Genomic DNA, 72089 nt, shown 5'->3' with positions numbered 1-72089 from the left:
AACATATAGGTTCAGAGAATTGCGAGATCCTTCGGACAGACAGACAGACACAGATCCTGTTACTTTTATATAAGGATGTAAAGTGGCAGGTATAAATGTTCCACTAATAATTGATGGGATGTTACCCATTCCTCATTGATTGACTGACTTTATATCACTTACCATCAGGGACAGAGCTTAGAATATCATTTTTGGTACTTAAATAAATATATTAATTGATGAATTCATAAAAAAAGATGATAGCTATAAACTGATTTCACAAATGATGCCTAATAACATAAAAGTAAAAGAATAGAAGGGGCATGAGGACCCTTGCCCGATTTTGTATTTGGGTCTTTTAAAGCAGCTAATAGCATCGAAAATTTAAGAACAAAAAGCATTTTGCTAGCAGACGAGAAGGCTATCTGCAACTTGGAGTAGGTAGTTGTCGGGTTTATACATCTATGATTAAACATTTAGTGTATAACTCAAATCAGTCGTCATTCTTATTATGCGCTACGTAGGTACTAAAACGGTTGGATTGATGATGGATATGATATATCTAGGATGTTTATTATTTGATCAAGGCAGGTTTTAAACTATTTTGTGTTGTGCACATGGAGTTAGAAAAGTAGATGATAAATAAATCATAGTATAGAAGATAGATAGTTTTGAGAGATATGTATTAGATAGATATAGTCAAATTATAGATAGATAGGAGATGGATAGATAGGATAAAGATAGATAAATTTAAAAATGGGCGTTTAATTTGTAGCTAACATAAAGATATAGATAGATGTATATTAGATAGATAGATTGATTTAATATAAAGTTTGAATATATGGGAATTAGGAAAGTTGAGAGGTAGGCCTTTTGTATTAAACTCATATTATATTTAATTCCTTCATTTAATGCAATCATTTAAAGGTATGCACAATACAATCATGTATAACTTAGAATCTAGAGTTGACAAACTATTTTTTTTAAATGCTAGTTGATTCGACCTTAGTTTCAGGGGAGTTCGAAAAAATAGACTAAAACCACCTTAAGATATTTATCAAGCTTCTTTGTAAATTGAAACTAAATCGGACCAGCATTTACCTAGATCTTAAGCTACGAGATATTACAGGATTCATTGCTTCGCCCCTAGGCACTGCTCTCATAAGGTATGATAAAACAACCCTGTCATAAGAAAAAAAACCTGTAGAACTTTGAACCTAGAGTTGACAACTTTTTATGGTTTAATTGACTTTTAGACATTTGATGGGTGTATTTTTATTATTTCAAGTATGGCTTCGAAACCAAATAATATCCGCTGGATTAGAAGCATACTGAAAGATCATGTATCGTTATATCAAGTTTCTACGAATATAAAAATGTACAATCATAATATTAAAACCAGTTTTGTGAGATCGTGCCTGCAGCATCTCAATATGAAGCTAATAAAAAAGTTATTGATAATTCAGATATTTAAAATCTAATTTAAGAGTAACTTTTTAACATCTTAGTTTTAGAAGCAAAGCTACTGTATAACCCACTTTGTCTTATCTAAATTACGATGATAAGGAAATAAATTTATATGTATCAAACACTCATTTACAAAACAGTTTTGACGCATTCATTTCAAGATATATTAGTGGCTGATTCCTTAAGTTGAATTATAGATTTAAAATTTTATCGCTATATTAAAGGGGGAGGGGTCCTGAAAATTCTTATCAAAAGGGGGAAGAGGAGATTTCTCAGTATGCGCCAAAAAAACTGCTTATATACTGTAGAGTCAGGACTGCATTGGCCATTAATATAAAATCCTTGCTGAAAAAAATATTCTGTTGTAGATATATGTTTCTATAAGTACTTGTGTGGAACATAATATCAAAATGATATTAATTAAGGCCAATTCATTTCATTATAAAATAAACATAAAAAGTTGATTTTTTTTACTTCCGGGTTTAATAGGTAATTAGTTTGAAAACCCTGGGACTAAAGAACTCTGAAATTGGCTAAACATTGAATATCTTACAAGACAAAGAATCAAACACTATTTCTTGTTGTAATTTAGAAGTACTATACTTGACTACTGAGTAGTTAATACATGGATAGATAGATAGATAGATGGATATATAGATGGATAGATAGATAGATAGATAGATAGATAGATAGATAGATAGATAGATAGATAGATAGATTGATGGATAGATAATAGATAGATAGATAGATAGATAGATAGATAGATAGATAGATAGATAGATAGATAGATAGATAGATAGATAGATAGATAGATAGATAGATAGATAGATAGATAGATAGATAGATAGATAGATAGATAGATAGATAGATAGAAAGATAGATAGATAGATAATAGATAGATAGATAGATAGATAGATAGATAGATAGATAGATAGATAGATAGATAGAAAGATAGATAGATAGGTAGATAGATAGATAGATAGGTAGATAGATAGATAGATAGATAGATTGTTTTAGGGGGGAGGGCAAAATTTTGCAAAATGTTTAAATTTTCCCCCCTAGACAAAGTGCTTCGCACGCCACTGAGAGGGAAAATATAATAAATGTATCTCCCCATCGCAACCATCATGTGCAACCTTTCTATTGGGGTGATTAAAAATCAACAAATGGTGTCGCTTATATTAACACAGCCAAGTAGCAGAAAATAATTTAGAAGCAGACGAAAGAGGTCTTTGAAAAATGAAGGGAGGTAGTTGTCTGGAATATATACATCTATACTATAGATCTGTTGATAGAAAGATACATTAGGGACATAAAGACATACTGGCAGCTTCGGCTTTGGAGATTTTGAGGGGTAGTCATTTTAATCTAAGGGCAATTTCTTCTTGGGGGGTAAAGGTACCCACGCAGAAAATAGTTTTGAACCTTTTTAGGACCTATGAAAAGCTTTACTATTAAGTAGAATCATATCGTTTCATTGGCTAGCGATATCATTTAGTTTACACAGACAGACATACAAACACACATCCTGTTACTTGAATACATACATATAAGAATTGAAATAGCACTAATAGGAAAATTGGAATTATTTGTATATTTTAAAAATCTTGTGAAAAATAAAGGAAAAACCCAAGTTAAAACATATAAAAAGATTTATTACAGAACTTGAAAAGTTTAAAATCCAGCAGTAAAATAAAAAGCTAAAGTGCCTAATTTCTTTCACGAGTTTCACGATTTTTGCCAAAATTTGTCGAGGGTGTGCAATAACTTACGCTTGTCCCCTGTCAACAAATTTTAGGGGATGTGTTTTGTACATCAATACAACACAAATCTTCTAAAGGTTTTTCTAGCAACCGCCTTCATAAGTTTAGTAAAGTTTTCGGCCCAACGGGGCGAACAAAACAGCAATCAATGTTATAATTTTAATTTTGCTATGACGGGAAATCTGTCTTTAATACGATGCAATAAATTTACAAAATTGCGGTTATGATAGCCCTTGTGGTTGTGATAGAACAGCCAAATTTGTAGAGAGCATGTCTCATCATTTGACAGTAAAATTAGTAATGGCACCTCTTTACCAGCGAAGCTACTCTAGAATAAGAATGTACGTTGATAATCTTTATATTGTTGGTTGTCTAATGGGTTATATTTAAATTAAACTCTGCTTGATTTCAGCTGTTAATAGTCAAATAAACCTTTCTTTTTCTACCATTAAATTATCAAAAATGGCAATGGACTGCTTCATAACTGCTTTTTGTAGTTATTTTAATCTGTAGTTATGGAAATTGTCATCCTTGATAAGAATATCGTGCAATTAAATAGCAAGGTGAAACTATTTACATCCAAACATTTCAACTAGGGGTGTGCGTAAGGGGGTTTGCGGTGTCAACCAACACCTCCCAACCAAAAAAGGGGGAATCACTACACCCCCCACCTTTTATTTTTCGTTAACACCTGAGCCCTCTCTTGATTTTATATTATAACACCTTCAACCAATTTAGATTTTTAGTGGAACATCAACCAAAAAAATGGATTGTTAAATTTTATGTGCGCTTCGCACTTATTTCTGGCAAAATCCTGTGCACGCTCCTAATATGAACAAAATGATTCTCACTTTCTTTTCAGTTTGTTCAATCGCGTCTACTAAAAATTAAGATGCTTAAAATCTAATTTAAAGATTCATAAAAATGAAAACATGTTTGACAAAACAATTCAAGAGGTCGTAAAAAGACATGCAATCGAAAATTTTTCGCAAACCTTTTTTAAGTTGCAAATAAAAAGAGTTATAATTTCAAATAAATATATTTAGTTTAGCAAGGGACATCATTTTCATACACTAGTTCAAAACAAATTGTGTTCAATCGTTTCAACCAATAATTTTAATCTACAGACGGGGACTTGTATTTATTGGTATAAATAGAATGTCTTATCCCCTAAGAATCCTACAAAAACCAAACTCAAAAGGGGTATAATTGAAAAGAGGGAAATAAAGTAATAATTGGGTTTGAAGAGAAGGCAGATAACATAAAAAAAGGGTGTAAAGGGATAGAACAATGGCCGCTAAATTGAAGTAAATCCCCAATAGTGATACACAAAATTACCCCATCTGTAGTTTCAATTAATGGCTAAAATGTTTGGACACTCACCTTAATGAGCCAACCAATCAAGATTGAATAAAAGTTGTTGAGCCACCGAATAAGGACTTGTAGAGTAGCTTCCCTACTAAATGCATGTCAAAAGTCCTGACAATAAGTCAACCAGTCGTGACACAAAAATTCACAACAAATACAGATCAGGAATCTTAAGGGTTAAGACAATGGACGATAAATCAATGTAGAATGTACATCCCCAATGATGATGAATCAAATTCAATTAAATGTCGATTAAAAATATTGGTTGAAAACTGCGGACACTTCTAGTTTTAACCATGCTAAGGAAGCATAAGTTTTTAAGCCAACTACTGAAATAATATGATTATAAAATTTTTGGTACCAGTATGGTTTACAGTCCAATATCCACTCTTCCCTGACAAATAAGATACAATTACATTTTACTCACAGTCATTAACTAGAACGATGTTTGTCCGTCTATCTGTCTGTAATGGTTGTTGGGACACCCCCAACCCCCCAAAATAAACTAAAACGGGGTGGTCGACTAACCCTCCACCGCCCACCCCACTCTCCCCCCACAAAAAGATTATGTAGTCAAAATCAATCCCCCTCCTTAAGTGCCCCTAGAGGCCTTTAGAGGGCGTAGCTGTAGCCAATGACTAATATGTAAGTGCTTTTTGGTGCAAGCTTTGCTTTGGTCGTGGATAATTTTAAGTCTATCATGTGAAAGGAATAATCAATGGAAAAAGCAACATTGCCTTAAAAAAGGGATTAAGATCCATTCTCTTAAAAAAAAACTTTTCATATATATATATATTGCACTAGACTTTAGACATATATTATATTATTGAGTAAATTAAATAGTAGCTTCGCTATCAAATTGACTCCGTTAAAATTGAGAACATAGGCGTGCAGAAGGGGGGTATCAACACCCCCTCCCTTCTTTATATTGAAATTGGAAAGGCCCTGCGTTCCCCTTTATGACAAAACCCTGTTCACGCAACTGGTTGAGAACCTTTGTCTTAAGGTAATGTTTATATTATTGTGGGTCAGAATATGATGATCTTTCACCCCTCCATATGGGTTAGGGATCATGTCGGGAAGACCAATCCGTCAATTATCGTAACAGCAACTGCTTAACGGCTGCAAACGTTCATGCACTATAAAAACTTATATAGCCTTATTCATACTAGGAGTTCTCAGTGGCCGAAAGGACTACGCGTTTACCTTAGTCGCGCGTTTCTTTGTGCATCTTTAATTCTTTCAAGCCAACCCCTCTTGACAAGGGTCTACTCTCCCATTATACATCCTCCAAACCAACAAAAACAGCCAAAGAGGATGTTAAGGTAAAAAGTCACACTCCAAATAAATTTTATATCATCCCCCTTTGTTGTCAGAATTACACCCCCCTTACAGCCTTCCCGCCCCCCCCCCCCAAAAAAAAAAAAAAATATTGGTTTAATGGGGGTGTCAAGAATCGTAACAAAACTTACATGATTCTGTCTTTGGTTAAAAACAATTCCTAGGTTTATGATGCTACCATTTAAAATACAAACAAGGATGAAGTTGTACATGAGAACCAACGGAATATCAATAACATAAAATTTAAAATAATTTTGATATAAAAGTAACAATATTTCTGTTTGTGTTGTCATCGCTGAAACAAAAATGGTTCTTTTTTACAGTAAAGCTTTTTAACGTTCCAGGACAGGTTCCAACTATTTTGGGGAAGGGCATCATAGACAAAAGGATTTAAATAAGGTTACGCCATATTTTATTATACTTTGTCCCAGCTCACACTGGTTTGTATAAAAAAAGAATGCTAAAAACTTTTCCTTCGGTCAAAATTTGCGTAATGGGATTCAGACGAAAATGTCAGCCTTGGTGATTTTTACTTCATTATTTAATTCTACAACTAAACTAGCTTTATATTATTATTGCTGCGCTATCTATGAACATTATTGTCTCTGCTTAATTAATATTTTATCTTTGCCTTGACTTTGCCTTGTTTTAATTAGTAAATACACATACACAGACACACACAAACACACATACAAATACACACTTACACACACACACACAATTAAAATCTGGAATAAAGGGAAATATGTTAGATGGAAAATTATGAATTCCCTAAATATCTTAACCTGGATAAAACTTAATAATCATTTTAATAATCTTGTTTTGGCAAATAGCTGAACAAGATATTTTGCTATTGTAGTGCAGATTACACAGCTAAATGTCCTACAGCCAACCAATTCGTTGATGACATATCCTTTGTCCGGAAGATCTAACTGTGCATGGTAATGAGAAGCACCTGTTTGGGGCCAATGCATTTCGAATACTACTATTATTTTTGTCTTACATCTTATACAGAGCAGCAATAAGGACCATTTTTTTATAATTTAGTTCTGAACCCATCTTCCATTTATACCATTGAAGTATTAAAAGAGGAATTCCTTGGCTCATAAACAGGTGCAACTCACAACCATAAATTCCAATAATTTCGCTTTGGTTACCTGTGTTTAGCCATATTGAATAGTTTGATTGCTTACTTAAAGTGGTCAAAATAAAAAACACACTTTAAATCATAATTATAATTTTCATTTATGTGGCAAAAAAGTTTTTCATACAAATTTTAACAATTTTTTCTTTTTTGCCAGCAAATCATGCAAATATATATAAACACTCTATTAATCTTTGGTGCTGGTGTTATATCAACATTGAAGTACCCAAATTTTCAAAATTGATAAAAAAAAATCCTAAGAGGAAATTACCAAAAAAACAATTTTGGTGATCATGCTACCATTGCCGGTTCAGCGACCCTAATTTTTTTATGATTCCACCTCAGAATTCTTGAAAATGTCATTTTTTACTGCTTTCATACATTTAATTGATAAAAAATATTGATATTGTAGGCCAGCACCTTGTCTCCATGTTCAACACGGACACAAACACATGCACGCACTTCTAAATGAATTTTTAATTGCTGCAAGAAAACCCCATTTGCAATTTTAAGTCCGTCATGTTAAGAAAAAGGTGTGTATTCACTTCCGTATATTTTCTATCCTGGTGTTTCACAGGGATCTAAAGGGATAAGACAATGGTTGATAAATTCATGTACACCTCCAATGATGATGTTCAAAATTATCCCATCTGTAGGTTAAAATTAGTGGTTGAAACGTTTGAACACTCAACATAATTAACCCAATAAAATTCACTTTTCCTATAAGTTGTTAAGCCAACTTCAGCCGTCTATCTCATATAGAGTCTGAAAAAATAACAATTACCCTTTAGCTTTACGGAATGACAAAGTACATACATGTAGAATTATAGAGCACCCTTGATATTAAAAAGTCACAAAAGCAAATGCATTATGAGGAAAACTTTTTATGAGGATTTAGCAAATGGGAAGGACAGTTTGCGCTGTTTTTAATATGCAATTCTTATGATTTGATAAAGTGATACATGTGCGACAATGAATGCACAACGTTAAAGATATCCCAGGATTGGAGTGATATGACAAAGTTAAATACATTTTTTTATCTCCAAAATTCATCAGTGAAAAATCATGGGTTTGGCAACTGTAAATGTTCAAGGGAAGAATATATAATTATAATAAACTATCATTAATTTTTCTTCATTTGATATTGGGGGTTGTTAGTCATTTCAACAGCAACAAATTAATGATTAGTTATATCTAATCGTAATAGGAATAGCGCCAGATTATCAGAAGATGATTAGATAACGTCAAAATTTGGTATCATATATCTTGATCAACTTCTTTGAAATTAAGCACTATAGAGTTGGTACACTACAAATATTAAACATACTTTATTGTGACAAGAATCTTTCTAAAGATATCAAATTATTAAATAAAATTATAAAACGATAGACGAAGCCCAGTTTGTACCACTTTTGTACTACTTTTTATTCCTGTGGCGTCATAAAAATGAGGGAGATGAGAGGAGAAGTGGGAAAGTGTGAAAGAAAACCTCTAAAAAGAGATAGAGAATCCCTCATTTTTTATGACGTCACATGAATCAAAAGTGGTGCAAAAGTGGTACAGATTGGGCTTCGTCAAACGATAGACCAATGGACAAACTCTAAATAAAACAAAAATTTCTTTAAACTTGTATGTTTCGAATGATTCTTAAATTAAGTGTTTAAGAAATATTTTGTGGTTTGATATGAACACTAGCTGGGTTAAGGGTTCACTTTATTTAAAAGGTCAATTTTGTTTAAATTTAACAAAATAGTAAAATTAGACGCCAGTGGCAAAGCAGTTAGTAAAATAGAAGAGATAAAGGGTCCGTTAAAACATACCCTAGTTTTAGAAAAACTAACAGACCTCATTGAAGAATAGCTTCGCTACTAAAAATGCATTGTAAATAATTGATTAGTTCATAATATAAGAGAAAAGGGTCCGTCAAAGTCAGAACAAACGTCATGAAAAACAGTTAAAAGTTTTAAAGTAGCAGAGTCGTACAAATTGGTCGGTCAACTGGTAATGCATCTTTAGATGTAAATTGTTAAGTGAGGGATGGGACAATGGGCTGTTCATTACACTAGTCCCCAAAGTTCTATAATAAAGTTTTCTAATTCGCATGCTCAACAACTTTTGGGAACTGAATTTGATTATTTGGTTCAATAAGTTGAGTGTCCCAACGTTTCAACCACTAATTGTAATCTACAGAAGGGATTGAGGATGCGTAACAATTTATCGGCAATTGTCTTATCCCCTAAGATCCATGATATTATTAATTACTTCAAAAATCATCTGATATTGTATGACATTATATGTTTGTATGTCCAACTGTATGTTCTTTAAAGATTTAAAGAATTGAAAAATACTCTATGTGCTACGCAGTTTCTCTCTTTACTATAGGTGTGCTGTATTATATGTGCATTACATGTTACTGTTCTTTTTAAATCTACAATACAAATGACCAATGATAGGCCAGTATATTTTAACATTGGTTAATTACTGGAATACTGGAAGACGAAGAAAGTCCCTCAATGACGTCAAAAAATGAGGGATGAGGAGATGAGGAGTGGGAAAGAAAACCCTTAAAAAATGGATAATCCCTCGTTTTTATGAGGGACTTTATTCGTCTTCTGCATACTGGCGTATCAGTGGTCATTTGTATTGTATGACGTCACTTTTTATAAGCTGCTTTATGATAATGCTGAGCTTCTTATGAACTAATTTATCCTTGATGTTTTATATGGACACTTGTTTGAAAACTTATTCACAAAGGTTAATTTGATGGTGGTCCATCATCTCCGTAAGAATGTACCACACTGTAAAATTATAAAAGATGAAAATTAATTAGGGAGGGAGGGGACATTGGGCTGTGTATTGCACTAGTCCCAAAATTTGTATAACCGTTTTTTTATCCGTAGGCTTAACAACCTTTGGGACTTTTATTGAATTTTGATTTGTTGCTTCATTAAGTTGAGTGTACAAACGTTTCAACCTCCAATTGTAATATCCAGAAGGGGCAATTTTGTGTATTATCATTGTGAATCTACATCAATTTATCGACCATTGTCTTATCCCTTTAATCCCTGTAATTATTACAACAGCACAAATTTACTGTCATACCCATTGTCTTCCTTTCATCAACAGACACATGCAATAAAATATTTGCAATTGTGTCTTTTTGCAATATTAAACACTTTGCATATATAACAACATGCGGAAAGGATGGCTAACCAATTTTGAATTGATTTTGAATGCAGATAGCCTGATATCTAGTTGCCGAATGTGTACGCAGTTTCCTGAGTGTTTCCTCATCCTAGCTCAATATTTACTACTAGCTAAAAAAGCTTCAAACTTCAAAAAAAAAATCAAAATTGAAAAAATTCAAATTTATAATGTATAATGTATAAATCGTTTACACATTCAAATTTTGATTTTTTTAAGGGAAGTTTGAAGATTTGTAGCTAGTAGTAAATATTGAGCTAGGATGAGGAAACACCCAGGAAACTGCGTACACATTCGGCAACTAGATATCAGGCTATCTGAATGCACCAACTAACAATAATTTAGCATATCTAAAGCTCTTAAATAAACCAATATTCTCATAAACAGTGTTTGCAAAATTATCAGATTCGTCAGAGGATCGCTTGAACCCGACACCCCCAACCCTAATCCCTTCGAAATAACTTTATGCTAGAGGTCTCTAGGGGCCATTGAGGTGGCAGGGGGATTTCGACATCCCCCCCCCCCCTATAAATTGTAGTTTTAAAAAGAAAAAGTTTTACACCCTTGTAGAAAGGGAATTTCAGTAAGTAATACAGTGACCTAGCAATACTTTAGTATTTTTTTGCGATTTCCCTTGGGAGGGTGGTAGTACCCTCCCCCAAAATAAATATAAACCTTCTTAGTACCTACTTTAAAGCTACAATCATATCGGCTTAAGGTTAGCGAGATCCTTTGGTTAAGACACAAATAGACCCTGATTCTTTTATAAGAATTGTAAAACAATTGAAAGGAAGAGGAAATGGACTGCAAATTGCACTTATTATACTTTATATGAAGCGACTTTTGCTTTAGCATCTAGGAGCTCTTGAAATGGATTGTAGGCAGAAAATGGCTTCCACCTATTAATTGAGAACTTACATTATAAATAAAAGAGCATAATACTAGCCAAATCACTATTAAACGAGTTAGTAATTAGGTTTTAAGGCTGTTTCTTTGGTTAAAACACGACGTACTAATAACAATTTTAGACAACAGTTGGTTTTAATCTTTTACTAAATGCGATTCTTTTGTTTTTTTTATGCGTGTCCGTCTGTAGTAGATTTGAGTATGATTGAATCATACAATCTATCTAAAACCATGAAAGGGTTTTTTATTCATAGTGTACGATCTAAAAAGTGTAGCATGTATGTCAATTTAAACAATTAGACTTTAAATGCAATCAAATTGTTGTTCAAACTTCTACATAATATTTTTTATTTAAAAAGCTTTGTATAAACTTTATGATTTGCAAAACTGCTTGCCTTAGCTTTTTGGATATCGTCAACCTTGTTCAGACAAAATGGTAATATGTAACAATTTAAAATTAAGCAAATTTTTTTACTTTAATCACAAATACATAAGCACGTTAAAAAAAATAAAAGATATTTCGAAAAAAGCAATGTGTAACTGTACACGGCTTCAATTTTCTTGATAGTTGCTTTTTTAATCAACTAAATTTATTTATTTTTCAGGGGGAGTGATCCAAGACATCTCCAACCCATAAAACAACAAAGATAAAATAGTCTTAAACCACCCCGGAACCTATAAATAGCTACGCTGAAGAGGAGTACCTTATCGTTTCAGCGGTTAGCGAGATCCTTCGCTACAGACAAAAAAAGCTTACAACTTTATTTAATAGGATTCTACTTTGTATTATAGTTATGAAAAAAAACTAATTTTTTTAGAGTGCAACGAACGACAAGCATCTAAATACTTCAAAGCAATTCCTGTTTCAAGATTTAAACAAGGATGACTTTATCACATAGTTGGAAAGCTTTTTAAACTCCAGGGATCTAAAGGGATAAGACAATTGGCGATAAATTGATGTACATCCCCAATGATGATACACAAAACTATAACTGGTAGTTGAAAAGTTTGGACACTCAACTTAATGAACCAATAAACAAAATTCAAAAATGTCCCCTAAGTTGTCAAGCCAACGAATAAGAAAACTTTGAAATAAAGCTCAATTTTCCCTCCATACCTAATATAAAATTGTTTGTATGTGTGTTTGTGTGATAGTACTTAATGTGATAAGTTATCTTAATTCCTTCTGTTAGACTATAGATTGACCAACCAGCGAATACAAGAGACATGAAGAAAAGATTTACTACTACAACTGTTGCCTGTATATGTACTGCATAAAAGGATATGTTCTTTAAAAATGAGATTATTTAGACCCTCCATTTTCAATTTAGTTTTAACAAGAAAAAATTTTTTAAGGTGGTGAAATTTAATTCTTAGGAATTCTTTCTCTTTGGAAGTTGGTGGTATCCTCCCTCGAAATAGTTATAAACCTTCACTGGACCTATGAAGAGTTTCACTTTAAAGGAGAACCATATCGGTTCATAGGTTAGCAAGATCGGTACACCAAAAAGATATATAGACAGATAGACATCCTGTTACTTTTTTATTAGAAGGATAAAAAATTTTAGGCCGACATATTTTACATCAATTGATTGTAATTTTTTCTGTTTCCCTTTTCCCTGGAGGCGCCTAGTTCATGAGAACCCCTTTTTTTTAGCATGAGTGTGTGCAGCAAAGCACTTTTTAATGTTGGTTTTTACCCTATCCCTACAGTGATTGATTCCTTTAATATGCTTCAAGGAGTTGTAATACCACTTTAGTAATTGTCAAAGATCCTCCAATTAGCAAAAACAGGGAGATTTCTATTTGAAGTGAAACAAAACCTAAAAATGCAACAGTGTATATTTAATCTAAAAAGTTTTTTCTCAATACACCATTGAAATAGTTTAGTTGACATGAATTCGGTCGCTTATTTAGAGATTTTCTGTTTGAAGCGCAACAAATCCTAATAATGCCGCAATGTATTTTTAATTTTGGTTTCTACCCCATCTGTAAAGTGTTCATCTCCTCGATATACTGGCTGGTAAGGATTATTTTTCTAGTGTAAAAAAATAGTATAAATACATATAAGTTTGCTAGATAAAATCAGCAACTATTTTTATATAAAACATATTCAAAGTTTACTATTAATGGTAACCAATATTTTGATTGCATGACCATTATCTAAGAATCTTGTTGATACAAAAAGAGAATTCTGTGTTATTATAAAGTTAACATTCATTCTCTTAACAAAAGCTTTATTTCAAGTATTAGTACAAACCGATAATTAGATATTGTTATTTTTATGACTTTTGTTAAATAATCCTTGAAAGCAGCCACTAGAAACGGCTCTACAGATCTAAAAATATTTTAAATTCATCATAGTTTCACGATTAAGGGATTAGTTGGTATATTGATTTACATTCACAATGATGACAAACAAAATTATCGATTATTAAATAAATTTGGACAATGCTTGTTTGAACCATACAATCAAATTTTAAGTTTTTGAGAAAACGAATTAAAGATTGTTTACAAAACTTTGGGTTTCAGTTAAATTTACTCTCTGCCCTCACTGATTATCCTTGTTATCCTAGTAATAGGTTCATGTTTGTTTGTTCTTTATGATCTCGGTAACCCCTGCATTGATAAAGTTTTCCATTTTAAAGAAGATTCACATATGTTCATGTTCAAGTATGGTCAACATAATTTTATTTTAATTTAAAATCTTGCTTTTGTCTGTCCCTCTTAAATACAGAGCCTCTAGATGCTAAGGGAGAAGCCACTAGTTATGTAAACATCATATAAGATTGTGTTGGCATATATTTTGTCCCTAGTAATCCCTTGTCCCTGGTTTAAAATTACCTTTGTAGACAATCTCTGACTACTACTTCAACTTTTTATCAGTGTGCCTTCATTTCCGTGTTCAGGTAACATATTATCTACAAAGAGAACATTAGTAGAAGGAAGTTTAATCATGAAAGAGAATATTGTCAGTTAGGGAGGGGGCATTGTACATTGTTTATCACACTCGTCTCCAAAGTCTTATAATAATATCTTATTCGTTGGCTCAACAACTTTGAGGACTTTTATTGAATTTTGATTGGTTGGTTCATTAAGTTGAGTGTCTAAACGTTTCAATCACTAATTATGTGTCATCATTGGGGATGCACTTAAATTGATCAGCCATTGTCTCATAGCTGGAATATTGTACTGCAGGAATGATTTGCTATTGTACAGCTTTTGACTCTTTGGCAGAAGAAATTGCACAACCTTTTTATCATATCATATTTTGTCGGAGACTTGATTATTTTGAGTGCACGACATTTAACAATCCCATAATTGTAACCACTTCTTGTTGATATCGATGCTACTCTAAAATAGTTGCTCTATGTGGATGTATGTCCTTTAGTTATTTAAATCAATACACTCTAAAAAAAATACTAAGATATTTACATACTAACAAAAATCCTTTTTATTTATGCTTTTAACTTAATGATTGTTTAATTTAAATTGTCTTAGAAATAAATAATCAAGTGAATATGATAATAATTAATTATATGATTACAAAATTGTTACATATATGGTCTTTAGTTAGAATTTTAAAGTTTTTACACAGTAACTTAAACAATCATGATCATGCAAAGTTTAAGTTCGATAGAACAACTCTAACATGCCCCAATTTCTATAAGAGCTATCCATTATTTATAGACATACCGAATTACCGACCTTAAATGTAGAAAAGCTTCTTTTTCATTCTTTCAAAACTATGTTTTACTGATTTTTATCTTTCGTAATATTGATATGATATATGATATGATATATATGATATGATATGATATGATATGATATTTAATCCTGTGCAACTGCGCGCCTCTTGCACGGCAGCTTGCAGGCCTACATGACCATTTGCACCAACATACATTACATTAATGGCCTTAAATAATAACCTTATTAATTACAAAATTTTAAGCTAGGGGCGCTAACTCGCTGCTGGTGCCAGTACAGCGAGTTAGCAACAAATATGTTTATTAAAAATTATAATAATAAATCAATGTAGGCTGCAGCTGCTGGACAGTTACACTTGACCCATTCTTTCTGGTTCCTCCTTAGCCAAAAACTGGTCGGCTCTTAGAGGTCCTGCGGGCGTGCAGGACCCTTCTGGGGTTCCAATGGGGGCTTGGCTGTCCATGGGTATGGCCGCTGTTCGGCGGCGGGGTGTGTGTGTGTGTGTGTACTTCAACTTCGTTTCGCTATCAGTCGGGGTGTGTGTAAGCCGTCAAAATGCCTCCGGTTGCGTCAGGGTGCGTCAGGTTGTTTCAGGTGGTTCAGGTACGTCAGTGTGCTAATTACCCTGCTCTCCCAACCTCAATGTTCAGGTGACTAAAAATACAATAGTTAACTTGTCCCATAGGGGACAAGGAGAGAATTTTTTTAGATATCTTTGAGGCAGTCCTAACAGATGTGAGGATATCATTAATTTTGAACTGTGTAGAGCTTAGTTGAGAAAAAAGTTAATATACTGAAGTTAAGATAAAATAAAATAAAAATTAAAAAAAAGTCAAGTATATTTATATATTAGCGTACGGAAAAATAATAATTGCGTAGGTTTAGATACGCAATTTATTGCGTACATATATACGCTGTGTAGAGTACGCAGAAAGTGAGAGTGAATGAACAGAAAATGGAAGTGGGTTATTTATGGAGTGTGTTTGGTCTTTATTAAGACTACAATGATAAAATAAAGATAAAGCTAGGAATCTAAAATAAAAATAAGTCTTTTTATGAAAAATAAACAAAAATCTCCTTAAAGAAAGAGAGATATTTTGCAAGTTTACATAAAACATATATAGGGGGGGGGGGATTAAAGGGGTCTGTGGAGTAGGGTTAAAAATAAATGTATGGATATTTTTGACTTACAACTTGGGGATTATATTGCTCGCAAGTTATGTTCTACATGGATTGTCTGCAGTATTCCGAATTACACCTAAATTACAGAAAATATTCATCTTGTCTTTGGATTAAAGTTGGTGTGTCCATCATTCTGCTTAAATTTTACATTACAAATTGTCAGAACCCAGGGAGGGAGAGGACATTGGGCTGTTTATTACATTAGTCCCTTAAAGATTTTATAATAACGTTTTCTTAATCGTTGGCATAAGAACTTTGGGGACTTTTACTCAACTTAAATTGGTTTATTATTAAGTTGAGTGATCAAACGTTTCAACCACTAATTTTAATCATCGGGGATGTGCATAAATTTATCGGCCATAGGCTTATCCCTTTAGATTCCTGTATTTATTGCTTATGTGTAAAACTTGCAAAGATGTAATGTGTGAAATTGATGGAACATCAATAAAGTGCAAAGTCTATACCATAGATAAAGGTATTGGTAGATGATTTTTAAAAATATTATAATACCGTAAAAAAATTTTCAACTTACACAATTGACCTCCCTGTTTTAACATATCACTGCACCCTGTGGTATTAATCAGGGAGGGAGAGGGCATTAGGCTATTTATTACACTAGTCCCCAAAGTTTTATAACAACGATTTCTTATCCGTTGGCTTTACAACCTTGGGGACCTTATTGAACTTTGATTGATTGGTTCCTTAAGTAAAGTGTCAATACGTTAAAATCAACTTTTAATTATAACCTAAAAAAGGGATTATTTTGTGTATTATCATTTGGGATGTACATCAATTTATCGGCCATTGTCTTATCCCTTTATATCCCTGGGTATGAATGCAAGGATGGATAGACAATAAAAGTGTAAAAGTTAAACAAATGGGTCAAACATGGAAATTGAGGCTGCAAAATGGAAATTATTCTAATCCTTACAACCAGCCCCCCCCCCCCATTTGTCTATTCACAGTCAAAATGAAATAGAAGTACCAGCATTTAACAAATTCTATAGTGGTTGTATCAAATCACCTTACTAGTATCTTAGCTCCTATTACAGATAGAGTTCTGTAAAACATGGCTAGCCTGACAATATTAGAAACTTAAAATTTTAATTAAAAATTTTTGTCTGGTGATTTAATGTGTAAAAAAGCCAATTTCACAAAAGAACTTAATAATAACATTTAATAAATCTGAATTCATATACTATAAAATTAATTTTTTTAATTCCACTTTAAATGAGCTGTGCTTACATTTATTGCTATTCCTATTTATTACTTGCATTTACCCGGCCCCCTTTTTTACTCAAACATATCCCCACACATCTTTATCTCCTTCTCTTTTTAAAAGCGAAGCTTTTCTATAATTAGGGTCGGTCCGTCCGTCCGTCCGTACGTCCGTCCGTCCGTACGTCCGTCCGTCCGTCACGGATAGCTTTTTTCGTTAATTTAGACATGTTAGAATTGTCCTATCGATTTCAAATTTTGCATGGTCATTCCTTTAGTAGTTAGGTACGATTTAGAAAGCGTAGCAACTCTATAATCATTACCAAAATGTCCGTACGTCCATTTTAAACATGTTGATTTTTTTACTTTTTTAAATAGCTTTTTTCGTTAATTTAGGCAAGTTAGAATTGTCCTATTGATTTCAAATTTTGCATGGTGATTCCTGTAATAGTTAGGTACGAGATAGAAAGCGTAGCAACTCTATAATCATTACCAAAATGTCCGTACGTCCATTTTAAACATGTTGATTTTTTTTTACATTTTTAACAACAAATTTGTATGTGACCTAATTATCCGATTGGTCTGATTTTTGGTATACTGATTCCTGGGACAACAAAGTACAATATTATAAGCGAAGCAACTCTATAATCAAGTCCTAAAAATGTAAGTATGTCCATAATCATTATCATGTATCAAGCAGTTTTTCAACAAGTTTACTTACAATTTTGCTTTGACTCTTATACATTCGCATTCTGATTATTCAGTTCTGACATTATACAAGTGTTAATGTCCGTTTGTCCTCCCGTTTCAGAGCTTCGCTTTTATGGATGTTGTCATCCTTGTTTTTTGAAGCACAACTACTCTATAAATAAGATATATTCAACTAATCTTATTTTTTAACCCCCCCCCCCCCCCGATTTAACAGATTTTTAATCGTCCTTGCTTTAGATCTTCCATATTTTACTATATCTCAGTTTATTGTGGTATTGTGAATTATGTAATATTATTATTTTCTTTTTGCTGCGCTACTTATGGACCAAATCCTTGTTTTGAGATATCCATTAGATGTGTATGAAATCTATATCTATTTGGGTCGACCATGTATTACAACACATTTATTGGGTCTGGGCACTGAATAGCATAATAACTGCAATTAGAATTTAAATGAAAACAGGCCTGCAGTTATTTCTTTACATATTTCTTTAACTATTTTACAAAAAAAATTGGGGTTGGAATATTTTTTTGGTTAAGGATAGGGGTGTTCCACTCCCCAATTGAATAACTTAAAACCACCGTAGGACCAGTATCAATATTCCCTGAGGAGTCGAGCCCAATCGGTTTAGCTTGAGCTTTATACAGACAGATATCATTCTACTTTGTATTATAGATTGTATTACCATGTGCTTATTTGGGTAGCATATTCTTTGTTAAAATGTATAAATAAAATTTTTTTTTACCAAATATTTTTAAAAAAATCAATTGGGCAACATGGTTTCTTTCTAGTGAAATCCATCGAGATAATAATATGCTATGTGAAATATTTTTAGATTAGCTGTTTACTAAATGTTGTACTATACCCACCATGAGCAATTTATTTCTTTTCATTGCACCACTATACCACCTGACATAGAACATTTTTTTCAAATATTTTAACTTATTTGTAATGAATATTCTTCATAATTTTAAACTTTTTAAGTGTAATTCATCAAATATTAAATTTTCCAAAATTTTAGCACTTTTTTTTAGCAGCTAGCTATTTGAAACAACTAGCATAAAACTCTTCTTCAGTAGGGGGGGGGGGGGGGGAAACGAGCGACCCCACTTAAAATTTGAGGTAGGGGAGATTTCTCTTGAAAAGTTAAAAACTTTCACTGGACCCATAAGAACTGTAAAGGAGAACAATATAGGTTCATCGGTTAGTGAGATCCTTCGGGATAGACAAAAAACGCTTACTACTTTATATATTAGGATGTTGTTGAAATTGTGTTCATATGATGTATAAACACAAAAAAACATCAGTTTTGGAATATCTTTGATTTATATGGAATTTGATAATCAATTTATCATCCACTGTCTTTTCCCTGAACATATCGAAGTAATTTTCGCCATCATAAAGAGTCTATGGAAGTCAGTAAAGGAAATTAAATTTTAAACATTTAAAGCTATAATCATGAACTTGTATGGGAAACATGTTTGACGGAAAAGTTGAACATTAAATAACATAAAATACTTGAACAACAAACTATTAAGACTAAACATGCATTGCATCCGAAACATAAAAAATGATTAAAAAATCTTAAATACAAGAATAGTTTATCGAAGGCCATGGCTAACAAAGCTGGATTTAATTCATCATTTTTATTTTAATATTCATGGAAAATTGTCTGTAATACGACGCTCTACATGATTTTTCAGTATTACTAAGAACCAGTTCTAATCCAGCGGTTGTAAATCGGTTTCGAAGTTATACTGGAAAAAATCTTAAATGGAAGGAAACAAATTATGTTCTGTTGTCACTTAAAAAAAATTAAGTATAAATAAGATTAAAAGTTCCATTTACATAAACAAAGATGAATTACAAGTTTTTAAAAACAAAATAGCAAACAGATCAAATGAGTAAAATAGTAGCTGCACTAATTTAAAATTGGGGGAGGATTTTAATAATGCCCACTCTGCATGATATTAATATTGCTTTCAATCAAAAATATGTTACAACTTACAATTCAATGTTTTTGAAAAGCACAGTTAATCAAAAGGTATAATATGTCGGTCTGTCAGTTGTTTGGAAATGCCACCTCTGTTTAATATCTTATTATGCAATCCTTTAGTAACATAGAAACTCTAAATGCCTAAGATGTCTGTCTGTTCGTTGTTCGGTAATACACTAGTAAGTCCCATGTACCCACAAATCCAGGAATCCTAAGAGATTAGATAATGGACGATAAATTGACACACATCGCCAATGAAGATAAACAAAATTACACCTTCTGTAAATTAAAACTAATGGTAGAAAAGTTTAGATACTAATTGATTGGGACCTACCTATCAAATTTTAGTAAAAGTACCCAAATAAGATAACGTGATTATAAAACTTTGGGTAACATTGTAATTTATAGTCTATCTGGAAAAAATGTAGGGGTTGATATTACCATAACACTCAAAAACTGTATTGATCGTGTAAAGATCTCAATGGACTCACAGACATAAACATGTACAAACATAATCAGCTACTTTTAAACAAAATAGATAATTACTTGCCCATGAACATTATGATGGAATAACTTGCAGTTCGAAAGATCTTGAGTGACAGCAAGACAAAGAATCCACCTCTACAATATTAGAATTTTAAGTTTAATCTTTTCACTTTCTTTGCACATTTGTATTCTTGTTTAAAGTACTTTCATACATGTTAATGTTCTGTACATGCACCATTTTGTTAGATATATAGGTATAGGACAATGAACAACAAACATATTTTCCTCCCAAAAATTCTTCCATTGTTGAATAAGCACTTTTTTTATATTTTTGACTGTGTATCTTTGCTGCTAGATTATATACAAATTGGAAGGTTCAAGAATATCATGGATTGGTAGATTTATTGAACAAATTTTAATTTTATATTACTCGCTCAATATAAAATAAAAAACAATGCTCAAATTATTATAAAATTAAGATGCTCTCTTCTAAATTATATTTTTAGATGTAAAATTTTTGTGTAGCTGCATTAAGTATTAAATTTTGAAATTAATGCAAAAACAAATTACAATTTAAATCTTAATGACCGGTTAATAGTAAATTTAAGTTTTTATTTTGAAAATGTAAAGGCGTACATTTGAGAAAAAAAAGCATCTAACAAAGTTTGCAACATTTGATTTTGCAAATGTATGATTTTTTAAACACACTAATAAACGAATGCAGTGATGCAACTAGTATTAAATTAATGCCAATGTAAAATAATGTATGTTGTTAGAATAAGGCCAGTTTAAGAGTAGAAATACAGATATACGTCTCTAGCTTAAAAATAAATATTCCACCAATTACAATACCTAACTTTTCGCCTCACAATTAGAATCTTAATATCAGAGAAAATTCCAAGCTATGAAAGGACAAAAAAATTAACTATTATCATAAAGGGATCAATTGATTCTTGCTCATTATTCTATTCTTATAACTTCGCTAAAAAAATAAAAGACTTGTATTTCCAAAATCTTTTTAAACTCAGTACATTTAAGCTTCAGTCGCCTGTAATCCCCATTGTAATAAAACTTATACAATTATACAATCAGCTGGAATTCTAATTCTGGCCAGAATATGGCAATCGCTTTTTTTCAAAAAGGATTTTCAAAGCATCCTAATGGGTTTAATTTGAGGCTTAAGCACGGCTGAAGCGAGGCTGCCGAGCCCTGATATTATTATTTAGATAGCATAAAGTAATATGATTTTGCTTTTTTAAACCTTTGGCAGGTTGTGCTTTATTAAAAAAATAAACACTAATTTTTGAGCAAAAATCACATTTAGTTAGAAATTTTATTTAATCTTTTATTAATGCAAGAGCAAGAAAAAAATGGCGGTTACTAAAAGTTTGTATGAGAGTGTGTCTATTACATTGTCCTTGGTTTTTGAACTATTTAATTAAATGTTGTTGTGTGTGTTAATGAGAAACAAGGACAAATATTTGCAATGCCTAGTTCACAATTTCCTATTCAGGGTGGCTGGACCACTTTTAGCTAAAATACATTTGAACATAATCATCCTTGCTCAATCTTGATGAATTCACAAAGCACTAAATGTGTTTATGTGTATGTTCAGTAACATCTAGAAACCGGCCTACCATATAACATCTTTTAAAGGAATCTATAAAATCTTCATGGTAAATGTAATTCACTCAACTGCTATTAAAGAAAGACATCAGAAATTTATTGAGAAGATTCTCTGTGGATTTTTTTATAGCTTAGTTTGTTTGTTCATCGCTTTGACTTCTAAAAGCTTCTATTATATATTTTTATTATAGTTTATCTACTAATCCTTGTTGTAATGAAGAATTTTTGTAATGACAAGGATAAAAGCGAAGCACTGAAACGGTAGGACAAACTGATATTAACACTTGTATAGTGTCTGAACTGAATAATCAGAATATAAAAGTATAGGAGTCGAAGCCAAATTGTAAGTAGATTTGTTAAAAAACTGCTTGATATGGGATAATGTTGATGGACATACTTACATTTTTAGGACTTTATTATAGAGTTGCTTCGCTTATAATATTGTTCTTTGTTGTCCCAGGAATCAATATACAATAAATTAGAACAAACGGATAATTAGATCACATAAAATTTTGTTGTTAAAAAAGTAGAAAAATAAACATGTTTAAAATGAACGTACGGACATTCTGGTAATGATTATAGAGTTGCTACACTTTCTAAATCGTACCTAACTACTATAGGAATCATCGTGCAAAGTTTAAAATCGATAGGACAATTCTAACATGCCTAGATTAACGAATAAAAGCTATCTATCTCGGACGGACGTACGGACGGACGGACGGACGGACCGACCCTAATTAAATAAAAGCTTCGCTTTTAAAAAGGGGTCGAAGCTGTGTATTTGTAAAGCACAAACTAAATATGCCTACAATGTTTCATACATTACTTATTGCAGGGATAAGGGACAACATATAATCTCATTATAAGGGACATTGGTTACATTAGCAGGATTTTGCCAGAGAAGTGTGCAAAGTACAACGAAATGGGGTGAGTGGGAGGTACAGTACCCCTCAATAATTTTTTGATATCATATACAAAACAAAACCCCCACCACCTATAACAAGCCAATCTGCAAACTCCTTTAAAACCCTCTGAAACCTCAGATTAAAAATTGTCTTAAACGCAGGGATATTAAGGGATAAGACAATAGATGATAAATTTATGTATATGTCTAATTCTATTCCCTCCCTCAATAATTATACTTGGTATCCCTGGTCACTAATGCAGTTAACCTAGAACATATTTTATGCAATGTAATCAGAACAGACACACAACAAAACACACAACAGACAATCAACAAACCAGCAGCAAACAGACAACAAACTTAAAACATTTAGAACATTTTGACCAGTGCAGTGGAGGGATATTTATGAAAAACTATTTTTTGCTTGCAGCATTAAAAATAGTATAATTGTTACTGATACCAAGCAATATTAACAGTAACACCAATTATTGTCTACAATCTCATCCTTTATTCCCTGACTTTCTAAAAGAAATGAAAGATAATGAAATAAATACCAACAATTGTTGTCAATATTCCTACCCGTTAAATCTTATTGTAACACAAGATAAGGAGCAGTCTTAGCAACAGTTATCCCTCAATTCTTGAGAATCTGATTGAAATGCAATATAGAAGGCGCTATTAACAACAATCATCCCTTTTTTCCTGAAAATCTTATCAAAATACAAGATAGTAAGCAATATCAACAAAAATTATCCCTGAGATTCTGGTAGAAATACAAGATAGAAAACGCCATTAACAACAATAATCCCTAATTCCCTAACATTCTACTAAATATACAAACTAACATCCACTATTATCAACATTTATCCTTTAATTCCTGATTATCAGATTGAAATGCAAGGTAGAAGGCGCTATTAGCAAAAATTATCCCTTAATTACTGAGAATCAGATTGAAATGCAAGATAGAATGCGCAATTAACAACAATTATCCCTTAAATCCTGATTATCTGATTGAAATACAAGATAGTAATCAATATTAACAACAATTGTCCCTTAATCCCTTAGATTCTGGTATAAATACAAGGTAGAAAATGCCATTACAAACAATAATCCCTTAATTCTTGAAGATCTGCTGAATACACAAACTACCAAACCCTATTATCAACAATTATCCCTTAATTCCTGGGAATCAGATTGAAATGCAAGATAGAAGGCGCTATTAACAAAAATTATCCCTTAATTATTGAGATTCTGATTAAAATGCAAGATAGAAGGCGCTATTAACAAAATTATCCCTTAATTCCTGATTATCAGATTAAAATACAAGATAGAAGGCGCTATTAACAAAATTATCCCTTAATTCCTGATTATCAGATTGAAATGCAAGATAGAAGGCGCTATTAACAACAATTATAGCATTAATACAAAGATTACACAATATATGTATGCATGTATTTCGTGTTTTAGCATTGTCCATTTATTTTCTTTGTTGATTTTTATAAAGTAGTAAGGTTTTATGTCTGTAGCTTAAGGTTTAGATAACTACATAACCGATTGTATTATCCATTTAAAAGAAACTACACATAGGTCCCTGGATGGTTTTAGGCTAATTTTCTACCCTTACAAATACAGAGCGCCCCTGGATACTAGGGTTGTAGCCGATAGTACATTCACAACTCACAAATATAGCGGATTCAATCTTAGAATTAAATTTTCGCATACAACTTACCAAAAGTAATGGATTTATTATATATTTAACACCAGATTATTATGTATTCTAATAAGGTGAAACTTTTAGCTGGCTAAAATAACGATCCCCCAATTCCCTTTACCACATCAACTTCTACTGGATGAACAAACTGACCAATAATGGATGTCCTTATAAGCAACCTTGATTGACGACAATTTTTCCCCTGTCATAATATCCACGCATATTCTATTATCCAGGGTTCGGAAGCCGCAGCCGCAGCCTCAGCCTCAGCCTCAGCCACCATCAGCCGCGCGGCTTACGAGAAGCCTCAAAATCAGCCACGCGGCTTTTTCAGCCACCCAACAAGCCTCAGCCTTAGTCGCAGCCGCGCGGCTTAAAGAAAACATAAGCCACTGTAAGCCTCAGCCGCATTCAGCCACTGTAAGCCTCAGCCACTGTAAGCCTCAGCCACAAAACTCCAATTCAGCCACATTAAGCCTCAGCCGCACTAAGCCTCAGCCACCCTCAGCCACTGTAAGCCTCAGCCGCAATCAGCCTGGAATTTTGTGGCTGAGGCTTCGTGCGGCTGAGGCTTACAGTGGCTGAGTGTGGCTGAGGCTTTCAGTGGCTGAGGCTTACAGTGACTGAAAGATTTGTGGCTGAGGCTGCGGCTTACTGAAAGCCGCGTGGCTTATTGTGCGGCTGAGGCTTTTTAAAAGCCGCGCGGCTTATTGCGGCTGCGGCTTACTATAAGCCGCGCGGCTGAGTGCGGCTGCGGCTTAAAGTGGCTGATGCAAAAATTTAGCCGCGCGGCTTATTGCGGCTGCGGCTTATAGTGGCTGAGGCTGAAGAAAACATAAGCCTCGCGGCTTATTCCAAGGCTTAAGCTTAATTAAGCCACGCGGCTGAGGCTGTAGTTTGATATAAATATGTACCCAAAGTTTTATACTGGTACTCAAAGTTTTATACTGGTACCCAAAGTTTTATACTGGTACCCAAAGTTTTATATTGGTACCCAAAGTTTCATAATGGTACCCAAAGTTTTATACTGGTACACAAAGTTTTTTAGTGGTACACAAAGTTTTATGCTGGTACCCAAAATTTCATTTTGGTACCCAAAGTTTTATACTGGTACCCAAAGTTTTATACTAGTACCCAAAGTTTTATACTTTTACCCAAAATTTTATACTTGTACCCAAAATTTTATACTGGTACCCAAAGTTTTATACTGCTACCTAAAGTTTTATAGTGGTACCCAAATTTAATACTGTTACCCAAAGTTTTATACTGGTACCCAAAGTTTTATACTGGTATCCAAACTGAACACCAGACAAGGTATTACCTTTATTCTAACTATTAAGTTCGCGTACCTAACCTAGCAGTAGGAACTCTTTTTTGACATCTTTATTTATGACACAGTGCAGCCGAGATTTGAACCTATCAACTCCCAGACAACAAGCAGATGCGCTACATGTTGAGCCACGGTCGAGGGTTTCTATGACACCAACTTAAGGTCTATATAACAACCCTGGATAACTAAGCATCCACCAAAATTGTTATAAACCTTTCTGTGAAAAGCTACCCTGTTAAGGAGAACACGATCAGTTCAGCGAGATCCTGTGGTACAGAAAAACAAACAGACATCTTGGTACTTTTAAAATTTACTAAATAGAAACAACTAAATTTTGGTTGGATTTGAACCTGCAACGTAGAAATTAAATAATTAATACTTTATGAGTGGGCTATGAGAGACAATGAAAGTAAATCGAAAAAAAGTTATACATAATACATATTTTACTATTTCTAGTATTTGTTAGCATTATATTTTTGTTTTCTATTAATAACGATCATATTACAATTTTTTATTTTTTGGCTTAACAAATTTGGGGATTTTAGTTGAATTAAATTGGTTAGTTCATTAAGTCGAGTGTCCAAATGTTTCAGCCACTAATTGTAATCTACAGATGGGGTAATTTTATGTATCACCATTGGTGATGTACCAATTTACCAGTCATTGTCTTACCCCTTTAGATCTCATGAACTTAATGTAATATAAAAAATTATAGTTCACTAGCGGCTTCGACCCTAGCCTCTAGGGGCTTTGCCCCAAGAGGTTTAATCAACCTATTTTGTGTTATTTAGATTTAAAAAGTAAAAATTAAAAAAAATTAGGGGGGAGGAGATTTTTTTGGAGGGGGGGGGGGGGGGCACGGCTAGTCGACCCCTCTTTTTAAATTTTAATTTTAAAAAGAAAAAAAATTGGGGGGGGGGGGATTTTTCATTTTTTGGGGATGTTGGGGGTGTCCCACCCTTCAAAAAAATAGATTAAAACTATCACAGGACCAGTAGGTATATACCCTGAAGAGTAGAGCCTAATCGGTTCAGTGGTTACTAAGATCTTAAGCTTCAGACAGACAGATAGACAGACAACGTACTACTTTGTATTAAAGATAATACCCGCACGTCCTCTCTCCCATTTTTAAAAGTTTCCATAGTCATAATATGAGTAACAGTATGACTTCGCAACGGATTAATATCCGTTGGATTAGAACCGGCTCTAAGCCATACTGAAAAAAATATGTATCGTATTAGTTTTAATGTCATTATTAAATTTAAGAACTTAATATGTTTAGCATTATAGCACAGTGCTTAAACTTTATATTATTCTTTTACTTTTTAAATCATATCCCGAGGATGCGAGATCGAATCCATCTAAACAAACAAAATATAATTTTCACTTTCTGAGATTTTGCTGAATAAATGGCGAAAACTGTTTTTTAAATTTACATATTAAACAGTCACTTAAAATCTTAGAAAAAAACCAATTTTTTTTTCAATTTGTTTTTGAAGGGGCTAGAACATGCATACATTAGCCAATTAAGGAGAAGTAAATATTTAAAATACACGTTACCCCCAGTCTACAAAGGTTAATACTATTACTTTAAAAAAAATGATTATAATACACATTTTAAACATTTGTTTAGTAATTATGTAAATTTAGATATATCCTCATAATAAAGTAACAGGATGTCTATCTGTTTTTTGTTTGTTTGTCTGTACTAAAGGATCTCACTTACCGCTGAACCGATATGGTTCTCCTTTACAGGGTAGCTTCTCATTGGTTCTTAGAAAGTTTATAACTATTTTGAGGGAGGGTACCATCAGCCTCCCAAGATAAATCTCCCCTAGAAAAGAGGCAAGTTTTTATGACAAATACATTAATTACAAGTGTACTTTATAATAATTAATTTTAAAGACTATTTATTTTGTGGACAAATATAAACTGCGACCATGGCTCAACACGTAGCGCATCTGCTTGTCATCAGCGAGGTAATAAGTTCGAATCTTGGCCAGACACTGCACTGCATTATAACTGAAGACGTTAAATGGTTCCTACTGCTGCTATGCGTAGTGTGTAACATGAAAAGTTAGAATAGGAGGAAACAGGCGCAACTCATTACCATGAACGAACAGTTATGACTTTCAGGCAGGTAGTTCAATAAAAAAGTTGGTTGCTGGATAGAAATTACTAATACAGAAAAGGAAAGATATGGTTAAGTTAGTGTCATAGAAACCCTCGACCGTGGCTCAACATGTAGCGCATCTGCTTGTTGTCTTGGAGTTAATAGGTTCGAACCTCGGCTTTGCAATGAGTCATAGCTACTAGGTTAGGTGCGCGAACTGAGTTAGAATAAAGGGAATGCCTTGGCACAAAACAGGTGCTTGTTGTCTGGGAGTTGATAGGTTCGAATCTCGGCATTGCACTGCGTCATAAATAAAGATGTTAAAATGAGTTCTGTTAGGTTAGGTGCGCGAACTGAATAGTTAGAATAAACGGAATGCCTTGGCACGAAACAGGTGTTCAGTTTGGATATCAGTATAAAACTTTGGGTACCAATATAAAACTTTGGTTACTAGTATAAAACTTTGGTTACCAGAATAAAATTTTGGGTACCAGTATAAAATTTTGGGTAACAGTATAAAACTTTGGGTACCAGTATAAAACTTTGGGTACCAGCATAAAACTCTGTGTACCAGTATAAAACATTTGGTACCAGAATAAAATTTTGGGTACCAGTATAAAACTTTGGGTACCAGTATAAAACTTTGGGTACCAGAATAAAACTTTGGGTACCAGCATAAAATTTTGGGTACCAGTATAAAACTTTAGGTACCAGTATAAAACTTCGTGTACCAGTATAAAACTTTGGGTACCAGTATAAAACTTTGGGTTCTAGTATAAAACTTTTGGTACCAGTATAAAACTTTGGGTACCAGAATAAAATTTGAGTACTAGTCTAAAACTTTGGGTACCTGTATAAAAACTTTGGGTACCAGACTAAAACTTTGGGTACCAGTATAAAACTTTGAGTACCAGTATAAAACTTTGGGTACTAGAATAAAACTTTGGGTACCAGAATAAAATTTGAGTACTAGTATATAATTTTGGGTACCAGTATAAAACTTTGGGTACTAGTATAAAACTTTGGGTACCAGAATAAAACTTTGGGTACCAGCATAAAATTTTGGGTACCAGTATAAAACTTTAGGTACCAGTATAAAACTTTGTGTACCAGTATAAAACTTTGGGTACCAGTATAAAACTTTGGGTTCTAGTATAAAACTTTTGGTACCAGTATAAAACTTTGGGTACCAGAATAAAATTTGAGTACTAGTCTAAAACTTTGGGTACCTGTATAAAAACTTTGGGTACCAGACTAAAACTTTGGGTACCAGTATAAAACTTTGTGTACCAGTATAAAACTTTTGTTACCAGTAAAATTTGGGTACCAGTATAAAACTTTGGGTACCAGTATAAAACTTTGGGTTCTAGTATAAAACTTTTGGTACCAGTATAAAACTTTGGATACCAGAATAAAATTTGAGTACTAGTCTAAAACTTTGGGTACCTGTATAAAAACTTTGGGTACCAGACTAAAACTTTGGGTACCAGTATAAAACTTTGAGTACCAGTATAAAACTTTGGGTACTAGAATAAAACTTTGGGTACCAGAATAAAATTTGAGTACTAGTATATAATTTTGGGTACCAGTATAAAACTTTGGGTACCAGTATAAAACTTTGGGTACCAGTATAAAACTTTGGGTACCAGAATAAAACTTTGGGTACCAGTATAAAATTTTGGGTACCAGTATAAAACTTTGTGTACCAGTATAAAACTTTGGTTACCAGTAAAATTTGGGTACGCGTACCTAAACGGAAAAATAATAGAGAAGCTACTATATAACTTGAGTATCACAAAAATTGATTGCCCCCTGTGAGGTTTGAACTCACGGTCCCTAGTTTACAAGACGAGTGCTCTACCATTGAGCTAAATAGGCCACTTGTACAAGAAAAAAAATTTAAGATAATACAAATTCATAGTGAATATTAAGTAAATTCTGAAAAATTTGTATCTTTTAAAAACAATAAAATTAGGCAAACGTCAGTAGGGCAGCTACCCTATAAATAGTATTCAATAATATTCATAAGTATCAACGTTCAAAAACGTATTGCTCCTGGTGAAATTCGAACTTATAACCCCGGCATAACAGTGTAGAAGAACCGTGCGCTAACTGATTGTGCCACTGGAGCTCTTACATTACAGGTTCAAACTTTTTGTAGTTGTTCGAGATGGTAGTTTCTATGTTGTAATTTTAAAAAAACTTAAGATAAAATTTTTATAAAAGAATATAAAAAAATTTAAAAGTATAACATTTAAAAAAAAATACATTTAAAAAAATTATTTTTGGGCGATGGAAATGTCTGACCCCCACCCCAAAATTAGCTCAAAACCATCCAATGTCAATATATATATAACTAGCGGCTACGCCCCTAGAGGCCTCTAGGGGGCACTTGAGGAAGAGAGAGAGTCAAATTTAATAACCCAATTTCTTATTTTAAATTTTTAAAGAAAAGTAAAAAAAAAAATTTTTTTTTTGGGGGGGGGAATTTTTTTTTGGGGGGGGAGGGTGCCTCCCCCCTCATTTTTAATTTTAGTTTAAAAAATTTAACATTTTTTTTCTTTTTTGGGGGGGGGATTTTTAATTTTTTTTGGGGGTTGGGGGTGTCCCACCCCCAAAAAAATAGTTATAAACCTTCCCAGGACCTATGAGAAGCTACCCTGTTAAGGAGAACCCGATCGGTTCAGCGGTTAGCGAGATCCTTCGGTACAGACACACAGATACACAGACACACAGACATCCTGTTACTTTAGTAAAAGGATTCCTGAGAAGGACAACATTGTCAGTTCAGTGGTTGCTGAGATCTTAAGCTTCAGACAGACAAAATTAAATGAAAATTAAGCCCCGCGGCTGAATTGACGGCTGAGGCTTGTACTAATTTAGCACCTGCGGCTGCGGCTGGGGCTTACAATATCTCAGCCGCGCGGCTGTGTCAAAGCTGCGGCTGAATTTAAAAAATTAAGCTGCGGCTGAGGCTGCGGCTTACAAATATCAAGCCGCGCGGCTGCGGCTGCGGCATAATCATAACTTTGCAGCTGCGGCTGAGGCTTTCTTGAAGCCGCGCGGCTGAGTGCGGCTGCGGCTTCAAATTATTAACAGCCGCGCGGCTGAGTGTGGCTGAGGCTTCCCCAACTATAAGCCGCGCGGCTGATTGCGGCTGAGGCTTAGAGGGGCGTTGGCTGAATGAGGCTTAGTGCGGCTGAGGCTTAATGTGGCTGAATTGGAGTTTTGTGGCTGAGGCTTACAGTGGCTGAGGCTTACAGTGGCTGAATGCGGCTGAGGCTTACAGTGGCTTATGTTTTCTTTAAGCCGCGCGGCTGCGACTAAGGCTGAGGCTTATTGGGTGGCTGAGGAAGCCGCGCGGCTGATTTTGAGGCTTCTCGTAAGCCGCGCGGCTGATGGTGGCTGAGGCTGAGGCTGCGGCTGCGGCTTCCGAACCCTGAGATTAAGCTTTCCAGACGTTTAGGGGATTTTTGTATTAATAATTTTTTCAATTGAAGAGCATAACTAGAGCAAAGTAGAACACAAATATATATGAGTCTAAAAAACAAGGATGACAACATCCATAAAAGCGAAGCTCTGAAATGGAAGGACAAACGAACATTAACACTTGTAGATTGTCAGAACTGAATTAGCAGAATATAAATGCATCAGTACAAACAATATTTTAAGAAATTTTGTTGCAAAACTGCATTAGTAGATGTGACTGTTTAAGGACATACTTACATTTTTGGGACTTGTTTATAGAGATGCTTCGCTTATAACATTTTACCTTGTTGTAATAGGAATCAGTTTTCAAAAAATCAGAAGAATCGGATAATTTTAACATACAAAAATTCGTTGTCAAAAAAGTTAAATATCGACATGTTTAAAATAAACGTACGGACATTCTGGTATTGTTTATAGAGTTGCTACGCTTTCTAATTTTTACCTAACTACTATAGGAATCATCATACAAAGTTTGGAATCGATAGGACAATTCTAACCTGTTTAAATTAACGAAAAGAGCTAACTCTCTGTGACGGACGGACGGACGGACATACGGACGGACCGACCCTAATCATAGAAAAGCTTCGCTTTTAAAAATATATGTAAATTTGTTGCAAAATTAAACCCCGAACAAACATATTATGCAAATCTGAATTTTCAAAATAGCAGCTTTATTATTCATTTAGGATGATTTTACAATAAATATGAAATTTAGATGCCTCGTTTGGTTACAAAATTCCACTGTTATTTTTTAATTAATCAGCACCAATAAAGCACAAGATCTCAAAAACAGCATTTGGGGGTAATACTGGTGAACAAACATATTATGCAAATCCAAAACAAAGCAACAAAAAAAAGGGTTTTTGGCACTTTTCTCCTCTTTTAAAGATTGATTATGATAAAATAATAATTTTTAAGGGATTTATGCATTAATTATTATGAAATATAGTATAAGGTAGAAATTAATGATTTTTCTAAATAAGAAATGTTTGAAAAAAATAAATTCGATCCCTATCACTTTAGAGGACAGCTGCTGACCCCCAGTCTTATGGATGAACCTAAATACATGTTAAAGATTAAAATTACCCTGAAAATTATACAAAAATGTTTTTTGGTATGTTGAAAAAATCAATTCTAAAATCTTGATTTTGAGGATGATGACCTTTAAGATGCCCCTATTGGTGGTGATGGTGAGCCAAATGTTATCAAAGTGCATGTCCATGATGACAACTTATATATTAAACTATGATCCAATTTTTGTAGTTATAGCATCCTCCAGCCCAGCGTTATTAAAAAAGAAAAGAATTGCAATTTTATTTACTTCAGTTTATAAGGTGAATACTGTAGTTTTTAGAAGATGGTTATATTTCTTGTTGGAAGGCTCCATTGGAGGCTGCTATGACTACAAAAAATGGTACATAGGTTAATAGACAAGTTGTCATCATGGGCATGTACTTAGATAACATTTGGCTCACCATCACCACCAACAGGAGCATCTGAAAGGTCATCATCCTCAAAATCAAGATTTTAAAATGAATTTTTTTAACACATAAAAAAACATTTTTGTATACTTTTCAGGGTAATTTTTATCTTTAACATGTATTTAGGTTCATCCATAAGACTGGGGGTCAGAAGCTGTCCTCTAAAGTGATAGGGATCGAATTTATTTTTTTCAATCATTTCTTATTAAGAAAAATCATTAATTTCTACCTTATACTATATTTCATAATAATTAATGCATAAATCCCTTAAAAAAATATTATTTTATCATAATCAATCTTTAAAAGAGGAGAAAAGTGCCAAAAACCCTTTTTTTTGTTGCTTTGTTTTGGATTTGCATAATATGTTTGTTCACCAGTATTACCCCCAAATGCTGTTTTTGAGATCTTGTGCTTTATTGGTGCTGATTAATTAAAAAATAACAGTGGAATTTTGTAACCAAAAGAGGCATCTACATTTCATATTTATTGTAAAATCATCCTAAATGAATAATAAAGCTGCTATTTTGAAAATTCAGATTTGCATAATATGTTTGTTCGGGGTTTAGTTAAATACTGTTTAAGGACTTACATTTTTATGACTCTATGATAGAGCTGCTTCGCTTATCATATCCTACCCTGTTGTCCTAGGAATCATTAATCCCAAAATCAGATGAATTGAATAATATTATGATATAAAAGATTTAAACGACATCTTTTAAATGAACATACGGAATTTCCGGTAACGATACGGTACTGTTATATGTATGATCCATCATGCTAAGTTTTAAAATGGTAGGGCAATTGTAACATGTCTAAATGAACGTTAAAATGCTATTCTTTACTTACTGATGGACGTACGGAACTAACCTAATTACAGAAAAACAAGGATGACAACATCCTTAAAAGCGAAGCACTGATTCGGTAGGAAAACGGACACTAACACTTGTATAGTGTCAGAACTGAATAATCAGAATATAAATGTCAAAGCAAAATTGTAAGTAAAATTGTTGAAAAACTGCTTGATACAGAATAATGTTTATGGACAATCTTACATTTTTAGGACTTGATTATAGAGTTGCTTCGCTTATAATATTGTACTTTGTTGTCCCAGGAATCAGTATACCAAAACTCAGATCAATCGGATTATTAGATCACATAAAAATTTGTTGTTAGAAAAGTAAAAAAATCAACATGTTTAAAATGGACGTACGGACATTCTGGTAATGGTTATAGAGTTGCTACGCTTTCTAAATCGTACCTAACTACTACAGGAATCACCATGCAAAGTTTGAAATAAATAGGACAATTCTAACATGCCTAAATTAGCAAAAAAAGCTATCCGTTCCGGACAGACGTACGGACGGACCGACCCTAATTATAGAAAAGCTTCGCTTTTAAAAATTTATTAAAAAAATCTACATATGAAATTGAAATGATATTGAAGCAAAACACATACACACAGAAAATTGTATTTCCTTATTATGCAATTCTGGTGCAGTTTTGCTGACCTAATTTTATACTAAAATTATATATAGTTATGCAAATTAATAATATTGTACTCACACCCCTGGAAAACTTTGGTGTTGTTATTATATCAACATATGTTATCCTTACGCTTTTTTTAGGAAGCATCACATAGATGGTTTTAGGCTATTTTTCCTGTCCTTCCAAACCTCTTCAAAAACAGAGCCGCAAAATTCCTATAAATTAAAGTAACAGGTTTTAAATCTGTATGTATGTAGAAAATTATGAATATATGTATGTGTGTATACTGCCAAGATCTCGTAAACGGCTGCGTAGCTGGACAAAGTGTCTAAAAAATCATCCATTTGACGTCATAAAAATGAGGCAGATAAGAGGAGAAGTGGGAAAGAAAACCCCTAAAAAATAGATGGATAATCCCTCATTTTATGACGTCACAAGGCTGATTTTTAGAGACACTTTGTCCAGCTTCACGGCTGCTACTAATACAGTGTGTTTTTTTTATGAGAACTTTTTTGAAAGCAATTTTACCCCACTTATAGTTATCAGAATTTAATGATTAATGGCTTATTTTCTTCGTTTTTTAAGGGAAATTATGAAACAACAAAAAAAATTACACTTTTTGTAGAAAAAGTACAGTAAAGTTGAAAATTAAAAACTTAGGTGTCATTATATAAAAATGGTTTTAGCGCATTTTTCTTTAAAAAATGGATTTTCTGTAGTCAACTTTGGGGGGCCAGTACTCCCTCCCTGGTTGAGATATGACCTTCAAACTTTGATATGTTCTAGTACATGTCCCTAATAGTATCTGTATACATTTTTAGCACTATATCTCAACTTTGAAGTGTTTAGCAGCCATTCTTGCAAAAGGTTGATTATTTGAGCATAAGAAAAATGCGCTAAAACCATTTTTAGATGTTGACACCTAAGTTTTTAATTTTCAACTTTACTGTACTTTTTCAACAAAAACTGTAATTTTTTTTGTTGTTTCATAATTTCCCTTAAAAAACGAAGAAAATAAGCCATTAATCATTAAATTCTGATAACTATAAGTGGGGTAAAATTGCTTTCAAAAAAGTTCTCATAAAAAAAAACACACTGTATTTTCACAAATGAAATTTAAAACCAAACTGAGAGGCAAGAACTTAACTTCCCCAGAAATTGATTTATTTAAATCTGTCCATGGTCTCAAAAAAATTTTCAATCAAGCTGCTATTGAGATCTTTTGACACAGATAGACAGACAAATAAAAGACATGATACCTCAATTGTATGTCAGTGATGGTCACTGCTGTCAAAAATTATATAGTCGAACTGAACCATGTCAATACAATATAGTAATAGTTCAACAGGGCAGTTTTCAAATTGATAATATTCTCTACTTCCATATTTAGCAATGCATTCAGTAGAAGAAGGATAATTCATCCTAAACAAAGCTATTTCGTCTCCAAATTGTTGGTCTAAAATATAGTTACTCCTAATTTTTAGATCTGTTAAATTAAATACTTTTAATTGCTGAATATATTGGGGAAAAGGGTATAATTCAAATGAAATATACCTTATTTAAATTCAGTGTTTCGGAAAGGAATTTAAAGTTGTGATAAACTAGCTGCTTCGCCTTCAGCATCTATGACCTTTATAGGGAAACGGAGGGGTAGAAAAATAGTCTAAAGCCATCCCAAGGCAAAAAATAGATCAAAACAAATTTATAAAGTCCACGGTTGAAAAGTCTAGAGAAAAAAAAATACTTTTTTTAAAGGTTTTGTCCTTCTGTACATTTGTTCTTGTACCTGGTTATAATTAACTTTTTATATATGTTTATGTTTGAAGTAATGTTCATAAAAACAACTATTTAATTTTATCAGCTACTTCACAATTAAGATATTAGATATAAAGTGTTGAAATTCGGAAAGGGGAGGAAATTAAAAGTCGAAACTAGATTAGAGGGTTAAACAAGGGCGCAAAGCAAAAAAAAACAATGTCAAGGGGTTAGTGAATAGTTTGTTTGTTTTTTGGGGTGGGGGGGGGGGGGGGTAAACACAACTCTTTAAACATTTCAGGGTTAAATTTCAGGGGTGGGGAGATCTGATATATCTAAGGGCCCACCTAGGGTTTTAAAAGGTTTAATAAGTGTAGATATTTAAATTTAATAATAGAAACAAACATACTACTTTTTCTATATCTAGCTACTTTACTAGGCCTAGGGTTACAGAAGGGTACACATAATTAAAGCTTAATCAAACAAACATGCATCCTACTAATTTTTGAACATTATTTGATATTTGATTCTCTATATCGTGTTACCCTATCAAGCCTAGGGTTACAGAAGGGTCCTCATAAATAAATCTTAATTGAACAATCTTACTTCCTACTAATTTCATAACTACATATGATACTCATAAGTAAAACTTAATTATACAAACAAACACCCTACTACTTCTTTATTATATACGATATGAAATTTGATTCTCTATATGTTGCTACTTTATAAAGCCTAAGATTACAGAAGGGTACTAATAATTAAAACTTACTTGAACAAACATACATCCTACTAATTTTTGAACATTTATGATATAATAATTGAATCTCTATATCTTGGTGCTCTATTAAGCCTAGGGTTACAGAAGGGTACACATAATTAAAACTTACTTGAACAAACAGACATCCTACTACTTTCTTCACTTATATGATATGATATTTGAATATCTATATCTAGCTACTCTATTAAGACTAGGGTTACAGAAGGGTACTCATAATTAAAACTTAATTAAACAAACAAACACCCTACTAATTTCTTTATTTTATATGATATGATATTTGATTCTCTATATCTAGGTGCTCTAATAAGCCTAGGGTTACAGAAGTGTACTCATAAGTAAAACTTTATTATACAAACATACTTCCTACTACTTTCATAACTACATATTTTATGATATTTGATTCTCTATAGCTAGGTACTCTTTTTAGCCTAGGGTTACAGAAGGGTACACATAATTAAAACTTAATTACCCTTTTTGCCATTTAAACAAGCTTTACCATTACAGCCTACTTAGACAAGAATGACACTATCTATAAAAGTATAGTATAACAAGGACAAACTAAATTATAGAGCATAAAATTGAAAAACAGAAAAAGATTTGTTGTTTGTTAGCTATAACATTACACAAGAAAATCGTCTATAATCATTAAAAAATTGAACCAACAGACGATAATATAAAAAGAATATTTTGAAAAAACAATTGGACAATAATAACATATCTTATTTAATCTATGACCAAAGCTATTCGTACGGACAGACGCATTGATGAACCCTAGAAGTAGTAGAGCTTCGCTTCTAAAGATTCAATGGTTGTTCAATGTACATGTGATAAACTAAATAACAAAGAAATTTGAGTTTATTATTTTGCTTCATATTTTTTAGACAAGCAATATTGATAATAACTATTTTAAGTTTTATAACAAAGGCAATTATGCCCAAATTATATCAAGAAAAGACATTTTTTGCAGTTATTATCACTAATTTACAAAGCTAACTTTCAAGCAAGTTTGTGCCACTTTTGGTAATGATTTGACATAAAATTAATTTCAAATTTGTTTATTATTTTATCAAAGCTTAAATCCCCATTCTTCTTAATTACGTCTGTTGAGACTCAAATTTTGTGCTTATTTTGCAAAAAAGATGATGATAGACAAATTAAGGGTCTGATTTTGTACAGTATACATATGATGTACATATGTTTTTTTCGAGTTGTACTAAAATCTACAATTCAAAATATTTTCAAAATCAAATATTATTCTAGCTTTCAGAATCAGTAATTCAGTGGTTATTTGCCTTTGTAGTTTTAAAACCTTTGTACATATTGCTACTTCTGGGTATCCGTCATCAAGAAAAAATACTAAAGAGCTACAGTAAAATTACTAAATGGGCATCCTCGTAACTTTTGGCCTTTCTTTAAAGGGGACTTTTAAGAATATGCCCAAAGATAAAAGTCGAAGTTATACAAAAACATCAAATCATTTGGGCATTTTTATTTCTGTCTATTAGTTAGGAAAAGGAATGTCCAAATGTAACGAAGCACAAAAATGCAGGGGTAAACAGTGTTTCTATTTAGGTACATAGTGTCTCTATTTTCTCCTTGTACAATAATATCTCAAAGTATGCTCCTTATTATACACTAGTAGAGGTACACAGTGTTTCTATTTCCTACTTGGACAATAATACCTCAAAGTATGCCCTTTATTATACACTAGAAGGGATACACAGTGTTTCTATTTCCTACTTGTACAATAATACCTCAAAGTATGCTCCTTATTGTAAACTAGCAAGGGTACACAGTGTTTTTATTTCACACTTGTACAATAATACCTCAAAGTATGCTCCTTATTGTAAACTAGCAAGGGTACACAGTGTTTTTATTTCACACTTGTACAATAATACCTCAAAGTATGCTACTTATTGTACACTAGTAGGGGTACACTGTGTTTCTAATTCCTACTTGTACAATAATACCTCAAAGTATGCTACTTATTGTACACTAGTAGGGGTACACAGTGTTTCTATTTCCTACTTGAACAATAATACCTCAAAGTATGCTCCTTATTAAACACTAGCAGAGGTACACAGTGTTTCTATTTCCTACTTGAACAATAATACCTCAAAGAAATGCTCAATTACAGTAAATTATGGCTAATTACGATCATAACAACCTCAATTTACTGATATCTTATTTACCTGACATCAAAAGTTCATCTTGGAAATCTCTTGCAATGAACAAGAGCCTTGCACCTTTACATTATATTCGCAATAGAGTAGTTTAGGGGAGTAACACCCTCCATGTATGTGTATTGGGGTAGTATTTCGATTATTTTGCATACAGAGTGGCCCTACAGGGTTAAGGCACCCCAGGTATAGTCCCTGTAGAGATTAAATATAAAAAAATTATAATTCATCTAATAGAGAGGGGGGTTTGCTCACTATGCACCTTGGGGGAAAGCAAATATTAGGGTGTTTAATATTAATAATTATTACTAAGAAGATTTATATCTTTACGGAGCTGGCCAACCCCAATGGATCCACTCTTTTTGAGATCTAGCGCAACACATGGACAAGAAAAAGCTTTTCAAAAATCAATACATAATACAAATAAGTAAACACATGGTTGGAACAATCGCAAATTACACAAAGATGCTTAGAGAGTACATTTTTGCAACAAAAAAAACTAATGATTTGGGGGGCCGTGAGTTTTATGTATTTTACAAGAAAAACCCATGATAATTAAGTAGTCTGAAAAAAAGAATCTACAACAAAATGGTAATTTTTTATAGGACTTTTCATCATTATTTAGGTTAGGTTATGTGATTGCCCCGCAGGGTTAGGGAATTGGCCCGGCAGGGTTAGAGCCCCCCGAAGAGGGTAGAAAGAGGGGAAAAGCTACTGTGAATATACGACGAAACGCCCCTAAAGAGGCGTTACCTTGAAAGGGACTATACCCAAAATTTCTTTAATCAATTAGCTTTACTTTCATAAACGTTGTAATCCTTCTATGGCATACGTTTTGATTTAGATATTTATTATCAATATTCAATTTAAGTTAAATGTTCTACAGAATAAGATCAGATGACAGGACATACACATATGATTATAGAATAGCTATGCTACTAAAACAAAAATGATTACATTCACAAAAGTAAAGCTAAACAAATAATAAAATTATAATTGTCAAATATATTTAGAATGACTGCACTTTCAATAATAGATTGTTATTTCGAAATCCAATAAAAAAATTGATGTCAGTATGTTATTAAGTAACTTAAATATTTTATATTGGCGTCCAGTTAAGTGATTACCCCCCCCCCCCTCAAATAAAAAAGCTTGGACGTCCTTGTCTATAAGATATAAAGATTACTCCCCCCAAATGAGTTTTTAATGTTTTTATTCCTCCCCCAAATGAAAAAGCTTGGACGTCTTTGTTGACGTCTTTGCGTTTTTATACTTTATTATTCAAATGATCCCTTATTTTGGTGCCTAATCGCCCTTGTAATCATCAAGCATTAGCTAGAATTCTTAAGGACAATTCTAGCATACCTTAATTAACAATCAGAGCTCTCCGTAACTGACGGACGGGGCAACCTTAATTGTAGAAAGAGTTCGGTGGTAAAAATAGTTGATTATTCACAGTGTGGGTCAAATTACTTACAGAATCAATTTAATCCTAGTCAAAAATCTGGTGGCGTGCACAAGAGGTTTTTCTAACTATATGTTGGATAGAGGACCTTGGAAATAGGTCATGTCCGAGTATTGAAACCGGACCCTAAAATTATAAAATTATCCATCCCAAAATTAATAGTCTTAACTTTGGACTTAAATTAAGAGATTTGAGTTAATTTTGTTTCAACTGTCATATTTTATGGTCAGGTTTCTGTAATGCAACATGAACCATTCCTGATGTTCTTCAATATAGGTGTGTCATAACTAAAAAGTGTCTCATATTAGCTAAAATACACAATAGCCAATAAATAAAGAATTGAAGAACAGTTTGTGCAACAGTAATAATTGTGCAACTGAGACATCAGAAAAAATGAATTTATGCTGATGTGAAGTTTCAAGTTTTAGTTTTTTTGTACAATTAAAGAATTAAGTATTATTCTCGTATTCATTCGAATCCGGTGGATAGGAACCGATTCTCATCCACACGAAAAAACTATGTCTAGCATCGTAATATATCCAGCTTTCTACGAATATAAAAATATACAATCATAAGATTAAAACCAGTTTTTTTATCGAGGTACATTCTATATCCGCAGAAAGCTGTTTATAATACGATGCGAGAAATAACTATAACCAGTTTATTATATTTACAGTAAAATAAAACAGAAAAAAATGTAGCAAGCCCACAGACATCCGTTTATGCAAGTCTGAAGAGAAGTTTCACAGCAAAAAAACATCAAGGACATGCTTTAATTGCACTACTTCTAAAATCAAGCTTCCAGCCGTGCAAAGTATAAGTTTTATATATGGAAAATTTGTAGGGGCGTGCACTGAACATGTTTTAGGCTTTGGGACAGAGGGAGGGGATAATGGGCTGTTTATTACACTAGTCTACAAAGTTTTATGATAACGTTTTCTTATTCTTTGGGGACATAAGTGAATTTTTATTGGTTAGCTCATTAAGTTGAGTGTTCAAACGTTTCAACTACTAATTTTATTCTACAGGAGGGGTAATTTGTGTATCATCATTTGGGCAATTGACTTATTATAGACAGCTTTCCCCAGAGGCCTGGGCTAACAAAGCTGGTATTAATTTAATGGGTTTTTTTCTATTTAAATATTCCTGGAAAATTTTCTGCAATACTATGCTTTACATGATTTTTCAGTATGGCTGAGAGGGGGACTGCCATTTACACATCCAGCAAATTTACAGTGGATGTGTTTTCGCCAGTGCAATGGATGTATTTATGACAAACTGAATTTTTACTGTATAAATGATAGTAAAATCGATTCTCATGCCATAAATACATCCAACACTGGCAAAAATACATCCAATATTTTCATACATATGTCAAAAATACATCCGACACTGGCATTTACACAACCATACTTTTTCAATTATATGTCATAAATACATCCGACACTGGCATTTATACATCCATAGAACTTATGTTTTATTATTATTTATTACAATTTATTTGTATAGTCTTATGTTGATATAACAAAGGCACTAAAGTTTTACAGAACTGCCCCCCCCCCCCCTCTGAAAGTCACCCTACCTCAGGGGAGTTGTGCCTCCCTTGGTATGTGAAATAATATCCGGCTTTTTCACAGGAATACGGATACGACACCTTAAGAATAACATTTTTGCCTCACATTTCGAACGAAGCCCAATCTGTACCACTTTTGCACCACTTTTGATTCCTCTGACGTAATAAAAATCCATCTCTGTTTTAGGGGTTTTCTTTCCCACTTCTCATCTCATCTCCCTCAATTAATAACTTCACAGAAATTAAAAGTGGTACAGATTGGGCTTCATCCACATTTCGTGCTAAAAAATTAACATAATTGATTTTTATGTTTCAAATCGTTCATTAGCATGCTGTAAAGGTAACCAAATATGAAAAATAGAGATAAAACTAATTTTTCAATGTCGTATCCCCGTTCCTTCCATTTCCATATGAAACTTGAAAACTCCGCAGAGCAACTACAAGTCGGCTCATTCAAAGTAAAGCTTCCCTATATATTTAAATATATGTATAGTTTATCGTGCCAGGTATGTTTTAATATGTCGTTAAAAATCATAGTAAAATATAAAATGGATCTACTTGTTCGAAGAGTTGAAAAAAAACTAAAGGAATTAAAATTGTCTAATCAAATCCAAGGACATATGTATATTGTAATACATGGATAAAATGGAGAATTAATTGGTTCAGTGGTTAGCGATAAACAATTTGATAAAATAGGATTCAAAATAAATAGTTTGAAGTGAATGTAAAATGAATATTTGAAAGCAAATTATCAGACTTTTATTAAATTTTACAACAGTTTTTTAGAAGTTTCTAACTTTGTTTAACATTATAATAATATTCCTGGCTGGCACGCTGCTTTTTAGTCTGATCAAGACAATTCCATTCATGTCGCCATAAACGACAAAACATTTTTTTCAATTGAGGACATTTTTCATCAAAACTTCTTAAGGGGTGAATTTCTAGTTCGTTAAGCTTATATACGAATACGATTTTATTACCTAAATTTTTCAGGGATAAGACAATTGTCTCAACCATGACACTTTGGTTGAGCTTGGACTTCCGAATTAGCGGGAAGTTCACGAGATCAGTTGGCGAACATACAAACCCCCAATACCAGGAACCATCAAGTTTCAACAGCAGGTTTGAATATAGATTTATTGATGAAATTATTTCAAAAGACCTGAAATTACAAGATCAATTAATAAACAGAATAAAATATTATTCGTTATCTTAAAACTTTGAGCACTAAAAAAATCTTTTTCTTTTCTTATGGTTAAAGAATCTTTGGAAACTTTGGCTTTAAAGGAAAATTATTTGGTTTAATAAATCATTGTTAAATGCAACAATAAGGCACATAAAATTACTAAAACATATATTAATCATAATTAAGTTTTATGCTTAGCTGGCTAAAGCCTTTTTTAAAACTACATATAATCGTCCTATACACCATACTTCTTAATCAAATTAACAAATTCTACCTGAAGCTCTTATGGTTTCAAATCCCTGATATACTAGGGTAGTTCACACTCAATGAGACCAATGATAGGCCCAATTTTGTTCTCCGCAATCTTCACACTCTCATATCTCATTCAAAAGTAAGAACGTGCGCATCAAAAATAAACAAACACTCTATGCCGCGCCACATTTTGAAAGGAAAGCCCTAAAAGACGACATTTGCGCTTTGATTTTGGTTTAATGATAAGGAATTTAATTTCGAACTTGATAAACACAAAGCTTCCTCGAAAAGAGGTTAAGACACACCCCCCGTTTGAAAGTCAAATTAACTTCCTTAACGAGATTCAAGGTTTTTTTCGCGCTGAGCACTAGCAACATTTCTCACTAAACTCAACTCACCATAATCACATGAGAATGGCCACATCCCGAAAACGTGACAATTTTGCTCCTAACTAAATGAAACCCCGTGAAATGCATACACAATATTATACTCCTCACTAGGACTCATAATACCTCACATTTTAGGATAGAAGGATGGGGATTGGTTTGTACCATACAACATTCCATGCACATGACAATCACATGATCACATACACAATCCTAGAACAGATAATCCTATTAATCATGATGTTGTAATATAACAACTATACTAAATATCATTTCATAATCAATAGGTAATAAATCATTATTAATAAATCAATAAGTACCTACGAAATCAGGTTGAAATGTAAATGTAAACAATAATGGTAAAAATAAAACGAAATAAATCTTAGACAAGAAAATTAAGATTTATAGGTACTTAAAACTAAATTTGTTAAGCATCAAAAAGAGTAGTGAGAAAAAATTTTTCAAAATCCTTGGGCAGAAAGTTTTTCAAACCTAATGAATAAGAACTGTAATATCTTAATCAACAATAAAACTTTTTAATACTTAAAGAATAGCAAAATAATATCTTCGTTAGAATTTTCATTGAAATTATGAAAAAATACCAATTTTTCTTTGTAAAAAAATATGAGACTTTAAATATGAATTTTCAATCATTCCTTGATCTAAATAAAAATGTTTTACTTGATTGAAATTCATATATAATTTTAAAAAAAGAATTTGCTAAAAAAAATACTTGATTTTTTTCTTAGAATAAATATCGAATCACGCAACCTCGACACATTTATTCCTTTTTGTTAAACTTTTCAGGTAAGTTTTAAAATGAATTGTACCTTTGAAAAAAAAATTAAACTCAATAAAATTAAATTTGAGCATATGAAATAGAAGAATATTTAATCGCATTTCATTTGATTCTTATTTTAGGCATAAAAATAGGCATATGAAAAATGTGGCTTTTTACTAAAAAAAATCTCAATTTCCATAAAATAAGAATCAATTATTAATCATAATTTTTAACAACTGCCTGACTGATACAGCATGTTCTTCTAGGGGAGATCTATCTGTCAGTCTGAACAAGACTCTTGCCGTCTTTCTTCCATCCTCAATCCTCGTCACTCGGCCCATCCTCAAACATCTCATCAGCGGATTGGTACTCGTAACCAGAACTACATCTCCATCAGCTAGTGGCTCTGCCATCTCATCCTTCCACTTGGACATCCGTAATATCTTCGGTAGGATCTCCTGGCGGTAGGCAGTCCAAAACTGGGCAGATAAATCTTCCAACAACTTCAACCTGGAGGAAATTTGGTCCTCCGGTTTCATCGCCACATTGCACAACGGCTGGCGGTCAACATTTCCCAGCAGCTGGCCAGGGGTAATTAGCCGCCAATTCTCCACGTCGTTCGCAGCTTCAATCGTCAGTGGTCTGCTATTCATAATTTTACTGACCTCCGCCAACAGCACCAGGAGCTCGTTGAAATTAACAGAACTATTCACCAACTTCTTGGACAGCAATCTCTTGGTTAATCCCACCATTTTCTCAGCCTGCCCAATATAATGGTGGGCTCGGGCCGGGATCTGAGACCAAGAAAACTCTACCTGGCTGCCCAACCTCTGCTCTAAAACCTTGCGAGCACCGGATAATTGTGTGCCCATGTCGCTTACTATGATCTTCGGCAAACAATGAACAGCTTCCAACTTGCGCAGGGACAACAGGATACTGCTGGTATCATACTTTTCCAAGGCATCTAACCACAACGCCCCTGAGAATCTGCAGACCACCACGAACACCCACACCTTCTTCGTTGCTGTCTGACTCCTCGTTTTGGCGGCAGCTCTCCTCGTAACCAGCGGACCCATTAGGTCGACTTGCACAGCTTCAAAAGGCCTGCTCGGGACCAACTTGTCAGGTAACACCTCCTTCATGGTAGCACGACATTCCTTAGCCCTCTCAACACTGCAGGGCCAACATTTCTTCACTTCCATGATGGCCAACCTCCTTGCCTTCACAATCCAGCACCAACGGCGGCTCTCAGCTAAAGTTCCACGGACACCAGAGTGAAGCTCAACATGCGCTTCTCTCATAAAAACAGCAGCTAACCAATTACCAGGCTCCAAAATTATTAAACCTGGCATGTCTTCAAATATCATTTTACGGCCGCCAGTAATGGCGTCAATGACTGGCTGTCCTCGACCAACCATTTTAAGAATCCTCATCTCCCTGGTCACATAATTTCCACCGGGACCAACGACAGGCCAGGTCAATGATACTTCATGCACTAATGGATTTAATGACGCATAATTGCCTTTAGCATCATTTATCCACTCATCCTCTTGGCTTCGGGACACAATGAAAAGTTCCGCCGCCGCCATAAAATTGTACAAAGACGGCTTGTACACAGCATCTGCGGCTGCTACATGACTACCAGCGGCTGTAGCCTTACCTTCTTGTCTGCTCTTTAGCTTCTTCAACCAGGTGTTCGCAACTTGCAGGACAGCTGCCATAATACGTTTGGCCTGTCCAAATGACCTCCTGTGCTTAAACCTAAAGATATCTTCAGCGGCTTCTCCGGCAACTTTCATTGAACATAACTTAACCATTTTGGTATTCAACTCCTCAGGGGGTAAAACCTGCTTGACTTCTTCGGCAGTTTTCACCGGCCACGCACTTTCATCCTGGCGCAACCATTCTGGGCCCAATCTGTACCTGGAACCTGGTCCCAAATCTGATACTTTGCAGGTGCTTCTGGTGCCCAAATCTGCAACGTTTTGCGTCCCCGGGACCCACCTCCAGTCATCCTTGTTGGTTGCAGATTGAATTTCTCCAATACGATGAGAATTAAATGTGTTCAACATAGCACTGTTGGAAACTATTTGTGATAAAACACACGATGAATCAGTAAAATACATCACTCTGATAACATCAAAAGGCAGGGCATCTCTGACGGACTTTGCCAATCTTGTGGACATCTGGCACCCCATCAACTCAAGGCGTGGAATTGACTCACACTTGACCGGCGCAACTCTTGACTTGGTGGCTAGCAGAAACGTTTCAAAACCTTGTCTAGTTGGCCACCTCAAATATGCATTAGATGCATAAGCCTCTGATGACCCATCCGAAAACATCATCAAGGATGGAAGGCCAGTTGGTTCATCCGGGACCACACAACGGTCAAACTCCAATTTAGCGACCTCAGCTCTGTCCTCCAGCGACTGAACAAGTTCATCCCGTAGACTTTTTGGAATGAAATCTTGCCAGCCCAAATTCAGCAAACAAGTTTTCCGCAGGACAAGTTTAATTCTCAACAGAATAGGGCTGCAAAGCCCGATCGGGTCGAAGGTTTGGGCGGCGAACCTATGGACCATCTTCTTTGTCAGATTCTCGTCCAAGGCGTCCTGGAGGTTGTACAAATCAGCATCCTCTTTCACCTTCCTTCCCTTGACTTTACCATCTTGGTTGACTCTTGTGGCGATGGACAACACATCGGTGGCTGGCTTCCATATCAGCCCGAGAACCTTGGTATGCTGGCAATCATCTCCAGAATAAATGACTTGTTTGAAGGAAAAACTACCTTTACCGATAATCCTGTCGGCCTCTTTCATCATCTCCTTGGCTTCTGGCTTCGATCCTGCTCCCGAAATAACGTCATCTATGAAGCTGTGCTTCTCAAGCTTGACTGCAACTGGAATCTGAGGTAACTTGAATTCCTCATCAGGGTAGGTAGGTATTTGTGGCTCCTTCCATAATTCAGGTTTGGCAACAATTTCACTACCATTTATTTGTCCCTCTCCATACATCTCCTTGACCTCTGCTTCACTCTTTCCGCCGAACAGGCGGGACGTCAACTTCAGGGCTGTAACTGCCAAATTTCCCGCAGCTAACTCGCCGAAATTTACAACTTTGGTCAGGTAAATTTCAAGTGGACCATCTGGCGTCGGGGAAAATAAAACTCTCTTCATCTGGCTGTCGAACTCTGTGGCCAGGATGGAGTTATAAAACTTGGAGATATCCGCGGTTATACCAACCTTGTAACCGCGGAAAAGCATCAAATGATAAAATATCTTCTGCATTGGCGGCGGGCCTCCCAGCATTATGTTATTAAAACTGGTACCCTTGAACGTCAGAGAACTATTGGCACACAATCGCATGGGTGTGGAACTTGAATCCTCCTTGAAAGCAACCACTATTGATGAACAAGACTTAGGTCCTTCATACTGCAACTCTTCAGGCGTGGCTTTTTGGAAAACGCCTCTTCTTATGGCGTCGTTGAATACCTCCACATACATTCCATAGGTACCTTCCTTGACCATCCTGGCACGATCCTTTTCAGCAATTTTGCGGGCTAAACTTTCATTGTAGGGTAAAGTGTGAGGATCTTCAATATAAGCATATTGACCTGTCCACTTGTTGGACTGCAAGTCTAGGGTTAAACCTGCCTCAATTATCCTCTGCCTCTCACGCTGGTCCCAGGTAGTGCCGTCGGCCATAGCCTTGCACTCTTGACAAGCAGTACATCCTGGACAAAGTGCCTGCGGCTGTATGCCAAACGATTCAGACGTCAGAAAGTCTGGCAAAGTGCCTCCACTGACACTGACAGCCTTATAAGCCGACTTTTGATCTCCAGCTCCACCATCAGCACTCGTACAGATAAAACCACTACCAAAAATGGTTCGCCACAACATAGACTGGCCCACTTTCTGGTAGGTTGAAGGAAACACGTCAGGATGTGTATTTCCAATGATGATATCTAAGCCTCCACTAATATATGTAAACCTTTCTGGCGGCATTTTAAATATCTCGGCGGCAGTTTCAGGGTGGACCGAGCGCATCTCGTTGGCCCCGCCGAGGGTAGGCATGACAGCTGCCTCAAACTCCCTCAGATTGCCGTCCCTATCCTTCAGATAAAACACAACATTGCGGCAGGAAGACTCACTGCCATCAGCTACAGAAATAGTTGTATATCTGCCAGTAGATTTCAGCTTCAACTTGTTGGATAACTTCTCAGACACAAGTGGCAAATTTGCCCCGGAGTCAAACATTACCGTGGCGTGGCAGGTGCCGCCGCCAGGTGCTACAACAGGAACTAACTGAAGTAAGAAGGTACAGGGGCTGGGTGCAGAACTTGACTTGTAGACTGTATTCACACCAGCACTAGCCTCATGGAGTAACCTGGAATGGTATCTGTCGCAATTATTAGTACCACAAACACCAAGCTTCTCAGATTTATTACACTTGTCAGCAGTATGGCCGTCGCACAAGCAGAGTTCACATAACTTCTTCTGCTGGACAATTTTCTTACGGTCAACCACATCCATCTTCTTAAACGTGAGGCAACGGAAAATCGGGTGTTTCTCCTTGCAGCTCTCCACAGGACATGCACTGTTCCACTTGGAAGCCTTGCCCTTTCCAGCCTTTCCATTCTTATCGTCGCTGCGGCCAGATACTTGCGCGGCGGCAGCTCTATCACGATTTCTCTTGCCGGCGCCACTATCATAGGACATATCACCGGCCAACATGGCACCTCTGGTCCTCTCCAGCAGTTCAACAATCTTCGGGATGTTTGGTTGGTTCATGCTACCAAGCTCCATCATAATTTTATCCCTCAAATTTTCAGGGCACTTGTCTTTAAAAATATGAATGAGAGTTAGGTGGTTGTAATCCTTAGCTGCAGAACCAACGATGGCTTCTACCTCCTGCATCATGCTCTTGAAGGTAGCAATTGCGCTAACCACGTCCACAGGTTTATCCACAGGTTTCATCTTGTTCAACTTAGTTAAAATCCTCATGAACCGGCGAGTGTTTGATAAAAACATCTGGTCAAGAAACGCCCATTGTTCATTGTGATCTCTAATCGCTGACACTTGCTTGCGTAGTTCCGGGTTGGTTATCACCTTCTCCATACACAACATCAGGCTTAACCTCTGGTCAGCAAATCCATAACCAGAGCATAGATCCTTAAAGACCTGTTTAAAGTTTGGGTAATCCGTGTCAGTACCGTCGAACGACGGCAATAAACTGTTGTCCCAGCGCCCATACTGCGGGTTGGAACTCCGAATATCCACGGCAGACATACTTCTGGAGAGCATGGCAGGTGTCCCACTCTCATCCAGGTTAGATGAACGACGTTCCATCTCTCTAAGCCTTCGGTACATATCACGTACTTCTTGGCGCAATTCCACGGAAATTTTAAGCACTCCCATGTCCATCTTCACCTTCTCAATGACGTCGAGGTTCCTGGCGACAGTGCTTGACCTCGCGTCATCTGAATCATTGTCAAGCCAGTACAGAATTTTTGTACACTGCTCCAACGACGCATAAACTTTATCTGCAACAGTTTTTTGCTCACTAGCTTCATCCAAATCACGCTTAAACTCGCGCAGCTCACTAATCTCCACGGCAGGTTTTAGACTTTTTATTAGGTCAGATTGGTCCTTGACCTCACTAAAAATGTCACGAATTGATTTTACATTCACATTTTCACATGAACTAAAACTTTGGCAGGCTTTTAGATTGTCATAAAACAATTTTAACTGTTCATCAAAAACTTCTAGCCTTTCACTGCCAATAGCGATTGCTCGCTCAATTTTCTGCTTTTTGGTTAGTGGCATATTGATTCACTAGGTACTTATTTCACAGAAAAATTGTCACAGTTTATTGCATCAATAATTCACTAGATGCTATTGATCTCTTGATGAATGCTAACGCCTATTCATCAGATATTTTGAAATTGTCTCAACCATGACACTTTGGTTGAGCTTGGACTTCCGAATTAGCGGGAAGTTCACGAGATCAGTTGGCGAACATACAAACCCCCAATACCAGGAACCATCAAGTTTCAACAGCAGGTTTGAATATAGATTTATTGATGAAATTATTTCAAAAGACCTGAAATTACAAGATCAATTAATAAACAGAATAAAATATTATTCGTTATCTTAAAACTTTGAGCACTAAAAAAATCTTTTTCTTTTCTTATGGTTAAAGAATCTTTGGAAACTTTGGCTTTAAAGGAAAATTATTTGGTTTAATAAATCATTGTTAAATGCAACAATAAGGCACATAAAATTACTAAAACATATATTAATCATAATTAAGTTTTATGCTTAGCTGGCTAAAGCCTTTTTTAAAACTACATATAATCGTCCTATACACCATACTTCTTAATCAAATTAACAAATTCTACCTGAAGCTCTTATGGTTTCAAATCCCTGATATACTAGGGTAGTTCACACTCAATGAGACCAATGATAGGCCCAATTTTGTTCTCCGCAATCTTCACACTCTCATATCTCATTCAAAAGTAAGAACGTGCGCATCAAAAATAAACAAACACTCTATGCCGCGCCACATTTTGAAAGGAAAGCCCTAAAAGACGACATTTGCGCTTTGATTTTGGTTTAATGATAAGGAATTTAATTTCGAACTTGATAAACACAAAGCTTCCTCGAAAAGAGGTTAAGACAACAATTAACAATAAATTGGTGTACATTCAAAATTATGAAAAACAAAATTAAAATTATTGGTGGTAAAGTTTTGACACTGATGGTTTTTACCCACCAATCAAGATCTAATAACCAAATGGATGTGTGAACGTATAATATGCAGTCCTTTGTACTCTTCATGCATTTTTTATTTTGATTTTCACAAATTGTACCTCAGTCTAAGCCATAATTATAATTACGTTAAGAAATATCTTGAACATATCAAAGGACAACGTGCTCATATGTTTTGTCTTTATGTTGGAAGAATTGTCATTCATCACAAAACTTTTTACATAATCATATCTCACACCACATCATATTTCACATTAAAATTTACTTTTAACATGGTAAACTTTAATGCTTTTATCTATAATACAAAGTAGCTTGATGTCTGTCCGTCCGTCCCTTAGGATCTCGGTAACCACTGAACCGATGGAATTCTACTCTTCAGGGAGTATACTTACTGGTCCTGTGGTTGTTTTAGGCTATTTTCTTGATGGGTGTGACACCCCCATCCCCCCTCACAAAAAAATCCCCCCCTATTCTTTTTTTAAAAAGAATTTTTACGAATTTTGCGAATTCGCCATTTATTCGCGAAAATTTGCGATTCATTCGCATTTTGTTCCGCTGGGTAGTTAATAGAAGAAGTACTTATACCTCTTGGGGCAAAGCCCCTAGAGGCTAGGGGCGAAGCCGCTAGTTATATTGATATAGGACTGTAGTTAAGGGGGGGAGGGCATAGGTTCGACTCTTGTAAATAATATTTACCTATTGCTGCAGATTAGGACATGCAGACAAAAGTCGCTTTCAAAGGGTTAGTTATCTGTTGGATGTTAATTAAGTTTAGAAATTTTTGTGAAGATATCCCTTTATCTACACACTATGCCCCCAGAGGCTTCTAAATGGGAAGGGGATTAGATTCCTACTTTCAATTTTAGTATTACAAAGAACCTATGAGAAGCTACACTGTAAAGGAGAATCATATCGATTCAGAAAGATCCTTCGGTACACACAGATAGACATCCTATTACTTTTATATAAAGATTGACTTACAACTTTTGAACGTTGTCATCCTTGTTAATATTTGCTATTTGATATTGATATGTTACAATGGGGCTATATCTACGGTTGGGCCGGATATCTGGTCATTTTCAATGGTCGGCCGGATACCGGATATTGAATCTATCCGGATACCTGATATCCGGCTGAATTCGAGGATATCCGGTTATCCGGCTGGATATCCAGTTATCAGGCTGAATATCCAGTCATTTGCCGGATGTCAGGCGTTTGCCAGATATCCGGCATTAGAAATCAGCCGAATATCTGGTATCCGGCCGAAAAAGTATCCGGCCCAACCCTAGCTATATCATAAAAAAAATCAATATGAAACCTTTTTTGTTTGTTTTGATGAAGGTTAAAAGCAATCAGAGCTTTTAACTTGATCCCATTCAAATTATTATCATGAATTTAATACATGGACTAAGAATTGTAAAAGATCGGGGATTTACAAAAAAAAAAATATCTAATTAAAAATTGGTTTAAATTGTTTGTTATAGAATTTATCTTAAAACTTTATTAACAAACTATCAGATACTTTCTTTAGTCCTCTAGGGGCACTTGAGGTGGTGAAAGGTTAAATTTGACACCCGCATTTTTAAAAAATTTTTAAAAGTATTATTAAATCCACCCCTCCCCTAAAAATGGTTATAAACCTTCCAAGGATCCTTGATAAGCTACATTAAAAAGGAAATCATAATGGTTCAGCAGTTAGCGAGATCTTTCTGTACAGACAGTTAGAGATCCCTTTACTATAAAGGATTTTTCTTACGTTCAATTCAACAACATCATCATTATCTATATCTTATGTAAAATAAGCTTAAGATTTTGAATTAATACAAAAAATATGTAATTATGTTTTCCAATATATCCAAAATTGCTCTATGTTGATTACAAACCTTCTACTAAACGTTAAGAGTTTCTAAGTGTCATAAAAATTTAATTCATGAGACATTGAAAATATGGTGCCCTATCATTACCGTCCAAAAAAAACCAGTTTTATAGAAAAAGCCAATTTAAACAAGGATGACAACATCCATAAAAGCGAAGCACTGAAACGGTAGGACAAACTGACATTAACACTTGTAGAGTGTAATAACTAAATAATCAGAATATTGTAAAAATCAAAACAAATTGAAAGTAAATTTGTTAAAAAACTGCTTAAATACAGGATAATGTTTTGGACATACTTACATTTTTAGGACTTGATTATAGAGTTGCTTCGCTTATACTATTGTTCTTTGTTGTCCCAGGAATCAATATACCAAAAATCAGATCAAACGGATAATTAGATCACATAAAAATTTGTTGTTAAAAAAGTAGAAAAATCAACAAGTTTAAAATTGACATACGGACATTCTGGTAATGATTATAAAGTTGCTAAAGTTATAAATCGTACCTAACTACTACAGGAATCATCATGCAAACTTTGAAATCGATAGGACAATTCTAACATGCCTAAATTAACGAATAAAAGCTATCTATCTCGGACGGACGTACAGACGGACGGACGGACCGACCCTAATTATAGAAAAGCTTTGCTTTTAAAAAATATTGAAACATTAAAATATTTGGATCATGGAAAGAAAACGAAGTAGCGGGTTCCGTCGTATTTTCACGGTAGCTTTGCTACTATTTCTAGCCCCCCAATTTCCTAATCCTGCGGGGCAATCATTAACATTCATCTAATCTAACCTAACCTTAAATAACCTATAAAAGCTACGGTGAAAATGCGACAAAATCAGCTATTTTATTTACTTTCAATGATCCAAATATTTTAGTATAAAAAAATTTGATAACATTGTTCTCGAATTATGGCGGTAAAATCTAGTTGGCACTGCTCAAATTAATGCGGGAAGCATGGCACATATGGAAATATGATTCGTGTTTAAAGATCAATAGGTCCTTTATTCTAGACTAGAATATGAAGATTACATAAATATTTATTAGTTTTATACAACAAAAAAAACTTTTGACTGTGCTTTAAGCGTTAAGATTAAGAAAAAAGTATATCCTTGATATTCGATAAAAAAAAAAGTAAGATTTTTGTGTGTGTTTGTCATAAAAGATCTCGTGAGCATCTTGACCGATTTGTACACAATGTCTTGGAAGTTTAGAAATGGTCCAAAGAAGGTTTTATGCTATTAGGCTAGGTAAGTAAATCGGCAACCTTCGTTATATAATAACGTCAAACGTCAACTTTTTCTTGCTATGACTAAATGAGATACTTAGAAATATTTCTGTATTGCTATTTTGGTGGGATTTTTAATTAGAATACTCATATAAGAACTTTAGCTTACAAGGTTTCGTGTTTTTTTTTTATTTTTGTCTGAATCTTTGAATTTTACAAACTTCCTGTATTTCATTTAAATAACAGATTACTTTTCTTTTTTATGACACACTTTCAATGCTACTTATGGACCCGAAAGTCCTAGTTCTTTTACAACAGCAGTTAGAAACAAAACTTTAAACTGATTTACAATAACTCAAAGTTGAGTCAAAGAAAAAACTTAAAATTACAACATGTTATGCTAGCATATGGTGATAAAACCAATATGTTATGAATCGGTAGCAGAATAACTTTAGAACTAATCTTACCTTTAATACTTTGGTGCTGGCGTCATATCAACATACTAATTTAGTTTTAAAGCATTTATTATAATGTAGCGTCCACACCCCTAGAGGCATCTAAAGTTCATCATTTATTGTTTAAGAGCGACCAAGTTTAAATTAAGCTATGCTGCTGACATTGCTGGCAATTCTGGGCCAGAGATCAGCGCACTCCTTGGCAACAGGTCCGGTGATGGCTGAACCCTTCATCTTTTCCTTGTTGTTCACAATCACACCGGCATTGTCCTCAAAATATATAAAGGTTCCATCCTTTCTTCTGAGCGTCTTTCGTTGGCGAATAACCACGGCAGGAAGAACCTTCTTTCTGAGCTCGGGCTTACCCTTCTTAACGGTAGCAAGAACCATGTCTCCCGAGCTAGCAGCTGGGAGCCTGTTCAGTCTACCCGAGATACCTCCTACAGCCATGATGAACAAGTTCTTGGCGCCAGTGTTGTCAGCACAGTTCATGATGGTACCCACTGGGAGACCCAATGTGATCTTGAACTTGGCTCCAACGGCTCCACCACGTCCTCTCTTAGACATTTTCTAACCTCTTAGTGAAGTGAATCAAGCAAATTTAGCTTGGTCAGTTTAGACAAAGTTAATTGAGAGAGGGGGGCGACCCTCCAATTTAGATTCTAGTTTTAAAATGAAAGAGGGGAATATATCTAGGGAAGATTTCTCTCTGAAGGTTTGAGTTACTCTACCCCAAAATAGTTATAAACCTTCCGGACCTATAAGAAGGTTCATTGTTAAGGAAAACCATATTTAGGTTCAGTGGTTATCGAGATCCTCGCTACACACACACAAACCTAAATCCTATTATTAAACGCGCAGCTTTTCTATAATTAGGGTCACTTCTTCCGTCAGTCCGTCCGTCCGTCAGACCGTAACGGTTAGCTCTTTACGTTAGTTTAGGCATGTTAGAATTGTCTGATCGATTTCAAACTTTGTATGGTAATTCCTGTAGTAGTTAGGTAGGATTTAGAAAGCGTAGCAACTTTATAATTGTTACCAGAATGTCCGTACGTTCATTTTAAACATGTTGATTTTAAACTTTTTTAACGACAAATTTTTATGTGATAAATTATCCGATTGATGAGATTTTTAAAATACTGATTCCTAGGACAACAAAGTAAAATGTTATAAGCAAGTCACAAAAAAGTCAGTATGTCCTTAAACAATACCCTGTATTTAAGCAGTTTTTTAACACATTTACTTTCAATTTGTTTTGATTTTTGCAATATTCTGATTATTTAGTTATTACACTCTACAAGTGTTAACCCTTACAGATCGGGCCCCTATTCCCACCTTAATAGATCGGGGGGGGGGGGGTCATATTGACCCCCCCCCTCTATCTCGGCTTCTGTTACAGATAAAGTGGTTCATGTGTATTTTTAGAGAAAATTACTTTTTCTAGTCATAGCGATCAGGCCGCTCCTTAGCCGCTTTTTAGCGGCCAGCCGCTAAATTTTAAAACAGCTGTAGAGCGGCCAATTTTGCAGCTAGGATGACCAAATTTTAGGACGAACTTTTATTTTTCATAGTAAAAAAATTACTTTTTCTGATCATCGCCAAAAAACGGCAAATAACGGAAACCGCCATTTTCGGCGGTTACGGCGGTAAAACGGCGGTTGGCGGCGCCAATAAATATTTTTATCTGTTAATTATTGCTCAAGGATTTACCAAAAAAATTTATAGGTCTCTAGCTGTAATAGAAGTCACGATATTCATGATATATGTCTGTAGTAAAGCCGGACAAAAATCGGTCATAAAGTCGGTCAGGGTGCGGTCAAACGGTCATAACACCACTTTTCTCATTCACCAAAAAAATTTTAGGTTCATACCTTATATACAAAGTCATAATGTAGAAATTAAGATTTATTTAGAATTTTTTTAAAATTTTGGTGCTACCCAACCGACTTTGACCGGACACCACGACTGACACAGACCAGATATCCTAATAAAATCAACTCTTGCCGACGTATAATTACTAAACTTAAAAAGTCATGAAGTCACAACTCTCTATCTTACCTACAAAAAAAAATGACATTGAAAAAATAGAGGGGAGGGGTCAATATGACAGCCCCCCCCCCCCCGATCTGTAAGGGTTAATGTTCGTTTATCCTAACACGCTTCTATGTTTAACAGTGTAAGTCTGAGACAGGAGCAGTAAAGTAATTGTATTAGCTTTACAAATTAACTTTAAGCCAAGTTCAATTACAATTATGTTTCTACGTTTATGAGGATTTATAAGGTTTTAAGATTATACCTAATCGGTTATTGAATCTTCTTACAATCAATAGTATAATTCTAACATACTTACTTTACAATCAAATCACTTTGTCCTTCCCTCAAAATGCCTATAGAGCACATTTAATACCCCACCATTTTTTTCAGATAAATTAAAGATAGGGGGGGGGGTGCTATAACTAACCGCTTTGGGGAACCAAACACCTGCAGGGCTTATACCTGCGGTCCACTAACCCTGTGATAGTACCAAGTAACCCCCCCAAAACCTAACATAAAATAACAAAAAATACCAACCATCCCTTACTTTCTGGGTTTTTAGTGCTCGACAAGTCAATTTGAGGGTAATTGCCAATAACTTTGCTACGGACAGACTGATAAACAGACGAAACCTAAATGTTAAAAAAACTTTGCATTTAAAAATATTTTTGTTGGTTTAAGAAATATCCAACTTTTATTTGATGTTACACTTTGACGGTAAAAATCTTAGTTTTTGAAAGGACTGTCTTCTTAAGAATTAATATTTATTTGTAACTCTTGAGTATCTCATTATAATATATAAGTTGGTATAATGCCTTGACTGGAAATAGGGTTACATATGTATATATAATTTAAATTGGGACTTTTGAAGGCTGTTAATGTCTTTGTTATCTGATTAATATACAATTTACATTAAACATCATTTGTCCCTAAAGAGGGGTATCTATAATACAAAGTAGCTTGATGTCTATCCGTCCCTTAAGATCTCGGTAACCATTGAACCGATTGGATTCTACTCTTCGGGAAAAATACCAGTGGTCATATGGCTATTTTTTATGAATTTGTATATATTTTTGAATTTTTTCTTCTTTTTGAGTTTTTTTTTTCTTCTTTTAAACTGTTTTATATCAAATTCACAAAGATTGTGAAACCTACCTTCTCCTGAAGGGGCGAAGCTCCAAAAAGGCGTTGGCAAAGAAATATTTAAAAGCATTAAAAAAGAGAAAAAATTTAAGGTTTTAGAAAATATATATCAATATAAAAGTATAAAAAGTTATACTGATTTTTAAAAAGTTATAAAGAGTTATAACGTTAAAGAATACAGAAAATATCTAAAAAATCTAAACAAAATTTTTGAAATTTTCCCTTGAACCTTTAGGGAAAAAAAGCCCCTAGAGGCTAGGGGCGAAGCTATTAGCTTTTCTATAAAATAAAGAACTGCATACACTAACAACACCCAAAGATGAACGACAAAAGTCTATCAAGGATGACCTTAAGAAACTGATATCTACAACAACAGAAAATTAATTTGCACCCACAAATTGGATCTAAACCCCTGCGGTCGGTTTACCTAGATTACCCAACCTAAACTAACCTGTCCCATAGCTATTTTAAGAATAATATTGCAAAAATTTGATTTTTAGTGTCAAAATCTTATAAGTTGTACAGAAACTCTCAAACGATTAAAATTGAGATGGCTTGAATTAAGCGAAATATATTTTCTACTAAGAAGTGTGTTCTTATTGTGTAGTACAGCTCTAGCCGCGTGTTTTTTGAGACTTAAAATCTTATAAGACGTTCAAATCGGTCTAAAAACGTAATAAGTTGCAAACTATCTGCCAAAACATATGTATAAGTATTTCTTGAGTGTACAGTCCTTTTGCTACATGTTGGTAAATTATGGGTAATTATGCTAATAGCCCATCATTACAACACTAGGAGATACCCAACTATAAAGAAAACATGCACCTATATTTTTTTACACATTCAAAGCTATTTTTAAAAGGGCATGATTTTTATTTTTTATATTCAAATACAGGAACTCTCACCTATCGTTTATAAGATCTCTTAAGAAGCTGGACGATTTTTTCTTTCTTTAGCAGATTTTAAACTACTTTGTGCCGGGGTAGGTAGATTTATCGCTGAAGTCGACGCTTCTTGTAGCTCAGACGAATCATCAAGCAAATTTAAAAGACTTATATACAATGCGAGGTTTAGTGATTTTCTGTTCATTTCAAAATATGTTTCAAAGAGTATTTGACTCTTAAAATACGTTTGACGTATCATAAGCATGATATTCTGTTACCCATTGTAAAAAATCTATTGTAAACATTAAACAACCACTTTTGTCTTGCATATGTTTTAGACAGGTATCTGCAGCCGACTAGCGGATTTAGATTGTTGGAAAATTGCGGTTTGCTCAGGAAGAAAGGAGACAATTTTTTTTTACACTAGTCCCCAAAGTATTGTAATAACGTGTTCTTATTCGTTAGCTTAACAACTTTGGGGTCTTTTAATGAAATTTGATTGGTTGGTTTATTAAGTTGAATGTCCAAACGTTTTAACCACTTATTAAAATCTACAGAAGGGGAAATTTTGTGTATCATCGTTAGAGATACGCATCAATTTAACGGACACTGTCTTATCCCTTTAGATCCCTGGAGTTGTTTCTTTTTTTTCGATTGTTTCAGCTTCAAGATAATCACAACAAAAGCTGTGGCTTTATATTAGAGTAAAACAATAGAGGGGAAAGAGTTTTAATAAGTGTATGTCACCACCCCTTGGACCCTTTCAATTTGGTCTTTGAAAATCAGCCAATAGCGTCGGAAATATTAACACAGACAAGTCGCAACAAAAGAGAAGACAGCAATTTGCCAGCAGACGTAAAAGGTCCCTAACACTGAATCCAGATAGTTGTCAAATTCGTTATTAAACAATAGTTGCATTGCTCTTTTAAATTATGTTTTTATAAAATAGTTCTAGATGCCTGGGACTATAGCATTAACTACCTTGGAAATTGTCCAATTTTATATGAAATCTTAATGGACATACATACATCAATCAGCAAATAAGTGTTCTGTATTCTTTACGTTGTTTTGCAATTGATTATTACCTTGCAGCCGTCTGTCAGTTATAAATTCTCATCTTTTGCTGCTGATTAGCATAATATGACTGCCGTCTGCGGCTGTCTGGCCCCGGTTGTATGTATGGAGGGGTAGAAACTATGTATGAAATTAGCATCTGAAAAGATTCCCCCCTTCCCTTTATTTCCCACTTACCATCCTCTCTTATTGTTTGTTTAACATATTTTCAAACTACAAAAAACAAGGATGATATAATGTAATGCTCAGAAAGCTAAAAAAAATTATTTAATATTATTTTTTGACAATAGTGTAATTTTGTATAATCCAGGGAGTAAGGGAGGGGACAATGGATCAAATTTTTAATTTTTAGGAGTCTCAGACTTTGGGTACTGGCTTAAAGGGAATGTGCAAGAATTTAGCAGATTCTGACTGACTTTGGGTACTAGCACATCATTGCCGCTAACTCGCTGAGTTAGTTTTGAATATAGCAGACAAGTATCAATAAACTTAATTTCTAGCAGACAAAAAAATTTGTTATAAGATGCCTGGTTTTAACAATATTTTTTCTACAGAAAATATCATTTTAATAACCCGTGGGCTAGTGTCCCCCATTCCTTCCCCTGCCCCATGGGATAAGAATAATAAATAACACTGAAAATAAGGGAGGAAAGGGTTCAATGCTCGATACGCACTTTAAGGGAATGCTCCAAAGTTTAATCTGTTTTATTGAAAGCAATGATGTTAGGGAACCTAAGATGTATAAAACACATAGGGGATGTATGAGAAGACGATGGTTATTTTCTTTTGAACCCAGGTGTATCTTTTCATACGTTAACATATAAACAATTTTAAACTCAAAAAGCATTAAAGCAGATAAATTGTTTAGAAAGCGTAGCTTTTCCATATATTACTTAAATATGTTAGGGGAAGATTTGAAAACTGCATCAAATTTTAGGGATTTTTTATAAAATTCGTTTTTTGTATAATTCTTTATCTAAAAGCGGAAATAGAATTTAAGTTAATTAATTTTGACCAATAGGATAGGTGGATTAGAAACTACCTGCGCTCTAAATGGTTGAATGATGTACGACACTTAAGCTTTTCTTATTTCAATCCACCAATCACAGATGTCAAAATTAATTAACTTAAATTGTATTTCCGCTTTTAGATAAAGAATTATACAAAAAACAAATTTTATAAAAAAAATCCTTAAAATTTGATGCAGTTTTCAAATCTCCCCCTAACATTAAAATTCCTTCCAACTTATATATCCTATTGTACAGGGTGTTTTTTTAATAGAACAAAAGTATTGCTTAATATAACCCACTTGCCATTGACAGAAATTAATAATCTATATCTTAATTTCTTCATTGGGTTGCGGCAATTTGTATAAGAAAAAAAAACTTGGTGATTTTCAACAAATTTTTCCAAAGTACCTATTTTTTGGATCATGACCAATTTAAAGGTAGGCAAGTGGGTTTAATTAAGCAATACTTTTGTCCTATTAAAAAAACACCCTGTATTAACTCTTTTTTGTAGTTAATAGAAGATTTCTTTTTTCAAAAATATAATATTTTTTTTAAATTCAAATTTTGTCAATTTATCTTTGTATTGCTATTAAACAACACGAAACGGATAAGACAATGGACGATAAATTGATATACATCCCAATAATGATACACAAAATTACCCCTTCTATAGATTACAATTAGTAGTTGAAACGTTTGGACACTCAATTTAATGAACTAACCAATCAAAATTCAAGAAAAGTCCCTAAAGTTGATAAGTTAATGTATAAGAAAACGTTAATATAAAACTTTGGGGACAGCCCAATGTCCCCTCCCTCCCTGATAAAATGATAACCGTATATTAAGAATTCCTCTGTGAGATCTCTTAGACAGCTTGACAGACCGCTCAAAAATACATTACAGAATATTTTTTTTTCTAGGGAAGGTTAAGATAACTCTGTGAGGGAGGGCAAGCCATCCCATAATTACCTTCCCCCTCAGAAAGAGGTTTGGGAGAAGCAACATATTATCTGTCTTCCAAGGACCTTTTTCGTCTGCTAGCAAATTGTTTTCTGATAATTGGCTGATAATTGGTTGATATTCCCGACACTATTGATTTATTTTCAAAGACCCAATTGATAGTGGTCACAAGGTCGTTGGGATAGGGACATACCAGTATTTAACCCCTTCCTCCTCTAGTGTTTTACTCTTATATTTGTCTTTCTGTCTGTGTACTAAAAGATCTCGCTAATCACAGAACTAATAAATCTCTAATATACTCAGAAGTAACCATTTATTAATCGATTGTGAACTTGAGATAAAAAGATGTATTTATGACAATAATTAATGTATGTTTTACTAAATATATTGTTTTAATCTTCGATTGTTCAAAAGTAACTAAAATGATTAACTATGAACTAGCGGTAAAAAGATGTACATATGTCAAATATAAATGTCTTTTTTACTAAATATATTGTTTTAATCTTTATCTCTATATGACATCATTTAGTCTTGGGATGTTCTAAACCGACAAAGGCTTTTATAGTTCATAACCATGGAGGAAGGGGACATTGGGCTATTTATTACACTAGTTCCCAAAGTTTTATAATGTCGTTTCCTTATGCATTGACTTTGGGGACTTTATTGAATTTTGATTGGTTCATTAAGTTGAGTGTCTAAACGTTTCAACCACTAATTGTAATCTACAGAAGGGGAAATTTTGTGTATCATTTTTGGGATTGTATCAATTTATCGGTCATTGTCCTATCTCTTTTTATTCCTGGATGATAACAATACTAAATTGAGTTGTTATCTTTTCTTTGTCGTCTTATATAAATGGGTAATATTTATAAGTAATCATTTTTATTAATCACCGCTCAGCAGCTGTACATGTTCAGTGTAGCTCGGCTGCGGATGAATTACAAATCTTTATCTACATTTTTTAATCTCTGCTGCAGCTGTGCAAGCAGCTGAATTTCTGCAGCTTTTCATAATTTCTACTCAGTATGCAGTTGGGACGGAAGAAAAGTTTTTTCATTATCGCTTCGAAACCGATCAATATCCGGTGGATTAGAACCGGTTCTCAGGCATACTGATAAATGATGTCTAGCATCGTATTTTATCCAGTTTTATACGAATATAAAAATGTACAATTTTATATCTGCGGTTATCCGTTTATAATACGATGCGAGAAATAACAATTCTCAATCTCAAGTAAAACTCTTATGATCACCTAAAATAATTTCTTTCTTTTTATTTTCTAAGAAAGCACCAAATTATAGCACAATTTGATGGGTATGGCTTCGGTTGTAGCTAGGTTTAGGTAAATTTATCAAAACAATTTGCTATTGCAAAAAAACATAGTTTTTCTCACATTGCCATATCTCTGAACCTAAAATTAACATATTAAATACTGATTGTCTGACCTACACTACAAGTAACATGAAAAAATTGCACCGCTATGGTCTCTTACAAGAACAATATTAATACATAAGTGGCGCAAGTAAAACATATTAAAACTATTTAAGTTTCATGACATATTCATAAAATGCAATCTTTTAATGATATTCAATTATTTTAAAGTTAGTATGTTTTTCAACCTATGATATTCAATCAACTATTGTAAAAAGCTTCTTACCAAAAAATTTGTACTATGAATGGAAAACTGCAGAACACCCCAAAAATGCTCTTATTTTTAAATACCATAGTTATAGACTAGCTACGCTACAAGTAATGGTGGTGCTTCATACAGCCTCTAGTAATGACGAACATATCCTAGTTATAGAGTAGCTACGCTACAAGTAATAGTGGTGCTACATACAGCATCTAAAAATGACGAACATACCCTAGTTATAGATTATCTACGCTACAAGTAATGTTTGTTAAAGAAAAAACAAAAAAATAATTAAGTAGTCTGAAAAAAAGATTTTACAACAAAATTGTAATCTTTTTATAGGACTTTTCATCATTATTTTAGGTTAGGTTATGTGATTACCCTGCAGGGTTAGAGCCTCCCGAAGAGGGGAGAAAGAGGGAAAAAGCTACTGTGAATATACGACGAAACGCCCCTTAAGAGGCGTTACCTTGAAAGGGACTATACCCAAAGTTTCTTTAATCAATGAGGTTTGATTGCTTAAATGTTGTCATCTTTCTATTGCATACGTTTCAATTTAGATATTTATTATCAATATGAGTTAAATGGCCTACAGAATAAGATCAGATTATAGGACATACACATTTAATTATAGAATAGCTATGCTACTAATAACAAGAATGATTACATTCACAAAAAAGCTAAACAAATAAAAACAAGGATGACAACATCCATAAAAGCGAAGCACTGAAACGGGAGGACAAACGGACATTAACACTTGTATAGTGTTAGAACTTAATTATCATAATATAAATTTATAAGAGTCAAAGCAAAATTGTAAGTAAATTTGTTGTAAAACTGCTTGATACAGGATAATTTTTATGGACATACTTACATTTTTAGGGCTTGATTATAGAGTTGCTTCGCTTATTACATTATACTTTGTTGTCCCAGGAATCAATATACCAAAAATCAGATGAATCCGATGATTTGATCACATAAAAATTTGTTGTTAAAAAAGTAAAAAAATCAATATGTTTAAAATGGACGTACGGACATTTTGGTAATGATTATAGAGTTGCTACGCTTTCTAAATAGTACCTAACTACTAAAGGAATCACCATGCAAAATTTGAAATCGATAGGACAATTCTAACATGCCTAAATTAACGGAAAAAGCTATCCGTTACGGACGTACGGACGGACGGACGGACGGACGTACGGACGGACCGACCCTAATTATAGAAAAGCTTCGCTTTTAAAAATAGCATTGACAAATATAGAGTGACTGCACTTTCAATAATAGAATGTTATTTCGAAATCCAAGTAAAAATTTGATATTAATATGTCATTAAATAGCTTAAATATTTTATTTTGTCGTCCAGTTACGTCTAATAGGCGGAGAAAGAAGTGATTACCCCTCCCCCCCCCCTCAAATAAAAAAAAGCTTTGACGTCCTTGTCTATATAATATAAAGATTACTCCCCCCAAATAAGTTTTTAACTTTTTTATTCCTCCCCCAAATGAAAAAGCTTGGACGTCTTTGTCGACGTCTTTGCGTTTCCATACTTTAATATTCAAATGATCCCTTATTTTGGTGCCCAATCGCCCTTGTAATTATCAAACATTAGCTAGAAATCCTTAGGACAATTCTAGCATGCCTTAATTAACAATCAAAGCTCTCCGTAACTGACGGACAGAGCAACCTTAATTGTAGAAAGAGTTCGGTGGTAAAAATAGTTGATTATTCACAGTGTGGGTCAAATTACTTACAGAATCAATTTAATCCTAGTCAAAAATCTGGTGGCGTGTACAAGAGGTTTTTCTAACTATATGTTGGATAGAAGACCTAGGAAATGGGTCATGTCCGAGATCAGAAACTTGATCCTAAAGTATGAAAGGTTGTAAAAACGTGCTAAAAAACGTGTAAAAACGTCATCATAATTAACCTAACATATTATTGGAGAGTTTTAATTTTTTCATAAACTCCAATATTCTATGGTAAAGTTTCTGTAATTCAACATGAACCAATCCTGAGGTTCTTCAATATAGGTGTGTCATAACTAAATAGAAAAAAGACACAATAGAAAATAAATAAAGAATTGAAGAACAGATTGTGCTCCAGTAAAAATTGTGCTACTGAGACGTCAGAAAAAAATGAATTTATGCTGATGTGAAGTTTCAAGTTTTAGTTTTTGTACAATGAAAGAATTAAGTATTATTCTCGTGTATATTCGAATCCTGTGGATAGGAACCGGTTCTTATCCATACGAAAAAAAACTATGTCTAGCATCGTATTATATCCAGCTTTCTACGAATATAAAAATGTACAATCATAAGAATAAAACCAGTTTTTTTTAGCCCCGAGGTATATTCTATTTCCGCGGAAAGCTGTTTATAATACGATGCGAGAAATTACAGTAAAATAAAACAGAAAAAATGTAGCAAGCCCACAGACATCCGTTTGTGCAAGTCTGAAGAGAAGTTTTACAGCAAAAAAAAACATCAAGGACATGCTTTAATTGCACTACTTCTAAAATCAAGCTTCCAGCCGTGCAAAGTATAAGTTTTATATATGGAAAATTTGTAGGGGCTTGCACTGAACATGTTTTAGGCTTTGGGAGAGAGGGAGGGGATAATGGGCTGTTTATTACACTAGTCTAAAAAGTTTTATGATAACGTTTTCTTAATTTTTTGGGGACATAAGTGAATTTTTATTGGTTAGCTCATTAAGTTGAAAGTTCAAACATTTCAACTACTAATTTTATTCTACAGGAGGGGTAATTTGTGTATCATCATTATGTGTATTAAAGACAGCTTTCCGCAGAGGCCTAAGCTAACAAAGCTGGAATTAATTTAATGTTTTTTTTATTTTAATATTTGTGGAAAATTTTCTGTAATACTATGATTTACATGATTTTTCAGTATGGCTGAGAACCACCAATTCTAATCCGGCGAATATTAATTGGATTCGAAGCCATATTGGAAAAGCTTTTTATTTTAAAGCAATCTTTATATTCCACTATCCTTCAGCATCTCGGGTCTAACAAAACTGGTCATAATCTTATAATCGTACATCTTATATCCGCGGAAAGCTGTTTATAATACGATGCTTTAAATAAATTTTCTACTATGTTTTATTATCATTTATTAAAATTTATTATTATAGTCTTATGTTGATATAACAATTGAGCTAAAGTTTCACAGAACTGCCCCCCCCCCCCCCTCTGAAAGTCACCCTACCTCAGGGGAGTTGTTCCTCCCTTGGTATGTGAAATCATATCCGGCTTTTTCACAGGAATACGCAGGGATGAAGGGGTCACTAGTCCCCAAAGTTTTAAATTAAAGTGTTTGTTTTGTAAATTTGTTGGCTTAGCAACTTTAGAGGCTTTTATTGTATTTTGATTGGTTGGTTCATTAAGTTGATTGTTTAAACGTTTCAACGACTATTTGTTATCTACAGAGATGTAATTTTGTGCAGCATTATTAGGGATGTACGTACATCAAATTTTCGGCCATTGTCTTATCCCTGTAGATCCCTGGGAAAACGGACACGATACCTTAAGAATATAGATTTTGCCTTAAAATTTGTCTAATTAAAAATAATCATATCATGCAAGAGACATGATATGTTAAATCGTTCGTTAGCATGCTGTAAAGGTAACCAAATAGAAAAAAATAGAGATAAAACTAATTTTTCATTGTCGTATCCCCGTTCCTTCCATTTCCATATAAAACTTGAAAACTCCGCAGAGCAACTACAAGTCGGCTCATTCAAAGTAAAGCTTCCCTTCATATTTAAATATATGTATAGTTTATCGTGCCAGGTATGTTTTAGAATGTCCTTTAAAAAATCATAGAAGATATGTCAAAAATGGATCTAATTATTTTAGGGGCTCTATGTTCTAAGAGTGTAAAAAAGAGCCTCAAACCATCCCAATCTTCCAAATGGCCTAAAACCATTTGGGGATAAATGTGATACATGGATAAAATGGAAATAAAAAATTTCTTAAAAATAGGATTCAAAATAAATAGTTTGAAGTGAATGTAAAATGAATATTTGAAAGCAAATTATCAGACTTTTATTAAATTTTACAACAGTTTTGTAGAAGTTTATAACTTTGTTTTACATTATAATAATATTTCTGGCTAGCACGCTGTCTTTTAGTCTAATCAAGACATTTTATTCATATCGCTAAAAAATGACCAAAACGTTTTACATCTTTCTTTTACAATATTAGCATAAAAAAAAATTTGTTGGGAGTCAAAAAGTAATAGGAGGTTTGTGTCTGTTGCTAAGTATCTCTCTAACTGCTGAACCAACATGGATCTCCTTTACTGTGAAGCTTCTCATAGGTATATTTTGGGAGGGGGTACCACCTGCCTTCCTACTAGTAACGCCCTCAAAATGATTACAAAAAAAAATAGTAGATAAAGGATCGATTTCCCTTTTAACTTCCCCTTCTCCCTTCTTCCCTCAAGTACCCTATATAGACCTCTAGGGGTATGGCCGCTATCAAGTCATAAGTCACTTATTGCTATGCGCCTAGCTTCTATAGTAGCTTATTATTCAATAGAACAAAAAAGTTGTTAAGTTGTTTGCAAGATATGAATGGACAGACAGAAACCTACTATTGTTAGAGATATCTTGTTAATATTGAAGGACAACGTTCTCATATGTTTTGTCTTTATGTTGGAAGAATTGTCATTCATCACAAAACTTTTTACATACTCATATCTCTTACACCACATCATATTTCACATTATAATGTGGTAGTCGGCATACGGACAAGCCTTTTCCAGAGTATACGATGCTCCGTGTTTATCAAATAACACCCAGACGTTAATCCCCGGCTTATCACAATTCTAGCCAGCCCATTTTTGGCCATTGTTTGATCATCAGAGAAAGCGGTCAACTTATCCACCGCTGATATCGGGAGGGAGTTGCCCCTCCCCTCTACATGCTCCAGCAACCTACCCTTTTCCGGGGGACGTCTACCTTACCCCCCTACCGAAGCCTACCCCTCTACTATTCACCTGGATGGGGCTTCCCCCCATCTTCTCCACACCCCTTCTCTACCTAACCCATTTGTATATAAGCTATTAAATTGTTGTATGTGTATTCAGTTCAAATATATCTTTCAAACAGTAACTACTTGTAGTACTTTATTGATAGAATCCTTAAGGCTAGGGGCTCTTTTGAATCGAACTCGCTCAGTAGGGTTGAACTGCTTCACCCCTACCACAATAATTTACTTTTAACATGGTAAATTCTAATGTTTTTATCATATTAATATAGGGCTGTAGTTAGTTGGGGGGGGGGGGGTGATTATGAGTTCGAATCTCGATAAAAAAAAACACCTAATAATAAAGATTTTTTGTACCATATGCAGCAGATTAGAACTTTCAGGCAAAAGCAGCTTTCAAAGGGCTGGTTATCTGTTGGATGTTAATTAAGTTATAATGGACAATGCCCTAAATCCCCTTAAAGAAAAGATGATAACCAACCTATAGCTATTAAATTGAGTACAACAATTTTGAATTTTAGTATTAAAAAAATTCATTATAAATCAAGTAAAGTATCCAGCCCAACCCTAGCTATATCATAAAAAAAATCAATATGAAACGTTTTTTGTTTGTTTTGATGAAGGTTAAAAGCAATCAGAGCTTTTAACTTGATCCCATTCAAATTATTATCATGAATTTAATACATAGACTGCTAATTGTAAAAGATCGGAGATTTATATATGTATAATGGAAGATATATCTGATCAATATAAAAATTTGTTTAAATTGTTTGTTATGGAACTTATCCTAAAATTGTATAACACAGTATTAACAAACTAGGGGATACGCCCTTAGATGCCTCTAGGGGCACTTGAGGTGATGAAAGGTTGAATTTGACACCCCATTTTAAAAAAAAAATAAAAATCCACCTCCCCCCCCCTCCCCCATAAAAATTGCTATAGACCTTCCCAGGACCTTTGAGAAGCTACATTATAAGGAAACCATATTGGTTCAGAAGTTAGCGAGCTCTTTCTTTACAGATAGACAAAGATCCTGTTACTTTTATACAAGAATTGTTTTAAGAATAGCTTCTCTCTAATTTGATTACAAATATATGTAAGAATATTATATGTAAGAAATTTTAAAATTGAAAAAAAATAATGAATAATAGTCATATATATCATCAAATTACAGACAGTTTTTCGTTGATAGTAAGAATATGATGATAATTTTGTCAAGGAAATTCTCTATAACATACAATACTTGAATTTTAAGTTTTACGAAAAAACTGGTTTTAATCTGGCGGAAATAAATCGGATTCGGAACCATATTATAAAAAAGATTATTTTCCAATGTATTAGAAATTGCTCAATGTTGATTACAAACCTTCTACTAAACGTTAAGAGTTTCTAAGTGTCATAAAAATTTAATTCATGAGACATTGAAAATATGGTGCCCTATCATTACCGTCCAAAAATAAGCTTTTTAGAAAAGCAAATCTTAAAATAGCAAATATTTACAAAACGAAACAGGCTACTTATCTTAACAGTATTAAAATAGTTTTAGTAAATATGAATTTAATGTTAAAAAGGTACTGAAATATTAAAATATTTTAGTGTAAAAAATGAAACAGTTACTTATCGCATTGTATTCCGCGGACATCAAAATGAAAACCAGTTTATAAAAACAAAACTTGCATTAATTTTATGATTTTTACTTGATATTCGTGGAAAATTGTTTGCAATACGATGCGATTTTTCAGCATGGCTGAGATCCAGTTACAATCCAGCTAAAAATGATCTGTTTCGAATACAAATTGGAAATATAAATATTAATTAATTAATTAAAGTTTTATGATTTTAGCAAAAAAAAACTTATTTGGCACTGTTAATATTAATGCGGGAAGCATGGCACATATGGAAATATTATTCGTGTTTGAAGATCAATAGGTGCTTTATTCTAGACTAGAATATGAAGATTACATAAATATTTATTAGTTTTATACAAAAAAAAATTTTAACTTTGTTTTAAGCTTTAGGAATAAGAAAAAAGTATATCCTTGATATTCGATAAATAAGTAAGTTGCTTTCTGTAGCGAAAGATCTCGCTGACCGCTGAACCAATTTGGTTCTCCTTAAGGTGATGCTTATCATAGGTCCAGGGAAAGTTTTAACTATTTGGGGGGAGGGTAACTCCACCGTCCCAATAAAAGATACCCCCCCCCCCCCAACAAGATTTTTTTACATTTTCTTACTCAAATTGAAAATGGGGGGAAGGTCGACTATACTCTTCCCCATCTTAAGTGCACCTAGAGGCTTCTATGGGCGTAGCCACTTGTATTCGATAAAGAAGTAAGATGTGTGTGTATGTCATAGAAGATCTCGTTAGCACAATGACCAGTTTTTGCACAATTTCTGGGATGTTTAGTAATGGTCCAAGGAAGGTTTTATGCTATAATGCTAAGTTAGTAAATTGACAACTTTCATTCTATAATGACGTCAATCGAACTATTTCTTGTCATGCCTAAATGCTCTTTTTCTGTATTGCTATTTTAGTAGGATTTTTTGGATCATGAAAAGAAAACGAAGTAACGGGTTTCGTCGTATTTTCACAGTAGCCTTTTATAGGTTCTTATAGGTTAGGTAAATGTTACTGATTGCTCCGCCCTGCAGGGCTAGAGCCCCCGCAGGGACTGGACATAGGAGAAAAGCTACTGTGAAAATACGACGAAATCCGCTACTTCGTTTTCCTTCCATAATCCAGATTTTTATTGAGAATACGTTTAAAAGTTCTTTAGGCTTACAAGGTTTCGTGAGTTTTTATTATTTTAAATTTATGTAATTCTACTAAATTCTTTTAATTTTACCACCTTCATGTTCAATAAAAACAACAGTTTATTATATTTATTCCTCCAAGATTCTTTAATGAATTTTCAAATGCTGCGCTACGTATTGGCATAATTATCTATTCATGTTCTTCGGAAACAAAGCTTTAAACTAATTTATTTAACTTAAAGTTGAGTCAAAGAAAAAACTTAAAATTACAACATGTTAT

At 34.0% G+C, this 72089-nt stretch overlaps 2 long non-coding RNA genes, 1 other non-coding gene and 1 pseudogene across 4 annotated transcripts; all 4 read right to left on the bottom strand.

Moving 5' to 3' along the window:
• Positions 1-29964: 29964 nt before the first annotated feature.
• On the bottom strand, positions 29965-30036 carry TRNAT-UGU (transfer RNA threonine (anticodon UGU)). The gene has a single exon. It is a non-coding gene; the product is annotated as a tRNA-Thr (tRNA).
• Positions 30037-43490: 13454 nt separating this feature from the next.
• LOC145323250 (uncharacterized) lies at positions 43491-43943 on the bottom strand. The gene is made up of 2 exons (XR_013880893.1): positions 43828-43943; positions 43491-43529 (listed from the first exon to the last, which is right to left on the bottom strand). It is a non-coding gene; the product is annotated as an uncharacterized LOC145323250 (long non-coding RNA).
• Positions 43944-51035: 7092 nt separating this feature from the next.
• Positions 51036-51488, bottom strand: LOC145321727 (uncharacterized). The gene is made up of 2 exons (XR_013880398.1): positions 51373-51488; positions 51036-51074 (listed from the first exon to the last, which is right to left on the bottom strand). It is a non-coding gene; the product is annotated as an uncharacterized LOC145321727 (long non-coding RNA).
• A 3931-nt stretch (positions 51489-55419) lies between these two features.
• LOC145321726 (large ribosomal subunit protein uL14 pseudogene) lies at positions 55420-55929 on the bottom strand (annotated as a pseudogene). Its single transcript, XR_013880397.1, has one exon. The product of XR_013880397.1 is annotated as a large ribosomal subunit protein uL14 pseudogene (transcript).
• Positions 55930-72089: the final 16160 nt, after the last annotated feature.

Source organism: Acartia tonsa, chromosome 6 (genome assembly GCF_053477335.1).
Source record: "Acartia tonsa isolate MP-2025a chromosome 6, ASM5347733v1, whole genome shotgun sequence".
Lineage (NCBI taxonomy): Eukaryota > Metazoa > Arthropoda > Copepoda > Calanoida > Acartiidae > Acartia > Acartia tonsa.
This window is presented reverse-complemented; position numbering and strand designations above follow the sequence as displayed.